The sequence below is a fragment of the Heterodontus francisci genome, chromosome 23 (genome assembly GCF_036365525.1).
Source record: "Heterodontus francisci isolate sHetFra1 chromosome 23, sHetFra1.hap1, whole genome shotgun sequence".
In the NCBI taxonomy this organism is placed as follows: Eukaryota; Metazoa; Chordata; class Chondrichthyes; order Heterodontiformes; family Heterodontidae; genus Heterodontus; species Heterodontus francisci.
The window spans coordinates 63606649-63678737 of record NC_090393.1 but is presented as its reverse complement, the minus strand read 5'-3'; the positions used below and the strand labels follow the sequence as shown (position 1 = coordinate 63678737).

Sequence of the window (72089 nt, the reverse complement as noted above, 5' to 3'; positions counted from 1 at the left end):
TAATGCATTTGGGGGGCAAACAAGGCAAGAGAATGCACAATAAATGGTAGGAGTCTGAGAACTGTGAGAAACAAAGGGAGCTTGGAGAGCATGTCCACACAGCCTTGAAGGTAGCAGAAAATAAACTTGCATTTATATAGTACTTTTCACAACCACCGGACATCTCAAAGTGCTCTACAGCCAATAAAGTATTTTTTGAAGAGTAATCACTGTTGTAATGTCGGAAGTGCAACAGCCAATTTACACATAGCTAACTCCCACAAACAGCAATGTAATAATGACCAGATAATCTGCTTTTGTGATGTTGATTGAGAGACACCAGGGATAACTCTCCCACTCTTCTTTGAAATAGTGCCATGGAATCTTTTATATCCACCCAAGCAGGCAGATAGAGCCTTGGTTTAACGCCTCATCCAAAAGACAGAACCTGTGACAGTGCAGCACTCTCTCAGTACTACACTGAAGTGTTAACTTGATTCCTGTACCTGAAGTGGGACTTGAACCTAGAGTCATGAATGCTACCAACTACCAACACAGCTGACACTATATGTGCAGGTAGGTAAGGTGATTAAGAAGGCATACAGGATACTTTCCTTTCTTAACCGAGGCATAGAATATAAGAGCAGTGAGATTACGCTAGAACTGTATAAAACGCTATTCTGACCGCAGCTAGAGTACTGGATACGGTTTTGATCACTGCATTACACGAAGGTTGTGACCATAATAGAGAGGGTACAGAAGGGATTTCTGAGGATGTTGCCGGGACTAAAGAATTTTATCTATGAGGAAAGATTGGCCAGGCTGGGGTTGTTTACTTTGGAACAGAGGAGGCTGAGGGGAGATTGAATTGAGGTGTATAAAATTATGAGGGGCCTGGATAGAGTGGATCAGAAGGGCCTATTTCCATTAGCAGAGAGGTTAATAACCAGGGAGCAGAAAATTAAAGTAATTGGTGGAAGGTTTAGAGGGGAGTTGAGGAAAATAATTTTGACCCAAAGGGTGGTGCCTGAAAGGGTGGTAGTGGCAGAAACCCTCATTGCTTTTTTTAAAAAAAACTTGGATTTGCAATTGAAGTGTTGTAACATACAGGACTATGGACCAAGAGCTGGAAAGTGGGATTAGACTGTTTTGGCCAGCACAGACACAATGGGCTGAATGGCCTCCTCTATGGGATGAATTTCTATGATTCTATATAACATTGTGACAGTGTAACTACAAGTAGTCAGGGACTGTAGTGGGACTGCAGCACTGTGACAGTATAATTAAAGTTAGTCATGGGCTGTGTGGAAGGAACAGTTGATTTAAACATGAGTTTAGGAGCTGTTTATCCTCTATTTCACTGGTAAAGGGGCTGTTCCCCTCTCGCTCATTAAAGCCTGGGTTTCATTGACACTGAGTGAGGTCCAACTGGAGTTGAGGATGAGATGGCGTTTACAGCCTACAGCACCCTCTTGTGGAGCTTGTGAACACTGTACAGCATCTTCACCCTCTGTCACTCCACAGCTACCCTCATCCTCACCCTCTGTCACTCCACAACTACCCTCATCCTCACCCTCTGTCACTCCACAGCTAGCCTCATCCTCACCCTCTGTCACTCCACAGCTACCCTCATCCTCACCCTCTGTCACTCCACAGCTACCCTCATCCTCACCCTCTGTCACTCCACAACTACCCTGATCCTCACCCTCTGTCACTCCACAGCTAGCCTCATCCTCACCCTCTGTCACTCCACAGCTACCCTCATCCTCACCCTCTGTCACTCCACAGCTACCCTCATCCTCACCCTCTGTCACTCCACAACTACCCTCATCCTCACCCTCTGTCACTCCACAGCTAGCCTCATCCTCACCCTCTGTCACTCCACAGTTAGCCTCATCCTCATCCTCTGTCACTCCACAGCTACCCTCATCCTCACCCTCACCCTCTGTCATTCCACAGCTAGCCTCATCCTCACCCTGTCACTCCACAGCTACCCTCATCCTCACCCTCTGTCACTCCACAGCTACCCTCATCCTCACCCTCTGTCACTCCACAGCTAGACTCACCCTCTTTCTGTCACTCCACAGCTAGCCTCATCCTCACCCTCGGTCACTCCACAGGTAGCCTCATCCTCACCCTCTGCCACTCTGCAGCTATCCTCATCCTCACCCTCTCTCTCTTTCTTCACTCCGCTCACCTTTTCTTCATCACTCCATAGTCACCATTACCCTCTCTCTCTCTCTCTGTCACTCTACACCCCCTCACCCCCAATCTCGCTGTCACTCTACACACCTCTGCCCCTCACCCTCTTGCTCTCTCTCTGTCACTCTGCACCCCCCCCCCCTCGCCCTCTCTATCAATCCATACCCTCTCTCTCTATCACTCCACACCCCCTCCAGACATTGTTGGCTCTCTCCTCTTCTCTTGTGCTTTCTGACTCTCAGTGGAGTTTCCATGGTGAAAGCAGCACCCACCCCATCCCCAGTACCTCCCCACCAGGTGATCATTCCTCAAAAGAGCACCATCAGAGTAATCTGTACGGTCAATGTGTCCCCCCACACCCCAGGATATCTGTAGGGTCTGTGCCCCCAGTACAAACTGTATAATCAATTACTCTAAGATTATAAACCATTTAAAAGTTAAACCTCACCTTCCAACTGAGCATCCCTCAGTGGTGGAACACAGTGCGGTTTAGTATTAGCTGATCCCTGAAAACACAGGGGGATTAACCTGCACTGGTTCATCGAGTTTCTGGCAGCATGGTGAACCTGTGCTGCCTACTGTTTTACATGGTTGCTGCATGCAGCCAGTGCCACCCGCACTGGTCCTTGACTCCACACATCAATGGGGCGGGGGGGTCCAATATCACAAGAAGCTGGTGCTACTTAAAGGTGACCTGCACCTCTTAAAGGAGAGGTGCAATGTGACTGCCAGGTGTAGTGGGTATCCTTTGTAACTGAATCTGTGCTGCAATAATTTGAACAATGACTGAATATCTGAGAGAACATGCACCAAGGTTTTCAGACACTGCACTGGAGGTCCTAGTGAAAGAGGTGGGCAGGAGGAGAGGCATCCTGTATCCAGACAGATGCACAGGGGGCAGTGGGAAGAGGCCGTGGCAGAGACCAATGCCAGGAGTTGCTCCAAGAACATGGATGCAGTGCAGGAAGAAGTTTAACAATTTCACACAAGTTATGAAGGTGAGTGAGTTCAGTTTTCAAATTCCACATCTGACCAACTGCAGCACAAGCCTCATCCACTGCTCATTTTACTATGCCCCTAAACACTCATCTATCAACAATCTCTATCAATCAGTACTCAACCGTACAATTCATGTGCTTTACCTCACCCTCACACACTGAGCACCGTTGAAAGCCTAAAACCCACAACTCACACACACCCCACTGGTAACTATTCAGCCATGACAGGCACATCACCCAAACATATTGCAGGACAGTAGTGACACACTTCCCTCTTTCTTGCAGGAGAAGGTGGCACACAACAGCAGGCAGCAAGAAGAAACTGGAGGAGGACAAGCGCGTCTGTTCGTTTTAACCCCATGGAGGAGACAGTGCTGGCCATCGTGAAAAGAGGAACTCCCTTCCTAACAGCACTGTGGGTGTACCTACCCCACATGGACTTCAGCAGTTCAAGAAGGCAGCTCACCACCACCTTCTCAAGGGCAATTAGGAATGGGCAATAAATACTGGCCTGGCCAGTGACGCCCACATCCCATGAATGAATTTTAAAAAATAGCAGAAACAGCGGCCACTGTCGGTGCTGCAGAGATTGCAGTCTCTGTGCACCCTAATCCTTCTCTCTTCCCACTTCTCTCTCATTGGAGTATCAGCTGGGGCTCAGTTGGTAACTCTCTTGTACATGAGTTTGAAGGTTTTGCATTCGTGTCGCACTGCAGGATCTAGGCTGACACTCCAGAGCAGTGGGCGGCACAGTGGCGCAGTGGTTAGCACCGCAGCCTCACAGCTCCAGCGACCCGGGTTCAATTCTGGGTACTGTCTGTGCGGAGTTTGTAAGTTCTCCCTGTGACTGCATGGGTTTCCTCCAGGTGCTCCGGTTTCCTCCGACAGTCAAAGACTTGCAGGTTGATAAGTAAATTGGCCATTGTAAATTGCCCCTAGTGGTGGTAGGGGAAGGTGGGGAAGTGGTAGGAATATGGGATTAGCGTAGGATTAGTATAAATGGGTGGTTGATGGTTGGCACAGACTCGGTGGGCCGAAGGGCCTGTTTCAGTGCTGTATCTCTAAATAAATAAAATAAAAGTACTAAGGGAGTGCTGCAAATGCCACCTTTGGGCTGAGATATTAAACAGAGGCCTGCCTTTGCCCCCTCAGGTGGATATAAAAGATCCCATGGTATTATTTTGAAGTGTTATCCCCAGTGTCCTGGCTAATATTTATCCCTCAACTAACATTGCTAAAAGAGATTATCTGATCATTATCATATTGCTGCTTGTGGAATCTTGCTGTGCACAAGGGGAAAAGTAGGGTAAACAAATCCAGAGCCCCCTGGATGACAAAACAGGCAGCAATTAAGATAAGGAAGAAAAAGTGTGCTTATGACAGATGCCAGGTAGAAAATACTATTGAGAACCAGGCTGAACATAGAAGGTCCAGAGGGGAAGTGAAGAAGCAAATAAGAGAAGCAAAGAGAGAGCATGAAAAGAGACTGGCAGCTAACATTAAAGGAAATCCCAAAGTTTTCTATAGGCCTATAAATAGTCAAAGGGTGGTAAAAGGAGGAGTGGGGCTGAGTAGGGACCATAAAGGGATTTACACATGGAGGCAGAGGACACAGCTGGGTATTAAATGAATACTTTGCATCTGTCTTTACCAAGGAAGAAGATGCAACCCAGGCAATGGTGAAAGAGGAGGTAAGTCAGAAACTAGAAGGGTTTAAAATTGATAAAGAAAAAGTATTAGATAGACTGTCTGTACTTAAAGTGGACAAATCACCAGGGCTAGATGAGATGCATCAAAGGATACCACAGGAAGTGAAGGTGGAAATCACAGAGGCACTGGCCATAAATTTTTATTCTTCCTTAGATTCAGGGGTGGTGCCAGAAGCCTGGAGAATTGCAAACGGTGCATCCTTGTTCAAAAAGGGTGTAAAGATAAACCTAGCAACTACAGGCCAGTCATTTAACTTCGGTGGTGGGAAAACGTCTAGAAAAAGTAATTCGGGACAAAAATCAATAGTCACATGGACAAATGCGAGTTAATTGATGAAAGCCAACATGGATTTCTTAAGGGAAAATCATGCTTAACTAACTTGAAGTTTTTTGAGGAAGTAACAGAGAGGGTTGATGAGGGCAATACTGTTGATGTGGTGTACATGGACTTGCAAAAGGCAAGTGCCACACAACAGACTTGTGAGCAAACTTGTAGCTCATGGACGGTAGCGACATGGATACAGAATTAGCTGATTGACAGAAAACAAAGAGTAGTGGTTAATGGATGTTTTTCGGGCTGGAGGAAGGTTTGTAGTGGAGTCCCCCAGGGATCAGTGTTGCTTTTCCTGATATATATTAATGACCTAGACCTTGGTGTACAGGGCACAATTTCAAAGTTTGCAGATGATATGAAACTTGGAAGCATGTGAACTGTAAGGAGGATAGTGTAGAACTTCAAAAGAACATAGACAAGTTGGTAGAATGGGCAGACAGGCGGCAGATGAAGTTCAATGCAGAGAAATGTGAAGTGATTCATTTTGGTAGGAAGAACATGGAGAGACAATATAAAATAAAAGGTACATTTCTAAAGGGGGTGCAGGAGCAGAGGGACCTGGGTGTATACGTGCATAAGCGGGTTTGGAAGGTCCTGTCTGGAGGGCCTTGGTGAGTTGCTGCAGTGCATCTTGCGGATGGTGCACACTGCTGCCACTGTGCATCAGTGGCGTCTGTCATAGGGAAAGTGTTGGAAGCTGTTCAAGAGGTTATAGCAGGGCACTTGAAAAAAAAAACAAGGTAATCAGGCTGAGTTAACATGGTTTTGTGAAAGGGAAATCATGTTTAACTGTCTTCGAGTTCTTTCAAGTAAAGTGCTGTGGATAAAAGGGAACTGGTGCATGTACTGTACTTGGATTTCCAGAAGGCCTTTGGGCGGCACAGTGGCGCAGTGGTTAGCACTACAGCCTCACAGCACCAGGGACCCGGGTTCAATTCTGGGTGCTGCCTGTGTGGAGTTTGCAAGTTCTCCCTGTGACCGCGTGGGATTTCACCAGGTGCTCCGGTTTCCCCCCCCCACCACCAAAGACTTGCAGGTGATAGGTAAATTGGCCATTGTAGATTGCCCCTAGTGTAGGTAGGTGGTAGGGAATGTGGGCTTACTGTAGGGTTGGTATAGATGGGTGGTTCTTGGTCGGCACGGACTCGGTGGGCCGAAGGGCCTGTTTTGGTGCTGTATTTCTGGAAAAAAAAGTCATTGAAGGTGGCAGGACAGGTTGAGAAAGCGGTTAATAAAGCAAACAGTATCCTGGGCTTTATTAATAGGGGCATAGAGTACAAGAGCAAGGAGGTTATGTTGAACTTGTATAAGACACTAGCTCGGCCTCAGCCGGAGTATTGTATCCAGTTCTGGGAGCCGCACTTTAGGAAAGATGTGATGGCATTGGAGAGAGTACAGAAAAGATTCACGAGAACGGTTCCAGGGATGAGGAACTTCAGTTATGAAGATAGATCGGAGAAGTTAGGACTGTTTTCCTTGGAGAAGAGAAGGCTGAGAGGTGATTTGATCGAGGTATTCAAAATCATGAGAGGTCTGGACAGAGAGAAACTGTTCCTACTCATGAACGGATTGAGAACAAGAGAGCACAGATTTAAAGTATTTGGTAAGAGAAGCAAAAGTGACATGAGGAAAAACTTTTTCATGCAGAAAGTGGTTAAGGTCTGGAATGCGCTGTCTGAGAACGTGGTGGAGGCAGGTTTAACTGAAGCATTCAAAAGGGAATTAGACAGTTATATGAAAAGGAAGAATGTGCAGGGTTACGGGGAGAAGGCTGGGGGAAGAAACTGAGGGAATTACTCTTTCGGAGAGCCGGTGTGGACACGATGGGTCGAATGGTCTCCTTCAGCACTGTAACAATTCTGTGATTCTGTGATCTGAAATTAGTTGCCACATTTCTTCCATTACAGCAGTGACTACACTTCAAAGGTGCTACATTGGCTTTAAAGCACTGAAGATGTCTAGGTGCTATATAAATGCAAGTTTTTTTTTCTCATTCCTCAATCTCTTTTGATTTACAAACTGTAGCTGCTGTAGGCATGTTCTTCTTACTTTCTCCTCTTCCCCTCACCACATCCCAAACTTTGTCCTTTTTATCATTTCAAATACCCAAGAACTGGAGCCTTCCCAGTCAATTCAGGAAGAGGAAGAAGACATGAAACACAAAAAGTTAGAATGCAGGTGCAGCAAGTAATTAAGAAAGCAAATGAAATTTTGGCCTTTATTGCTAGGGGGTTAGAGTTTAAAAATAGGGAAGTCTTGTTACAACTGTACAGGGTGTTGGTGAGGCCGCACCTGGAGTACTCAGTACAGTTTTGTTCCCTGTATTTAAGAAAGGATATACTGGCATGGGAGGCAGTTCAGAAAAGGTTCACTCGGCTGACTCCTGGGATGAAGGGGCTGTCTTATCAAGTTAGACCTTTATTCATTAGAGTTTAGAAGAATGAGAGGTGATCGTATTGAAACATATAAGATTCTAAGGGGACTCGACAGGGTAGATGTTGAGAAGATGTTTCCAGTGGTGGGGGAATCTCAAACATAGTTACAGAATAAAGGGGCACACATTTAAAACTGAGATGCGAAGGAATTTCTTCTCTCAGAGGGTAGTGAATGTCTGAAATTCTCTACCTCAGAGAGTTGTGGAGGCTAGGTCACTAAATGTATTTAAAGAGGAGGTAGATAGATGTTTGAAATCTCGGGGAGTTGAGGGTTATGCGGAGCTGGGCCAAAAGAGGAGTTGAGGCCTGGGACAGATCAGCCATGATCTTATTGACTGGCGGGGCAGGCTTGAGGGGCTGAATGGCCTACTCCTGCTCCTATTTCTTCTGTTCTTATGACACTGTCACTTGATCTTACACTCCCAGCCCCCAGCTGACATTATGTGTGTTTTAGAGGCTAGGACAGATCTACATGTGGTGAGACACTGGAAACAAGGGCACAGGAGCCATGTCAGGGTAGAGGTTAGCACAGGTGCCAGCTCGCCAGAGGGCAGAGGATTCAGCTGAGGACATTGATGTGCCAGGCTACAGCCCAACTGAATATTTACAGCATTTTCTGTTTTATTACTATTTTGCAGCAACTGCAGTGTTTTGCGTTAGTATCGCAGAAAACTGATGGATTACATAACCAAATACTTGGTGCACTGGAGAACCTTCCAGAAAGCCTGTGCTCAATGTGCAGGTCCTTTCCAACATGGTCATCTGTGCAAACACACTGTGGAGCGCATGCTGTAGTGTCTGATGGCCAATGTCGCAGTTTCCTTTACAGCACAAACAACCTCCATCACAGGTCTGATGGCTGCAATGAAAGGTCAGACTGCCACCATCTTAGCTTGAGCACTGCTGTTGAAAGGACCTTCAAGGGCATCACAACAATCCATCAATGCAACAGATCAGTGGGATTGCTGAGGCACCACCCTGGGAGAATGGCAATGGCTCCAAGAACCTGCTGTCTTCTCTCAGGATGAAGGCATTCCTGCTCCCACCCCTTTCCCTCTGCCAATGCCTTTACTGTTGCCTGTTAGCCAGCCAGCCCAGACTAACGCAGCCCATGCCGAGATGGTGCAGTCTGAAGCCAGGCCCTCTAGGCCCAGAACTGCTCGAGGTCATCCTCCAAGACCATCATCAGTAGTCTCCTCAATTGGAGGTCAGTAACTTTCCACTGCTCTGCTGTAGCCACTGGGGAAGCACTTCGTAGGAGCAATAGGAAAGGTAAAGGTACACAGAGGCCAGGGATTATGGGAATGCACACTGGTGATTAGTTTATGTTTGTATACATTGTGTAATGATTGAATTTATAAATTTGGATTGGAATGTGCATTTTCTGGTGGATTTTATTTCTGTATTGTCGAAAAGAGGACAATGTGAGGACAGGTAAGGAGTGTGGAAGCGTTGATGAATGGAGAGGTGTGGTTGAGGTTACTGTTATCCCATAGAGGCTGGTCAGAAAGGGACTATGTAGCAGCCTCTCTTCCACTTCCTCCTCCTTCTGCTTCTCACCTGATAGATGATGACAAGGACTGTTTGCTCAAAATGCTGAGATTGTGCAGGATACCACCACAAATCTTGAATGAAGGAAGTGTAATTGCTGCCAGGACAACTGGCAGTCACCTGTATGAGACACTGCACAATGGGGGAGTGAAATCCCTTTCCGTTCAGGAAAATGGCCGAATTCACATGAAGCGAGCAGAAGGCAATGTGCGTACAGTCAATGACACCCTGTGTCATGGAGAAGTCTGTAATCCTTGGAAGTCCTCATGCTCATTCCCTTTGTTTGTCTCTGGCAAGAGGAAATGAAGTTGTCCGCTGTATATAGAGAGTCTCAATGACCTCCCTTGTGCAGCAGTGTACTACAAACAGAGTTAAGAATTAGAATTAGAATTAGAACATTACAGCGCAGTACAGGCCCTTCGGCCCTCGATGTTGCGCCGACCTGTGAAACCATCTGACCTACACTATTCCATTTTCATCCATATGTCTATCCAATGACCACTTAAATGCCCTTCAAGTTGGCGAGTCTACTACTGCTGCAGGCAGGGCGTTCCACGCCCCTACTACTCTCTGAGTAAAGAAACTACCTCTGACATCTGTCCTATATCTATCACCCCTCAACTTAAAGCTATGTCCCCTCGTGTTTGCCATCACCATCCGAGGAAAAAGACTCTCACTATCCACCCTATCTAACCCTCTGATTATGGCCATGAAACCATTGTCATTTGTTGTAAAAACCCATCTGGTTCACTAATGTCCTTTAGAGAAGGAAATCTGCTGTCCTTACCTGGTCTGGCCTACACGTGACTCCAGACCCACAGCAATGTGATTGACTCTTACATGCCCTCTGAAATTGCCTAGCAAGCCACTCAGTTGTATCTAACCGCTACGAAGTCACTAAAAAGGAATGAAACCGGAAGGACCACCCTGCATCGACCTAGGCACCGGAAACGACAACGGCAAACCCAGCCCTCTCGACCCTGCAAAGTCCTCCTTACTAACATCTGGGGGCTTGTGCCAAAGTTGGGAGAGCTGTCCCACAGACTAGTCAAGCAACAGCCTGACATAGTCATACTCACGGAATCATAGCTGACAGACAAAGTCCCAGACACTGCCATCACCATCCCCGGGTATGTCCTGCCCCACCGGCAGGACAGACCCACCAGAGGTGGTGGCACAGTGGTCTACAGTTGGGAGGGAGTTGCCCTGGGAGTCCTCAACAGTTGTTGTTGTTTATATCTCCAGCAGCAGCCTGGAGGAGCCAGACATATGAAAGCTATGATCCAGACACATATAGGCTAAGAGCCATGGTCACCTGGACAACCACAGGGTGTACGGCCTTTGCTTTGCTCCGAGGTTGGAGTTGTGATTGCAGCAGTTGCCAGATTTCAGTCACACCATCTTTAGTGAAGTGAAGGTGTTTAAAGCATTGGTCACCACTGAGGTTGAGGTAAGAGAATTGCTCCCTGAACTCGCTGTGTGGATATGGCCTCCTGCTGAAAGCCCTTCTCCACCTCCTCCTCCCTCTTCTAGCAACTTGTCCTACTCTGTGTGACCTCTCTTCATTCTCTCAGTCGTGCACAATTCCAAGCAGAAAGCCTACCAGGTCTCAAAGCCAGGCTTCTGCACAAGCTTTTAAATAACCAAAAAAGCACTTCAACTCCAGCCAAATCTGTAAACAATTCAAGCTTTAGCCATGAACAGGAAAGCTCCAAAAACACAGAATTGCACCGACAGCCAGAAGAAATAATCCAGCAATTAACCTTTAAGTAGTTGATGACCCTTTAAATACCACTGGTGGGGGTTTAACATCGTGTGCAGCTGTGAAAAGTTAAGACAGGGTGTAAGCTGGAGTGTGGAATCTGAAAAAGGCAGCACTGGTGTTAAATCAGTGTTATACACTGATTGTTCGACACGGTGCTGGTGGTCATTAGGTGTATGTATATAAAAACCCCTTTAGCAAGATGGCGTCTGGCACACTTCCCCTTGGAAGTGTGTGAGCACATCATGGACACCATCTTTGCACTTTAGAAGGCCACATCAAGTCTAAAAATCCAGCACTATAGTGCCCAGAGTGTTACTGCAGCTAAAAGGAGTGAATAATGTCAACCATGACAAACTGTTTCACCTTGTCTACCAACAATATCAGCAACAGCAACTTACATTTAGATAGTACCTTTATTGTAGTAAAACATCCCAAGATGCTTCATAGGAGTGTTAGCAGACAAAATCTGACACATTCACATAAGGAAATATTAGGATAGATGACCAAAAACTTGGTCAAAGCAATAGGCTTCAACAAGCACCTTAATGGAAGAAAGAGAGGTAGAGACACAGAAGAAGTTAGGGAGCAAATTCCAGAGCTTAGGACCTCGGCAACTGAAGGCACAATTTTCAGGTGGGGTGAAGGAAGTGGCGAAGTGGAAGAGGGTGGAATTAGATAAGATCAGATATCTTGGAGGGTTGTGGGGCTGGAGGAGATTATAGAGATAGGGAGGGGTGAGGCCATGGAGGGATTTGAAAACAAGGATGAGAATTTTAAATCAAGACATTGCTTGACCAGGAGTCAATGTACATCAGAGAGCACAGGGGTGATGGGTGAACGGAACTTGGTTTGAGTTAAGACACAAGCAGCAGAGTTTTGGATGCCCTGAGGTTTACGGAGGGTAGAATCTGGGAAACCCGCCAGGAGTGCACTGGAATAGTCAAGTCTAGTGGTGACAATGAGTGAGGGTTTCAACAGATGAACTGAGACAGAGGCAGTGTCGGGTGATGTTACAGAGGTGTAAACAAGCCATCTTAGTGATGACACATATGTCAAATATGACAGAGGTTCAGGGACTGAAGGTTTGGGAGCAATTTTAATCCCCAAGAACGGGCAGGTTTAGATCAGATGAGAAGTTAAAATTTTTAAATTTCAAACAGGATTCAACCCGTCCACAAAGTTTTAATGGGGGCAGTTTGGGCGACCAATCCATTTTCAGAAGGCAGATCTGGAGCTGGCGACCAATCTGCTTTTAGGAGGTAGATCCGGAGTGGGTGACCAATCCACTATCAGGAGACAGACTGGTCAGTAACAATTTTTAAAGAGACTGCATGCCTCCTTTTTAAACTGAGTTTTTATTTTTAACTAATGTCAGCTGGGTTTTCTCAACCTCAAGAACACAGGCAGGTAAGGGAGCTGGACCCATGAGGTAAGTGCCTTTACAGCACTGCTTGTGGGCCAGGAGGAGCGGGAAGGTTTTCCTTCCAACCCAACAAGCTTATCCTTTAAACCACCTCCCATGATCTGTCTAATCCCAATCTCCCCTCAATCCCTGCACAATCACTGAACCCCTGATATCCTTCCTGTGATAGTCCCTCTCTGACCACCATTTGCCCCCTTCTCCACAAGCACTGACCCCCAATGCCCATCCACACTGCTCCATGAGCTCCCTCTACCTCTTAACACCATCTGACCCACCCCAACATTGCCCTCTTCCATCACCCCGCCCAACCAGGAGAACCCCAATCTGCTCTCTCTCCCCCTCCTTCCCTACTTGTTGCTTAAGATGCGGCCTTTTTGCACGGGCTTTCCTACCCTTCTGGCAGATAGCTTGTCCACAGTCCATCAATCAGCTATCAATCAGCCTGTCAGCAGGGCAAGAAATCTGTAGAAACAATTTAACACATATTCTGTGGTAAATACCTGCAGGACATCAGGAAAACCCATACTTCTGCATTTGCCATCCACAACTCCTCCCCCCAGCTCCGAACACGCCTCCCTATACATATTGTGGCCAATCATTTTCATCCTCCCGATATTTATTGGAGGAAATTTCTGCTCATCCTGTACTGGATGTCAGAGAAGCAGCGTGATAAATCAGAGGCGGTGGAGGAGTTGATCGAGGGGGTGGTGAGGCACAGCTGCATTTCATCAGCTTACATGTCAAGCAGCATTTTGATGGGCAATAGGAGGGGGCCAGGGAAACATCCTTGTGGGACACCAGAAATAATAGTGCAAGAGTGAGAAATAATAGTGCAGGGGCGAGAAGCTTTTGCGGGTGATTGGATAGGATTAGACAGCTAAGAATGGAACCAGTCACGTGCAGTCCCAGCCAGCTGGATGACAGGGGTGTTTGAAGAGGATGGTGGGGTCAACCAAAATCGAAAGGCTACAGGTAGATTGAGAAGGCCAAGGAGAGAAAATTTACCTTTCTCATAGTCACATAGGATGTCATTTGTGACTTTGATAAGAGCCATTATGGTACTGTGGCAGGATGGAAACCTAATTGGAGGGATTCAAACATGGGGTTCTGGGAAAGATGGGTACAGATTTGGGAGGCGATAATACATGCAAGAACTTTGGAGAGGAAAGGGAGGTTAGAGACGGGGCAGTAGTTTGCCTGGATGAAGGGGACAAGGCTGTATTTTTTGAGGAGAGGGATGATGATGGTAGATTTGAAGGGCAGAGGGAAGAACTCGAGGAGAGAGAGAACCATTAACAATGTCAGAGAACATGGGAGTCAGGAAGCAACATTGCTGGTTCTGATGTCCCTGGTCTTCTGGATCTGCTGTCCACAACCTAAAGTAGGTGAATGATGTTTGTACCCTGGAAAAGCTCTGATATACATATTATTCAGTCAATTTGCTGTAACACAGTGATAGGGGAAGCTGCTGATGTGGGGCTGCAATATCAGAAAGCAGCCGGCAGATCCCAGTTACTTAGGAGCAATGCCACAGCAGGTTTATTAGTGGTATACATGCACACCCTCTGGAATGTGTTCCAGGCACTGACTCGCCCCGCCAGGGTGAGAGGGGCTATCAGGTGTTAACGTAACCTTTGGTAACACATGACATATGGGCTTGCACCCTCTATATTCCAGGGCCCAGACACTCAACCCCATTCCACACAATAGAACACATTCCTTGTGATGTTACAAAAAGCTGCTCTGATGTCACAGCATCCTCCTCATGACATCATGAAGCAGCTGAAATCCCCTCAGCATACAGATAGAAACAGTGCAACTCCTTTTTTCAGACAGTAATTTAGGGAGAAACCACAATTATGCTCCTCAGGAATTATAAAACCATCCTTTCTAGTAGAATACAAATGGTACCTGCCCCGTTTCATATTATTCGAGACTATTCTACTGGAGTGAAAGGTCCTTATTGGCTCCCCGGGGGTGGAACTGATGCTTTTGCATCCTTTGAAAAGTCACATCACATCAGGTCTTGGATCTATGGTTCATTTACAATTGATTTTCAGTCACATGACATCATTAATTTTAAGGATTTTCATTGATATGTGTCCCCTATTCTGGCTCAAGTACTTTGAACGCCTGTGACCTTCTAATGTTTGTATTAGGAACAAACCGCTACACAATTTGACATGGCTGCCTCAAGTCTCTATCACAGGCATGTGATTTAACCCACACTCGCCTTAAATTGGCCCAAGCAGCCTGCAGACCTTAAATGGGCAGAAAATCCAGGGCCCACATCACAATTGAGGGGCCATGTCACAATGAAACTACAGCAATCCAGAGATTAGAGGAGCAGGTATAAAACAGCAAAGTGTACCTAATGTGTGTTAGCACATGTGAGAGGGACAAGGAGAAAGGTTAAGAATAGCCACCTCCCACATGGTGAACTGACTCATTGATCGAATTCCTCCTACTCAGGTGAGAAAACTACAAATGAGAGTAGATACATTGAGTGTATTGAGGCGCCTTATCAGCTCAGTCTCCTCACACTTCAAGTCAGAGACTGAGAGAGACTGGCATAAAGCCAACATTTTGAGACAAGAACAGTAACCCAGGGAAGAAGCTGACTTCCATGGTCCAGCAGGGCTATCTTGATGTAGGAGGAGGAAAGATGTTGGTGCAATTTATTGTCCAACAATACGCTGTATCCATTAATTCATAAACCTTTCTCCATCAGATCCATTTGAATCTAGTTCACCTGTTTGCACGCCTGAATGAAAAGGGCAAAGACATTGCTAGGGGGGCTTATAGCTTAAGGTTACATTTGATAACCCCACTTTTTGAGTCAATTGAGAAGTATTATAGGGTATCCACCCTGAACTAAACAGAGCTCCTGAAAGTCATTGCCCAGCAACTGATTACAGGCTTCCCAGACAGTATCGACTGGTATACCACACCATTCAAAGGTCCGCAGGCTGAGCTGAGTTCAAATACAGTCACCTCTCTGGTTTCCCTTACCAACGTCGAAACCGTTTCTAACCTGCCCAGGGAGTCACATGGAACCACAGATGTATAGTCTACTGTTGTCATCAACTATCAAACTGAACCCAGCACAAGCCGTGATCCTCCTCCACCTGCTCTTGTTCGTAGCAAAAATTGTTGGTCGTTTCAAACTGATGTTTTGCATGACTTTATTGATGAAATAAACAGAAACCCTGTTTTGAGCCAGCGATTATTGGTAGATCTTCAAGCCACATGAACAACTGCTGTGTGATGGTAGCAAAATCTTCTAGTGCATGCACATGCAAGTACCTACACAGACCCTGCCGCTCAGTGCATGGTATCCCTAGCAGGTGAACAGCAGCCTACTTCTCAACTCTAGGATTACATTAAGAATAGTCAGATACTCTGATCCCCACTTCTAGAGATAATTTCCTCCTCAAACAGTCTGTCCTGTCTGAACTGGCTTACGATGTTTGAGAGGTGGTAAGATGCAATATACTGATTCAATGCTGATTAATATTATTTAATAGAAAGGGGAAGTAAGTTTTTAAACTCTTCGAGAAGGATCACCTCTCTGAGGTTTTCATATGTGGGCTGTATCTTAAGTGCCCATATCCTCTGGTTGAAAGCAAGCTGCTTAACTCTTTCAAACACAAGCTAAGGTTAGTTCCGAAGAAGGGTCACTGACCCGAAACGTTAACCCTGCTTCTCTTTCCACAGATGCTGCCAGACCTGCTGAGTGGTTCCAGCATTTCTTGTTTTTATTTCAGATTTTCAGCATCTGCAGAATTTTGCTTTTATTATCTAAGGTTGGTCAGGCTGCTTCCAGAGGGTTTGGAAATTCTGGTGGTACACGTCCGATACTAGCTTATATGCCCCCAGGATAGCATTTTTAGTCATCTCATAATCTGCTGAACTTTCATCTGGCAACAATGAATAACCCTCATGGGCTTCTCCTGTTAGTGTGCTTTGTAACAACAGCATCCAGTTGTTTTGCAAGTTTTTCCAAAAGCGACAAAAAATGCTTCCACATCTCCCTCATTGAACTTTGAAATCAACTGGGAGAATTTTAGTTATACTGTTAATTCCCACATATACATTCCTACATTAAGGGGCAAAGGTTGTGGAATAAGATGCCAGGGAAGGATGTTGAAGAAATAGGTCAGTGTCTCAAAAGAAAGTTTGTGTTTAAGGTGAGTGGGAGAAGGAATTGTGGGACATGGTAAAATGGGTTGCTAGGATTGGTCTGGTTTGGTGTCATGGACCTTTTCTGACTTCTGAAAGTTCTCATTTCTCTTGTACTCTCCTGCACTGTGTTTCAACTGAGGAAAGAACCTGCCTTTTCACACTCTGGTTGTTGTTCACTCGGTTCGCTATACCGATTTTAAAGTTGCTTTGAAATCTTACCCTGGATCCTGGCTGGATTGCTTTTCCAAGTTTTTGCAGAGCCTCATCTTAATGCAGGGGTGTTTGTTTCTGCCAGTGAAGGGAGGGGACACGAGGCCAGATATAGCTTGGTTGGACTGAAAGACATTGCAGGAGAGGAACAGATCATCACTTAGTAGATTTTACTAGGTTGGGGGATGGGGTTATTGGCGTCTGAGGAAGAGAAGACAATAATTTAAAACTTAGAGGGGCTACAAGTAAAACCAGCTGAAAAATCCTCCAGCCGTTGTAGGGAGATCAGCACTTGGTTCACTATATTAATAGTCAGGGTAGGGGTGTGCCCAATGACTACGGAGTCATTCAGACCAGAGGATTCCCCAGGGTCAGTGCCCGAGATGTACTCTATTAACTGTGACCGAGATTTTCAGTTTGGGTTGGTTTTTGCATCAGTTTGAGATCATCTCAAGCTTGGAGCTCCTAGCCTAATTTGGCAGTGCGTTCCCAAAGGAATGCTGCACAGTCAGAAATACGTTCTTTCCATGAGATATTAAAAACTGTCCCAATGGGCAAAGATCCATGATACAAATTGATGGCTCCCAGGGTCCTGGCACAACATTCTTCCCTTCAGCAATATCACACACAAAAAAATGATGAGACAGTATGACAAACCTGGTCAGCTTGGATCATGAGGAGCTAGCTTCATGAGTCAGAAGGTTACGAGTTCAAGTCCCACTCCAGAACACATAATCCAGTCTGACATGCCAGTGCAGCACTGAGAGAGGTGTGCACTGTCAGAGATGCTGTTTTTCAGATGAGACATGAAACCAAGGCCCTCAAAGGTGGATGTAAAACATCCCATGTCACTATTCAAAGAGCAGAGGAGTTCTTCCCAGTGTCCTGGTCAATATTTATCCCTCAACCAATATCACTAAAACAGATTATTTATCCCAATGCCATTTGAGAGAATCTTGCTGCATGCAAATTGGTTGCCACGTTTTCCTACAAAACACTCCAAAAATAATTCATCGGACGTGAAGCCCTTTAGGAAGTCCTGAGATTGTGAAAGACTAGGTATTGGTATAAATGAAAGTTTTTAAGTGCTATATAAATAAGCCCATTTTGAGCCTGGTCAGTTGAGAGATCAGGAGAGTTTGGGCTAGCACAAAGTTAGTTTTAGGGCAGTGATTTTGCACAACTTTGAAACAGATTGTCACAATATTAAAATTTTATTTAAAACCATTTTGCTAAATCACAGGTTGATTTAACAAATTCCTATCCAGCAACTTCTAGTGGCTCAACAGATCTGACCAAATACAATACTAGTCCCGTTTGTATTTGTCCAGTGTCCTGGCTCTATATAGTACAGACATCCAGCATGTTTAATAGAAGTAAAATATTACTCTACAGAAACATTTAGAAACAGAATACAAGTTATTACAAAAATAACAGCATTTTCCCCCATTGGAAAAACTGCTAATTTATGCAAAATTCTTTAACTGGCTTAAAAAACTAAAAATTTGGCAACTCCTGGAAAACTTTTAGCTTGTGGCTCCATCAGATTATTAATTCAGCTTCACATTGGCCAGTACACAAAAGGTTATCTGCAGTCTGGCAGCTTTTATCCCAGAGAGGGATGTCAAACCTCCACCTTGGGCTCTGAACTGGGACAAACCATCAGCACAGACACAGCTCACCACTAGCACATCTTACACTTACACTAGCACCTTTGGTCCTCCTGTTCACAGCACAGCAAGAGCTTGGGAAAATGCAAAATGCGTAACCTGCCAACTGGACAGAATGTCTGATGGGGTATTATGTGATGGGCTTTTCTCCTCATAGCTGCCTTGCCAAAGTTCGCCCTCCCCTCCCACACCTCCTTTCCAATCTGTCCCTCACCTCACCAAAACATCCTTGAACAGGGCACTTCGGCTGATTATTCAATTGTAGAGGGCACCGTAGCCAGAGCACAATCCTGTTTCCACCCAGCGCCCACAGACAGCCTTCTTCCCAAGCAAGGGGTCACTGGATGGCAATCAGAAGGAGGAACCTTGTCTGACTCATTTTCCCCATTCCTACTCCAGGGCACTAGAGCCAATTGCAATCCCCCACCTATCACTTGGACAGAGACCCTTGGCTCATAAGAGTCACTGAAGTCAGACACTGACCAGGAGTTACACTCAGTGTTCAGCTGCCTGCTAGGTGCCTTCAGTTCAGTGATGTTCATCACAATCCCCAGCTCACTCAGAGCTACACTGCCCCCTCCTGGGCTAGGCCAGGCCTGAAATGCTCTTCCTGAGCCACAGCAGCTGGATTGATGACTTTCAGCAAGTGCGAAGAACAGCAGCTGTCAGATGCTTGGAGAGATTTTTCGTTCAGTTCAGTCTCATTAGTAGAGCCTCCAGGTTTTAAATAGACAGGTCACAGATCTTTTAAAAATCAAGGAGAGGGGGTTTAATGCTGTAAATCTAAAATCAAAATTCACTAAAGAAAGTTACTGTCTTTGGGTAAAATCACAAAGAAAGCAATTAGGCAAGAGGGACTAAGCGGAAGGGGGGGGGGGGGGGGGGGGGGGTGAATCTTGAAAGCCATATCCCAGCTACACCACCCGCATGATGCTGATTTGAGCTGGAGCTCAACCAGTGCAGCAAGGTGACAGTACATCTTGGTCACAGTCTCACCGATCACCACAACACAGCTTCCTACCTTTGCTTTCTGACATGGCAAGTTACTCACTCACTGGATCTCTGAGTGAGCACTGGGCTGGAGGAGGGGGGGGGGGGGGGGGGGGGCAAAACACCAGGAGAACTCAAAGCTCAGACACTTTTCAGCACAGTTTCAAATCTAGTCTGCATTCACGCTCCGTTCAGCAAAAAAACAGCAACGGTTCGAGGGGTGGAGGGTCCCCTTTCTGCTTCAGAATGCAGCATAGTTAGACCTAGGCTCTGAATTTACACTGCTGAGTTAGCATCCATATGGAGCAGTAACTGCAAGTGCAAACACATCTTAAATGGGTGTTGGGATAGGGATTCAAAATAAAATGGATAGAAAGTAATTCTGAACTAGACTAGACATGAAGGGTTGTTTCTGGGAAGCTTGTTTTCCACCAATTTTCACTTGTGTGGGGGGGGGGGGGGGGGGCAGCGTGGAGGTTTACTGCCCGACAAATTTGCACTTAATTAGGGGACGGGGGGGGGGGGGTGCGCAGGAGTGCCGGTAAGGTGCAGTTTTACCTAGTGAAATGCTAGCAGGACCCTGTACCCACGCTTGGCAGAGGAACATCTTGGTTGTTGTTGCCCGGCTTCTGCTCAAACACACTAGGGATCAGCAGTTTCCCCCTGGGAAGCGTGGGCTCCATCGTATCAGGCAGATTGACAGCCGCTTTTAGACAGCTCTCACTCCGCCCTCCTGCAGTGCGGACTGCTCGAGCGAGCGTGGTTCCACAGGCGCTGACTATCCTCTGAGATCTTGTTAGAGTGCCCAACACTAAACGCAGGAGTCCCAGTCGGTCAACAGCAGCAGACTATTAGACTGCAAACTTCAAACCACAGCTGGATCCTGTTCTCACAGCTGTTTTGTAAATCATTCAGCAGAGGGTCATTGGAGAGCCATGAGTGACAGGAACCCTGGTCAGTCTTCCTCTGAATGGAGCACTGCCTCGTCTTTCAGATCAGGTCACTCAGCATTGTCCTATTAGCATCAATCACCCTGTAAACATCTATACGTGCATATTCCTAAGTTAGTGCCAAAGGACAGTCCAGGAGGAATAACTAAGTTAGAAGTGTGAAAAATGAAATTAACCTTTTAAAAAAAAAAAGGACATTTTATTAAATATCGAGTCAGCTCTGACCAAGGGTCTCCTGTCATCCCTCAGACACTGCGCATTCCTGGTATTTCTTGCTCGAGTTTTCCTTTTTAATTTTTCAGCATTTTACTTTTTTTTTATAAAAGTACTGATGGCTGAAAAATAACGTTGAGATAATAAATAGCCGCATTCAACTCAATCTGGCTGCACATTTGATTGGCTGTTAGGGGAGAGGTGAAGTGAAAGAGGCAGGCAGATTTTCAGTGCCTCCCATTACGTCACACACCAGCCCAGTTCCACACAATCCACTTGTTGATTCTCTATTTGGTCTTCGCTCTGAAAGAGAAAAACAAGTGGTGGCCAATTTGCACCATCCAACCAGAAGTTTCTCCCCGCAGACCCCGACTGAGCAGAGGCTTCCTACACTCTGCAACAGGATACGTTCAGTAGCTGGAAGGAATCACAGTTGCTCTGAAAATGGCACTATTACTGAAGCACTCGAAGATACTGTACAAAGCAACATGCTTAATACCGCTATCTCAACGAGTGAAACTTGCATCTATTTAACCAGCATCCGGGTTTCCACAAGAAGTAACCAAGTCCCTCCTCGTTAAACTGGATAAGCCACCCAGTCACCAATCTGAAAGTTTCACCTTGAAATGCACCAGATCTGATGGACAGACTTTGACTACCTTTACCAAAAAAGATCACAGCATAACAGCCAGATTTGAAACATCAAGTTCCAGTTGTGGCTTAAATGTAGACCATCTGCCATGGGTTTGCATTGCGATAACCCACAATGCAAGCTCTGAGCTGCAGAGAGAGAAGTTTGCCTGAATTAGGGAGGGATTAAAAAGTGAAAGTGGGTCAAATCCCAGCAATGGCTTCCACAGCCAGCCATCAGGTGACCAGCCCGCCTGATCATTTCAAACAGCTGAGTGTAAACTCCAAATCCTTCTCATTTTGCACAGCAATCAGATGGAATCATAAAACAAGGTACAACACATTAAGACTATGATGCATATCTATCATTTTAAACTAGTTCTGAAGGGTATTCCAGGACAAGATTTTACTGCTGCTATTGTTTAACAAATTAGTTCTCACTGTAAAAATAAAACAATTATCAGTATACTTGAGAAGTGCGTCTGGGAATGATACAATTGAAGGATCACAGCAAACGAAGGAACTTTCATAGTGATTATTTAAAAAACCTTTTAAAAATTCTTTTAAACAAAAAAAGTGCCAATTCTGTTTTAGCCAAGAGGGTAACCAGCAGTCACTACAGGGCAAATCATTCCTTCAGCACTACTGCTCAACTTGAAGGGGCACGCTCTTTTAAAAAAAAAAAGAAAAATCACAGTTCACTTTTTTTCCCCAATTTAAAAGAACACCCAGGATAGCGAGAGCTCACTACTGTCGTACAATGGTATGGCACTGGGCAAGATGTGCACCTTCCCAGTCAGACCACTTAAGTCTTTGCCTTCAGGAATGTATGGGTAGTTTGCAAATACTGTACACTATTTTGTTGCCCTCCCTCCCTCAAAAATAAATCTTCGGCAGGCTCAGTGTTTATATCGAGGTTCCAGGCAGAGGGTGGCACTTCTTCAGAGAAAGTAGTCAGCAACTGTCTTTTTGGCTGACACCCCTCGTGACTCCTGAGGGGCAGCTTCAAAAATTGTAAATTCCTTCTCTAAGTGTTCGTCCAATTCAAGTATCGCAGCAACATTTCCACACCTAGAGGAACAAAGGATACAGTCAGACAGCAGGTAAATCAAACCACAGAATGCAGTCAGGCCCAGGTAAAGGAAACATTGAGAGAGAGAGTTTAACATTAACACTTTAGTCACCTGATCAAATCGACCTTTTGCTTTTTGTAGTATCTGACAAATAAAAAGTTCACACATCTTCCCTCGCAGATTTGAATTTAATGTGACAGAACCAGTTTATCCTCCTAAGGGGCAAAAGCTTTACTTGTCAAAGAAAGCCATGGGTAGTTAAAGAGGCAAGAGACAACATAAAATGCAAAAAGAAAAGCACATATCCCAGTGAATGGAAGAGATACAAAAGGAGACAAAACAGATTGTAAGAGCTACAAAAGGGAGCATGAAAAGAAACTTGCAAGGGATATCAAAAAACAAAAATCTTTTATAACTATATTAGGAAAAAGAGGGTGCTCAGGAGAAATGTGGACCCCTTGAAAACTGGTGATACTGTTCATGAAAAGGAGGAAACAGCAGACATGTTGAATAATTACTTTAGGTCAATATTTACACAGCAGAAGAGGTCAGTATGCCAGACATCCCAAAGAAGCTAATACTGAATCAGGGACAGAGTAGTAAAATTGATGTAAGCAAAATAACTAATGAAGAAAGTAACAGCACTAAAGTGCAACAAATCTCTGGGACCAGATGGTTTTAAAAGGAAATAGGTGAGAATATTACAGTTGCCCTAACTATAATCTTCTAAAAGGTTTCTCTATTTGGGAACCAGTCCTTTAGATTGGAAAATTGTATGCCACTCCGCATTTAAAAAGAGGCAAGAGGGGAAACCAGGGAATTATAGACCAATTAGTCTAACATCTGTTGTCAGAAAATTACTAAAGCCTATAAATTAAGGATAGAGCAACTGAACACCTTGACAATTTTTAGCTGATCAGAGACAGCCAGCACGAATTTGTAAAGTAAAAACAAAAAATGCTGGAAATACTCAGCAGGTCAGGCAGCATCTGTGGAGAGAGAGAAAGAGAGTTAATGTTTTAGGTCTGTGACCTTTCATTAGAACAATGAACTTGTAAAGGGTAGGTAATGTCTGAAGAACCTGATCGAATTTTGTGTTTCAATTAGATTAGCCCCCAATTCTTCCAACTTCTAGGCACAATAGGCCTACTCTACTCAATTTCTCTTCACAGGCCAACCCTTTTATTCCAGGAATCAGTCTAGTGAAACTCCCTCTCAGACCCTTCTATATCCTACAACGATACAAAGCCCTCGTTAGACCACATTTGGAGTTACTGTGAGCAGTTCTGGACGTGACGCCTTAGGAAGAATGGGAGCCTTGGGAGGAGTGCAGTGTAAATTTACCAGAATGATAAATGGACACCAAGCGTTAAATTAACGGGAGAGATTACAAAAACTAAGGTTGTATTCCCTGCAAGTAGAAGGTTAAGGAGCCAGTTGATTGAAGTTTTCAAGGTATTAAGGGGAACAGATAGGGTAGATAACGAGAAACTATTTCTGCTGGTTGGGGATTCTAGGACGAGGGGACATAGGGCTGGCACTAATTTTTAGACTTTCAGGAGTGAAATTAGGAAACACTTCTACACACAAAGGGTGGTAAAAGTTTGGAACTGTCATGAAGACCCCCACCTGCCAAGAATGAGGCATATTAATTTCATCATATGAACATTAATTTTAAACTGTTGCTGGAGTGAAGTGATGACTTGTTTAAAGAGATCACCAGACATTTGGCTGAAGGACATTTGCATACTAAGAGACTGCCTGGAGAGACAAAAGAATTGCTCACTGATTCAATTAACACATATTAGTCTGGGCAATGGTGATCCAAATCTTGTTGGTGTAAGAGACAGCACTGCACTACACCACCCGCGCCTCTCCCCCCAATCCACCCCCACCGAGAGCTTTGAAATCCACAAACAGCAGGAGCAGCTGTTCCCAAATAAGGGGGTTAGTCACATGACTAACCTGCTGGCCAACTTGGGGTTTTGAATTGTGCTCTCAGGACAATTTGAATTCAGATTGCAGATTGCAACTGAACCTGGAACAAGAGAGCCTCTCTCCTGGCTGGCTCTCTCTCGCTTTCTCACATGGCTCCAGACCCACCAAAGTCGCTTAAACCTTGAGAGAGAGAAGACTCCTACATCGAAACAAGTTAAAGCGTGCACTGGGCCCCAACAAACAGCAAGACTTACTGGCAACCAAAGAATCAACATTGAACTCAAAGGACTGTAATTACAACCCAGCTATTGCCTCAGACTTTTCCCCTTTATTCTTTCTACGTTGTCCTGTTTCTAACTGCGTGTGTTTATCACATATGCATGCTAGCGTGATCGCGTCGCGTATTCGTAGTCGGTAACCGGATTAGAGTTTAAGGTTAATAAATTTAAACAAGAAAAGTGGAAGTTTAAGAAAACCCGTTGGAATGATTTTTTTGCCTTACAATTGGAAAGCAGTGAACAAGGATTCACTGAGGAGCTAAAACAGTGTTTTTAAAAACTAAACCCTGTTACAGTTAAACCAGGCAAAGGTGGAGAGGGAACCCCTAGACCACTTTTTCACCTGGTCATAACAAACACACTTCCACAAAAGGCAATTGATGCTAGACCACAGGTTAATTTTAAAACGGAGATTGATAGATTTTTGTTACCAAAGGTATGAAGGGATATGGGGGTATATGGAATTAGGTCACAGATCAGCCATGATCTCACTGAATGGCAGAACAGGCTCAAGGGGCTGAATGGCCAACTTCTGTTTGCATGTAAAATTGCAACACGGACACCATATAAATGGAAGTTGTATTAACATACAGAAAGTGTTTCAATAAATTATCTCAACATTTATCTCCTGTGTCATTTCTAGAGTCTTGCTGTACACAAATCGGTTGCTGCACTTGTCTACAATACAACTGTGACTACACCTCACAATCATTCTGATCTTAAAACAGATATCTGAGGAAGTGCTGAGCCACGACATAAAAGCACATTTCTTCCTTTGTTCAGACCACAAGAGAAGAACACTGAGCCAGGATGGGAGCGATTAGCAATGAGCAATGGTCAACGGTATGCTCAGAAAATGGGTTTCAGAAAGTCTGAGGTACAGAAAGTGGAGGCCGAACCACACAGTCTGTGATACAACAAGGGTCCTGAAAAAAATTAGATCAAAAATAGCGAATCAGTCAGTGATGGGCTGAGCTGAAGAGCCAACAAAAAACCAGCAGGGTGCACTGGTGATCCCAGTGAGAGAGACAAAGAGCAACACATTATTAATGCATCACTAGGTGAAAACAGGACCAGTTCCTGGATGGATTCCCCTGTACCCATCGATCTAGAGCTTGTTATAAGGTAAGATAGAATTAGTCATAGAGTCATACAGCATAAAAACAGGCCCTTTGGCCCACCGTGTCCATGCCGACCATAATGCCCATCTATACTAATCCCACCTGCCTGCATTAATTGCATATCCCTCTATGCCTTGCTCATTCAAGTACCTGTCCAGATGCCTCTTAAATGTTGCTACTGTTTCTGCCTCCACCACCTCCTCAGGCAGCTCATTCCAGATACCCACTATTCTTTGTGTGAAAAATTTACCCCTTTGATCCCCTTTAAACCTCCTCCCTCTCACCTTAAATCTGTGCCCTCTAGTTTTGGTCACCCCTACCATGGGAAACAGACTCTGGCTATCTACCCTATCTATGCCTCTAAATTTTATATACCTCTATTATGTCCCCTCTCAGCCTCCTTCGCTCCAGGGAAAACAGACCCAGCCTATCCAATCTCTCTTTATAACTCAAGCCCTCCAAACCAGGCAACATCCTTGTGAATCTTTTCTGCACCCTCTCTAGCTTAATCACATCTTTCCTGTAGTGCGGCGACCAGAACTGCACACAGTACTCCAAATGCAGCCTAACCAACGTTATGTACAACTGTAACATGATGTCCCAACTCTTGTACTCAATGCCTCGGCCGATGAAGGCAAGCATGCCATACGTCTTCTTCACCACCCTGTCTATCTGTGTTGCCACTTTTAGGGAACTATGTATTTGCACCCCAAGGTCTCTCTCGTCAACACTCCCCAGGGCCCTGCCATTCACTGTATATGTCCTGCCCTGGTTTAACTTCCCAAAATGCATCACTTCACACTTGTCTGCATTAAATTCCATTTGCCAATCCCATGCCCACTTTCCCAGTGGATCTATATCCTGTTGTAACCTTAGACAACCTTCATCACTGTCCACTATACCACCAATTTTGGTGTCATCTGCAAACTTACTAATCATGCCCCCTACATTCACATCCAAGTCATTAATATATATGACAAACAGAGGGCCCAGCACCGATCCCTGCAGTACACCACTGGTCACCAGCCTCCAATCTGAAAAACAACCCTCCACTACCACGCTCTGCCTCCTACCATCAAGCCAATTTTGTATCCAATTTGCTAGCTCACCTTGAATCCCATGTGTTCGAACCTTCTGGACCAGCCTACTATGCGGGACCTTGTCAAAGACCTTGCTAAAGTCCATGTAGACAACGTCCATCGCCCTGCCCTCGTCAATCCTCTTGGTCACCCCCTCGAAAAACTCATTCGTGAGACATGATTTCCCACGCACAAAGCTATGCTGACTATCCCTAATCAGACCATGCCTTTCCAAATGCATATAAATCCTGTCTCTCAGAATCCCTTCCAATACCTTTTCCACCACTGATGTCAAGCTCACCAGCCTGTAGTTCCCTGGCTTATCCCTGCTGCCCTTCTTAAATAAAGGCACAACATTAGCTATCCTCCAGTCTTCTGGTACCTCACCCGTGGCTAACGATGATACAAAAAAACTCTGGCAGGGCCCCAGCAATCTCCTCCCTTGCTTCCCATAGCATCCTAGGATACACCTGGTCAGGCTCTGGGGATTTATCCACCTTAACGTGCTTCAAAACCTTCAACACGTCCTCCTTTGTAATGTTGATATGTTGGCCAGGGATAATAGAAAGTATGCAAAATAATCCAATCTATGAAGCTGTTGCCTCCAATTCTGCACTCCATCTAGCCCAGGACACTGCTCTCCAACAAAAACAGCCCCCCCAATAACAGGGTATTCTCACCCCAAAAGACCACAGCAAGCAGCTTCCCAGAGCTACCACCACTAGATCAAAGCAGAATACCTCTGTCCAGACATGAGAGCTCATTCCAGGCACACCCGAGAAAAGGACATCTCCAATTCCTCATGTCACGCAACAGCAGAGCACTGATCTACCTGGGCAATTCCATTCCCAATTTATATTTAAGTTGAATAAATGCTGGATCAGTTTTTTTTTTAAATCAGGAGGACTAAGGATTGGCTGGTTGTCACATGGCTCGGGTTAAGTTTAGAGCGGAGACCCTGGTAACCGGGGCAGAGATGTGACACGCCCGCCGTTGATTGGGCAAGCCCCCCAGTAGTAACAGAGAGCACTTGGGATGCACAGACAAGGGGTGTGTGTGTCTGTGTCTGTGTGTTACCATCTGGAAGGCGATCAAGTCAAGTGTGTAGAATTCCAAAGAAGCACAGAAGACTACAACCCAGCACGCTTTCCCACAATTCCCTTCACAGAAGATTCTGTGAAGGCCACTGTCGATTCGTCTCGTTTCCTGTATTTCAAGAAAGTCTGCTAAAAATAATTCTCAATGCCGCCTGAAGAGAACTGTTCTAAAGATCCTGTCTGTATGTACTCAGAGAGTGGACTGTGTGCCAGTTTGGTGCAGCGTGTCTCATCTGCTAGTTTCTTCAGGAGTGGTCAAGTGATCTGCCCGGGTGTGATTTTTGGGCTTTAAAATTTGATTAAAAAGGTAGAAAGGGGACTTTTAAAATTTAATGTTGGATTTTCAAAAATTTGATTGGTGATATGGTTTTGTTTCATTACTAGTCAAGACTTGTTTTATAATAAAGTGTTCATTTTGCTATTCAGTAAAGAAACCCAGTTGTGCTCTATTCTGGGTTAAAAAAAATAGTATTTCTAATTGACTGTTTCAGTAAGTGGGAAAATTTAATTAAAATATGTTGACCCGTGGGGAAGTGGGACTGAATTAACAGTGCACTCCTCCTGTCTCAGTGGTAAAGTGTAGTCACTGTTATGGGAAACGCAGCAGCCAACTTGTGCACAGCAAGCTCCCACACTCAGCTGAGATAAAGGCCAGATAATTTGTTTTTGAAATAATAAAAACAAGAAATGATGGAAATACTCAGCAGGTCTGGCAACATCTGTGGAAAGAAAAGCAGAGTTAATGTTTCAGGTCAGTGACCTTTCATCAGAACTGGCAAAGATTTCCAGCATCTGCAGTATTTTGCTTTTATTATTCTGTTTTTGTGATGTTGGTCAAGGGATAAGTATTGGCCAAGACACCGGGAGAACTCACAATGAGCTCATTTAATAGTGGCATGGGATCTTTTATGCCCACTTGAGGGGACAGATCGAGCCTCAGTTTAGCATTTCATCTGAAAGGCGGCACCTCCAAAAGTGCAGCACTTCCTAAAAACTGCACCAGAAGCGTCAGCCTGGATTATGTGCTCAAGACTCAAGAGTGGGATTTGAATCCACAACCCTTTGACTCAGAGGCAAGTGTGCTACCAACTAAGCCATCCACTGCTGACACCTTAGTAAAGGGGAAAGTTAACTAGTATTTTCACTCCTGACTGCTCTCCTGCAACCCCTGCTGTGAGTTGTACGGGAGGACAGGATCATGCTTGACTGTCAGATACCTCACCAGCATTGAAACCATGTGACTGGAAGGTGTTCAGTGTCCTACCAGCAGGCAACCTGCACTTATTGAACTGCATCTTATTGAAGGAACTAATGCTGAGGAGAGGAAACCACCAGAGAGGATTTCTAGTCATACAGGCTCCATACTCAAAACAGCTCTTACCTGTAGCAGTAGTTGGGTGCTGACCACACAGTTAGAACAGTTTCATTGAAGTGCCACTTGTATCCCTCCATCACCAGCTGGTGGGCACGGCAGATCAGGTCTATGCTATTCGCGGCATTGAAGTGGGCAACGACATCGCTGCCGAAGAGGTAGCCAGCTCCACGAGGGCTGATGCCCCAGCCAGTGGTATCTGCAAAGAACCCAAAACCAGCTGTCAGCTTCAGGATTCTACACCAAGCGAAGACTAGGTTAGATATCATCGTTGTTCAAGGACTGATACTTTAGTTTAGTTTAGAGATACAGCACTGAAACAGGCCCTTCGGCCCACCGAGTCTGTGCCGGCCATCAACCACCCATTTATACTAATCCTACATTCCTACTACATCCCAACTGTCTCTATATTTCTCTACCACCTACCTATACTAGGGGCAATTTATAATGGCCAATTTACCTACCAACCTGCAAGTCTTTTGGTTGTGGGAGGAAACCGGAGCACCCGGAGAAAACCCACGCAGACACAGGGAGAACTTGCAAACTCCACACAGGCAGTACCCAGAATTGAACCCGGGTCGCTGGAGCTGTGAGGCTGCTCTGCCGCCCACTTTAGTGGGACAATTGCTGCCATCACCAAACCATTACTCAATGCCCAAACCACTGTGGTTACCTCACTGGTAGGTAGGTGTACATCTTTGAACAATTTAGAGTCATAATTATAAGATGGCGACCAATAAATTTAATAGGGAATTCAGGAGAAACCTCTTTACCCAGACGATGGTGGGAATGTGGAACCTGCTACCATATGGAGTAGTTGAAGTGATTAGCATAGATGCATTTAAGGGGAAGCTACGTAAATACATGAGGGACAAAGGGAGGGAGGGTCACCTCCGTAACATCACCTGACTTTGCCCCGTCTCAGCTCATCTACTGCTAAAATCCTCATTTGTGCTTTCATTACCTCGAGACTTGACTATTCCAATGCATTCCTGGCTGGTCTTCCACTTTCTACTCTTCGCAGACTGAGGTCATCCAAAACTCTGCTGCCAGTGTGTTAACTCACACCAAGTCCTGTTCCCCCATCATCCCTGTGCTCACTGACTTACACTGGGTACCCCCCACCCCCGACAAGCAACATCTCTATTTTAAAAACCTCATCCTTTTCAAATCCCTCCATGGCCTTGCCCCCTCGCTCTCTAGCCCCAGAACCCTCAAATACCTGTGCTCCTCTAATTCTGGCCTCTTGAGCATCCCTGATTTTAACTGCTCCACCATTGGTGGCCAAGCCTTCAGTTGCCCAGGCCCCAAGCTCTGGAATAGCCTCTTAACACTTCTCCAACTCACTTTCCTCCTTTCAGACACTGCTTAAAACCTACCTATTTGACCAAGCTTTTGGTTATTGACCTTGTATCTCTTGTGGTTTGGCATTGTATTTTTTTTATAATGCTCCCGTAAACAGCCTTGGGACTGTTTATTACATTTCTCTAGTGCCTTTAATGTAAGTTGTTGTTGGTGTATTGCCAATAGTCAGAGTTATACAGCACAGAAACAGGCCCTTCGGCCCGTGTCTGCGCCGGCCAACAAGCCCATCTATTCTAAACCCATTTTCCAGCATTTGGCCCGCAGCCTTGTATGCCAAGGCATTTCAAGTGCTCATCTAGATACTTCTGAAATGTTGCGAGGGTTCCTGCCTCTACCATCCCTTTAGACAGTGTGTTGCAGATTCCAACCCCCTCTGGGTGAAAAGATTTTTTCTCAAATCCCCTCTAAACCACCTGCCCCTTACCTTAAATCTATACGCCCTGGTTATTGACCCCTCTGCTAAAGGAAAAAGTTTCTTCCTAACTACCCTATCGATGTCCCTCAATTTTGTATACCTCAATCAGGTCTCCCTCAGCCTTCTCTGCTCTAAGGAAAACAGCACTAACCTATCCAGTCTCTTCACAGCTGAAACACTCCAGCCCAGGAAACATCCTGATGAATCTCCTCTGCACCCTCTCCAGTGCAATCACATCTTTCCTATAGTGTGGCGACCAGAACTGTACACAGTACTCCAGCTGTGGCCTAACTAGCATTTGATACAGCTCCATCATAACCTCCCTGCTCTTAAATTCTATGCCTTGGCTAATAAAGGCAAGTATCCCATATGCCTTCCTAACCACCTTATCTACCTGTGCTGCTGCCTTCAGTGATCTGTGGACAAGTACACCAAGGTCCCTCTGTACTTCCTCGGGTCCTACCATCCATTGTATATCCCCTTGCCTTGTTAGTCCTTCCAAAATGCATCACCTCACACTTCTCAGGATTAAATTCCATTTGCCACTGCTCTGCCCATCTTACCAGCTCATCTATATTGTCCTGTAATTTACGTCACCACCAATTTTCACATCATCTGTGAACTTACTGATCGTACCTCCAATATTCACGTCTAAATCATTAATGTACACTACAAACAGCAATGGTCTCAGCACCGATCCCTGCGGTACACCACTGGTCACAGGCTTCCACTTGCAAAAACAACCCTCGACCATCACCCTCTGCCTCTTGCCACGAAGCCAATTTGCCAAATTGCCCTGGATTCCATGGGCTCTTACCTTGTTGGCCAAACTTCCATGTGGGATCTAACCAAAAGCCTTACTAAAGTCCATGTAGACAACATCAACTGCTTTACCCTCATCTACACATCTAATCGCCGCCTCGAAAAATGCAATCAAGTTTGTTAGACATGATCCTCCCCCGACAAAGCCATGTTGACATTCCATGATTAATCCCTGCCTCTCCAAGTGGAGATTAATCCTGTCCCTCAGAATCTTTTCCAATAATTTCCCTACCACTGATGTTAGACTCACCAGCCTGTAATTACCTGGTTTATCCCTGCTACCCTTCTTGAATAATGGTACCACATCTGACACCTCTCCTGTGGCCAGAGAGGATTTGAAAATGCATGTCAGAGCCCCTGCTATCTCCTCCCTTACCTCACATAACAGCCTGGGATATATCTCATCTAGGCCTGTGGATTTATCCATTTTTAAGCCTGCTAAAACCTTTCAATGCTAATTTGTTTGAGTAGAACACAATCCCCCTCTCTGATCTCTACACCTACATCGCCCTTCTCCATAGTGAACACAGATGAAAAGTAATCATTTAAAACCTCATCTATGTCCTCCGGCTCCACACACAGATTGACACTTTGATCCCTAATGGGCCCTACTCTTTCCTTGGTTATCCTCTTGCCCTTAATATACTTATAAAACACCTTAGGATTTTCCTTTATCTTGCCCGCCAGTGTTTTTTCATGCTCCCACTTCGCTCTCCTAGTTACTTCAAGTACCCCCCTACACTTTCTATACTCCTCTAATGCCTCCACTGTTTTCAGCCCCCTGAATGTGCCATAAGCCTCCTTTTCTTTCCTTATCCAATCCTCTATCTCACTTGACATCCAGGGTTCCCTGTACTTGCTGGTCCTACCCTTCACCTTTACTGGAACATGTTGGCCCTGAACTCTCACTATTGCCTTTTTGAATGACTCCCACTGGTCTGTTGTAGACATTCTGACAAGTAGAGGTTCCCAGTCCACTTTGGCCAGATCCTGTTTTACCATATTGAAATCAGCCTTCCCCCAATACAGTACCTTTATTTCCAGTCCATCTTTGTCCTTTTCCATAACGACCTTAAATCTTAGAGTTATAGTTCCTATCACCGAAAAGCTCCTGCACGGACACTTTACCACTTGTCCAGTTTCATTCCCTAAGATTAGGTCCATTACCGCTCCTTCTCTTGTAGGACTTTCTACGTGCTGGCTCAAAAAGCTCTCCTGTATGCACTTTAAGAATTCCACCCCCTTTAAGCCTTTTGCACTAAGGCTATTAACAGAACCTTATTTCAATTAATACAAAAGTAACAAATAAGGATGAATATATGCAATTGGTTAACTACTATATGCAGTTTTGAGCACCCCATTTTAGAAAGGATATTAAATTCATAGTCTGCAGTGTAGATTGATCAGGTTACCAGCAGCAGTGGGAAACTTTAGTTATAAGGAGATACTTGAGCTATTGAAACTATTTCCATGGGATCAGAGAAAGCTGCAAGGAGATTTGAGAGTTTTGTTTTAAAAATGGAATGAAGGATTTTGATAAAGCGAAAGGGAAAGATTATTTTCTCTTGTTGGGAGTCAACAACAAGCGATCATCAATTGAAAATTGTCACCAAGAGTGTTTGGAGAAACTCCTTTAAGCAGAAGGTTTGCTGAAATGTGAAATACATTGCCCCAGGGAGAGAATAAGGCAGAGAGCACTGCATCTTTTCAGGGAAAGTTGGTAAATGTTTGAAGCAAAAGAATACACATGGATATTGGGTGAAAGAAGAGAAGCAGATTAGTTTTGGATTGCTCTTGCAACGATTCAGCATAGCAAAGATGAGCCAGATGGCTTCCTTCAATGCTGTATATTTCTCTCAGTTCTACAAGGAAAGACTGGAGAAATGTAGGCTTTTCAGCCTGGAAAGGAGGAACTAGAGAGGTGACCTTACAGAGCAATTAAAGATTGATAGAGGAATGGAAAAGTAAATCTGGATTATTATTAGAATTGAGAGTTTAGGTCAAGGCAAACACTGGCTAAAAAATACATTTTTATTCATTAGTGGGGCAAGGCCAGCATTTATTGCCCATCCCTAATTACCTTTGAGAAGGTGGTAGTGAGCTGCCTTCTTGAACTACTGCAGTCCACGTGGTGTAGGTACACCTACAGTGCTGTTAGGAAGGGAATTCCAGGATCTCGACCCAGCGACAGCAATATAGTTCCAAGTCAGGATGGTGGGTGGCTTAGAAGGAAACCTGCAGATGGTGGTGTTCCTATGCCTCTGCTGCCCTTGTCCTTCTACGTGGTAGAGGTTGCAGGTTTGGAAGGTGCTGTCTAAGGAGCCTTGATATGTTGCTGCAGTGCACCTTGTAGATGGTACACATTGCTGCCACTGTGCATCAGTGGTGGAAAGGGTGAATGCTGAAGGTGGTAGATGGGGTGCCAATCAAGTGGGCTGCTTTGTCCTGGATGGTGTCAAGCTTAAGTGTTGTTGGAGCTGCCCCCATCCAGGCAAGTGGACTTGTGCTTTGCAGATGATGGATAGGCAGTGGGGAAACAGGGAAGTTACTCGCCACAGAATTCCCAGCCTCTGACCTGCTCTTGTATTTATATGGCTGGTCCAGTTCAGTTTCTGGTCAATTGTAACCCCCAGAATGTTGATAGTGGGGGATTCAGCGATGGTAATGCCATTAAATGTCAAGGAGAGATAGTTAGCTTCTCTTTTGTTTGAAATGGTCATTGCCTGCACTTGTATGGCACAAAGGTTACTTGCCACTTATCAGCCCAAGCCTAAATGTTGTAAAGGTCCTGCTGCATATGGACAGGGGCTGTATCTGAGGAGTCGCGAATGGTGCTGAACATTGTGCAATCATCAGCGAACATCCCCACTTCTGACCTTATGGAGGGAAGGTCATTGATGAAACAGCTGAAGATGGTTGGGCCCAGGACACTACCCTGAGGAACTCCTGCTGCGATGTCCTGGGAATGAGATGAGTGACCAACAACCACAACAATCTTCTGACTCCAACTAGCAGAGAGTTTTCCCCCGATTCCCATTGACTCCAGTTTTGCTAGGGCTTCTTGATGCCATTATCAGTCAAATGCTGCCTTGATGACAAAGGCAGTCACTCTCACCTCACCTCTGGAGTTTAGCTCTTTTGACCATGTTTGGACCAAGCTGTGTGGCCCTGGAGGAACCCAAACTAAGCGTCAGTGAGCAGGTTATTGCTGAGCAAGTGCCACGTGATAGCACTGTCGATGACCCCTTCCATCACTTTGCTGATAATCGAGAGTATGGGGCAGCAATTGGCTAGGTTTGTCCTGCCTTTTGTGCACAGGACATACCTGGGCAATTTTCCACATTGCTGGATAGATGCCTGTGTTGTAGCTGTACTGGAACAGCTTGGCTAGGGGTGCGGATAGTGCAGGGTAGACAGTAGTAAGTTACTCAGACAAAGTGTGATCAGTGTATGGAATAAACTTCCATAGAGGCAAACAAACCCTGGAATTATTTAAGAAATAATTAAAAGCTACAATGGTGGGGGTGGGGTGGGATGTGTGGAGGAAACATTCAGATCTCTCGAGACAGATAAACCAAGATAGAACAAGTAGATCCTTAACTAACTCATGTGGAAGTACCATTCCCAATACCTCATGGGGGTGCAGTGCTAAACCAGAGATTAGGAGGCTACAGATTTCAATTCTACAAAGTTGCCTCACCTCACATTTGTGAATTTGAAAAAATTAGAATGCAAGGGTAGTTCCAGGGAGATAGGGACTTAAAGGGTTAAAATCAGCTCAGGCTCCTGATCACTCTCCAGTGACCCCAGATAGAAAAGGAAACATGTCCTCAGCAAGAGGGCTGAATCAGACATGGCAGTGAGGCCCTGTGTAGTGAATAGCTCATTTTGGCTCACACATGAAAGGCTGCTTTCTTGGAACTGTAACGAACCAGCAGAGGGTAAAACTGGCTTAACCTTCATTTAAAGTGACTTTCTCACAAACTCCAGGACTTACCTTCTGGGTCAGACCATAAGAGATCACACATTGGGCCATCATGGGGTACTTCCTGTTTCCGGTCTATTGTTCGAATCTGGTCCAGGGTCTGGATGGATGGAGAAAGGCCTCCATGTACACAGAAGATCTACAAGAGGGAGGGCATGAAGATTGTTTTTTTAAAATAAAGGGAAGGAATTGCAGAAAGCTGAATTGGTCACTCAACCTACTTCACCAAGCCAGTCACGACACATACGCACACACTCGCACACAGAGTGCAGGACTTGTGTATAAATGGGACGCCTCAGGCCTATTCTACCATTTTGCTGACCCAACAATTGAGCAATTTTTCACTCTGGGAAATTACTTCAGTGTACTGAGGGCTCAGTGAGATTTACTGGAACTCTGGGAACGCACGGAACAAACAGCCAGGTGTTTCAATTCTATTTGAATATAGAAATCCAGCAATGGATACTTCTGGTTGTATCGAGGAAAAGGCGAGGGAGTGGAGATTAAAGGAGGAGTTTCAGAGAGTAAGGCTGAGCCAGGCAAAGGCTCCAGCCAAAAGTGGGGCAAAGGGCAGGGATCTATCAATAGCCAGCATCAGAGGATAGGATGCAAGGATGGGCACCGTGCAGAGACAGGATTTGTGTCGGGGTAGGGGGCAGGAGTGGGAGGCTGGGCACTGTGCAGAGGCAGGATTTGTGTCGGGGTGGGGGGTGGGAGGCTGGGCACTGTGCAGAGACAGGACAGAGTTGACGGGGTGGAGGTGCAACGGTAAGGCTGGGCACTGTGCAGAGGCAGGATGATGGGAGGGTGTGGGCAGAGACATGGCTGGGCACTGTGCAGAGGAACGACAGAGGAAGGATGGGGATTTTCAATTCAATGCACGAGGGAACAGGGAGAGGGTCAATGTCCAGGGCAGCAAGGGGGTTATTAAATGACCAGCCAGTATTAGCAGCAGATAGGACATGGCTCGTTGAGTTTCAATTAAGTTGTTGAAGATAATGGAGATGGCGAGTGGTTGGAGGGAGAGATGCTGTCAATGAGGACATTGAAGAAGTCGAGTCTAAAAATGACAAAAGCATAGCTAAGGATTTGTGGCACGGGGTGACTCCGTGCACGCATTCCACATGTCCACTCCTGAAGGACACAGCAGTGAATTTGCTGTAGACTTGCTTGAGACTCGTTAGTTTGGTACTTGTACCTTCTAGGTCTGTGCCCACAGTTCCAATAACCTTACACCTAGGTTATCCAAGGCCTGCATCATTTTACAACTAGGATCAGGTCTAGTCTCAGTTCCTTTTCTTCCATAGAAGTCATCCAATCCAGAGTCTCTTCAGAGTTTCAAGTCAGAGGATCATCCTCGTCACTCCCACCCCATGACAGATTGTTAAATCCAATGCCAATTAATGTGTGCCCACTAGGAACAGGATGGAGACTGTCTCAACCATCTAATTCCAGGATGGTTGCAGCCTCAGGTGGTAGAAAAACAATGACCACAACCACTGCACCACACATTCCCATCACAATGCAACTCCGAAAGGGTAACATACACATTCCCCACCCTACTACACACTGAACAAATTTAATGCAAGTGTCTTTCATGTTTTACCTTTCCATCCACAACAGCGGAGAGGCTGAGGTAGTCGAAGATTTCTGTACAGTACCTCCACACTGTTATCGATCCGTATTTGCGCAGGCACTCATCATAAAAGCCATAAACCTGAGTGATCTGTCTGCTTTCGTGGTTCCCTCTGATCAGTGTGATTCTGTCTGGATAGCGGACCTGCCACATACAGAGATCCATGTTCGTTAACAGTGCTGAAAGGACTGGCACACAGTTTGCGATTATGGTCCTAGACCAGCAATCCAAAGGTTTAAAAATCCCACCAATGGCAAATTGAGAAACAATGCAATAAACTTGATAATTTGCGCTGGCACCACAAAATGATGAAAGGTGCTGCATAGTCATAAAAAAAAGATATGGGACTCGCGTACCACCATCTGTCACCTCACTTCTTGATCATTAGGCCATGAGACCACCTTGGTTCAACAATGTGCAGGAAGGTGTGCCAGCAAGAGCACCAGGCATAGAATGAAGTACCAACCTAATGAAACTACTACACAGGGCTACCTGCACATTAAATGCAGCAAAGCTTCCTAACCCTACCCTATCAGATCCAGAATGGTGGTGGACAATCAGGCACTGCTTTTCTTTTGCTGTATATAAAAGTGACTTGGATCTTGGAATACACAGAGTAGAATTTCACAATTTGCCAATGACACCAAACTTGGAGGTGTGGAAAAAAGTGAGGATAATATGAACCATCTGCAGTTGGACATAAATAAGCTAGCAGAATGGGCAGGCGGGTGGCAGATGGAATTTAATACTGACAAGTGAGAGGTGATGCTTTTTGGCAGAAGGAATAGGAAGAGGCAATATATATACTTAATGGCACAGTTCTAAAGAGTGCAGGAACGGAGGGACCTGGGGGTGCAGGTGCATCGATCTTTGAAGGTGGCAGGACATATTGAGAGAGTGGTGAGTAAAGCATATGGGATCTTGGGCTTCATAAATAGAGGTATCGAGTACAAAAGCAGGGAAGTTATACTGAACCTTCATAAAGCTCTGGTTAGGCCACAACTAGAGTATTGTGTCCCATTCTGGTCACCACACTTTAGGAAGGATGTGAGGGTCCTTGAGAGGGTGCAGAGGAGATTTACCAGAATGGTTCCAGGGATGGGGGGATTTTAGTTACAAGATTAGGTTGGAAAAGCCGGGGTTGTTCTCCTTGGAGCAAAGGAGATTGAAGGGAGATTTAATAGAAGCGTACAAGATTACGACAGGCTTAAATAAGTTAGGCAAGGAAAAGCTATTCCCACTGGCAATCTTTAACAAAGAGAGATACTGCCTTTGAATCTGGAAAAAGATGCTCTTGGAACAATCCCCATGACCTTACATTTAGGGGCGGCAATGTGGTTAGCACCGCAGCCTCACAGCTAAAGCGACCCGGGTTCGGTTCTGGGTACTGCCTGTGTGGAGTTTGCAAGTTCTCCGTGACCACGTGGGTTTCTGCTGGGTGCTTCAGCTTCCTCCCACAGCCAAAGACTTGCAGGTTGATAGGTAAATTGGCCATTATAAATTGCCCCTAGTGTAGGTAGGTGGCAGGAGAATGGTGGGGAATGTGGTAGGGAATATGGGATTAATGTAGGATTAGTATAAATGGGTGGTTGTTGGTTGGCACAGACTCGGTGGGCCGAAGGGCTTGTTTCAGTGCTGTATCTCTCTATAATCTCTATTTCCATGGAGAAATGCAATATTTACAACTTAGTATCCAGAACCGTTGTGATTGATTTTGATTTACTTCTCTGTCTCTCTGGAAAGCTGTTCAAAGAATTGCTGACTGGATAGTAAAGCACTCTACATCAATGCAGATCTATTGGAATTTCTAAAGTTCAGGTGTATTGTGGTTCCTCAGCAGCCAAACACTTGAAACATACAATGCAAATTATGAAAATGATTACCTGGACGTAACTAAGAACTGGTTAGGAAATTATCGCAGAGTCCGATTATTATAAATTAACAATTTCCAAACAACTGGCCTGTTGCTTGGTAACAATTCTGCTGTTTGACTTTTTTTTGAAGTTATTGTTGTCCCCATTTTGATTAAATCTGCTCGTTTGATTGCTGCAATTTGTTAAGAGTCTTGCATTAAATCGCGATTATTAATCACCTGTTCAAATCCAATACTGTGCTATTCATCTCATCTATTTTCACATTGAAGTGTTAAAGTCTGCCAGCTGTAATTGCTCTGTTGCCTTTTAAAATAAAGTGTTTTTCAGAACCATCAATAAATCCCTCACTGCAACAGCTAGTGCCATACCATAATCAATTTACACATCTTTATTGTCATGCAGCCCCCACCTGCCAAGAATGAGGCACACATTATTTCACCACATGAATATTAAAACTTTTTAAAATTGTTGCTGGGAAGAAAAGAGGGCCTATCACAAGGAATTGCCAGGCCCCTCGCTGGAAAGACATTTTTTGCATACTAGCAGACACTGTTGGAACAAAGGAACCAGTCCCTGCTTCCCCAGTAAACAAACAGAGGTGGTCAGACCAGTTTCGTCACATGACTAACTGGCTGTTGGAGTTTTTTGAATTTGAACTAGCCACAGAGAATTTGAAAAAAAAAGCTGTTTGCTCCTGGACTAGAAAAGATCTCCTCTCCTGTCTGCTCCCATCTCTTTCTTCCGGAACTCCAAAACCCACTGAAGACACATGAACCCCAAGAGAGAAAAGTCTCCTACAGTGAACAAGGTTTAAGAATAATACTGGGCCCCCAACAAAAAGAACTACCTACTAAAGGACTACAGTGAGCTCTAAGCACAGTAAGAAGAAACTCTTCTGATATTGACTCAAACCTCTCTACTTCATTTTTCTTCTGCTCTTTTCTGTCTCTATTTGCACGTGCATATCACGTAGGCATACTAGCGTGGGGCGCGGCGTGCATCTGTAGCCGTTAACCAAATTACAGTTTAAGTTTTAATAAATTTCACTTTTCTTCCTTAAACCTAAGGCAGCCTGTTTGTGCTCATTTCTTTGCCTTATAATTGGGAAGCGGTGAACAAGGATTCACTAAGGGGAAGCTCAAAAACACGGTGTTTAAAATTAAATCCTGTTACAATAAGACCAGGTGAAGGCTAAAAGAGACCCCTAGACACCTTGTAACATGATGTATTTATAAATCAACATTTTAAACTTCTAAACAATAATCCTGCTTAATCGCAAAGCAAGATTTGGCAGCAGGTTTGAAGAGTGTTTTCTGTAACAAATGACAATATTGTTACAAATGTCACCCTTCTCCAAGTCATTGGAAAAGTATTTAAAAAGTATTTAAAGTGCTCAAAAATATTTAAAAACAGAATAAATGAGCTCAACACTGACCTCAAGGGGTGCATCTTCAGCTTGTGATATTAAGGGGCATGGCTGCTTCAACAATGCACCACACTGCTAGGCCGCGCAGATCCTTTAGATGTTGGAGCATGCTGCAGCAAGAAGTGACAGTTCTCATTGCAGCCAATGAGCCAGGTTAAGCTCATATCTCGCTGTGCGGTCAGCAGTAAACGCCACCACTTCGGCACTGATTGCGAAACCATGTCATTATTTCTGTAATGTTCTCCCCTCCTCCCCCACAAACGTTGACTCCTTGCCAATGTTAGGCTTCCTCATTTCCTGGTTGTCCTTCAGTAGCTCATCTAATGGTCATTCTTTGAGCCCACTGAATTTTAGCAAGCGACTCAACTGTGGAAGGCATCACAACTAGCCCAATCCCATCACCAGGCATTGCCACATATGCTCTTTTAGTGACGGTTACTGTATAGCAATCAGAAGCAGCATAGTGGGATGATCAATCTTCCCTCCCTAATCCAGTGGTCCTGGGGCCCACAGTAGCATCCCTACTCTCACACCAGCTAACAGCACAGATGGATCGATACTCAAGGATATTTACCAAACAAAGCCACTGGTGATTCAATTGAATATTTATTGACTAGGTTATGTCTCATTTCGTCTAGTCACTAATTTTTGCTCTGGAGATGTGACACCCTAGAGTGTGATACTTTCGGGTGTAAAGTGACAGATAGAAGACTTAAGAAAATAGTGTTAGGGAATGGATAATAGGGTTCAATAGCATTTATTGCATTTCATAGGGATTAAGCATTATTACCAATAATTACACATTTGATGCATTCAAGGTGAAGCCGGATAAATGAGAGGGAGAAAGGAATAGTGGAAAAGGGATATGCTTATGGAGTAAGATTAAGAGGGGTGGGAGGAGCATAAATGCCATTGTACATCTGCTGGGCCGAATGGCCAGTTTCTGTACTGTTTAGGTTATTCTATGTAATATTGAAACCATCTTGTCGGTACGTCCAATAACGGCACCTCCTCACTAAGCCATTAGGTGGAGCTCTTTGTATACCCTCGCTAATTTTGTCTTCTACCTTGGAGACACCAAATCCTCATGGTAGTTCCACTGGTACCAGTTGTGTTTCATTACCTTGTAGCATGAGACTAAACAATGCACGCCAGCGTGCTGATTGCAAGGTCATCTTATCCTGTCCACATCTAATGTTTATAACACGCTTTCATTAAGGGTTACTACTGAACAATTCGGAAAGGAACTTTGGTTAATTGCCCCTTATTTCATACTGGGAGCTGGGGCCAATGGTGATGAGTCTATCACGACTCAACTGGTGATTAGACCAGAGATCAAACCTGGCACCTTCAGACATTCCATGCCTAACTTACTGAGCCAGCAGGGGAGTTCTCAGATCCAAGATTCACTGCACTCTTTAAAAAAAATTGTGTTCAAGAACCATTGCTACACCAATCTCGACTCCTAAAGTCGTAACGTCTTTGAAATTGGTCTCGGAAACCATTTATTCTCTGATGGTAGTAGGGAGAGTGGTACGATATAGGGATCCTGGGTGCTGTCTGCAGACTCAGAGCGAGGAGTTCAAACAGCTTGATTTTCATATTATTTGGGCTCCACTGACAAAGATAAATTTAGTTTCAAGTAGCAATTGGAGCCAATGAGATTAAGTAAAGGATTTTATGCATGTTAAGTTCACAATACAACATCTGTATGAGACATGGGTATAATGGATAACATGGTGTGTGGGAAGCAGTCAGTCATGCAGAATGCAGTTACATGATATGAAGCAAGATATGTCCCTGGGATCTGATGCAAATCAATAGAAGTGACCAGCTGCAAATGCAATTTAAAAAAAAAAAAATATTTTTCCTAGTTCACTGGCCAAAGACTCACTGTGTTCAGAATGTGATTACATAGAGATCGTAAAACAAAACCCCCAAACCGTAACCTGCATTAAACTAACAGAAACAATTGATGGCAGAGGGGGCACTGTATGGGCACAACACCCCAGACTGAGCCCGGGGACTCAGCATTAGTCTTCAGGGGTAGCTGTTGGAAAAGGCTTGTGGGCGAGTACAGTATCAGTCATGAGGCTCCCCAACCATTACTGCCTTGGCTCAAAGATTGGCTACTTAGGGGAGGTGCGAAAGAATAGCCGACACTCATGGAATTGTACTGCTGCCAGAATTGGCACCGTCAGCTCAAGGGGACAAAGGAGTCAGTTCTGGTTCACCTCACCTTTAGTGCCAATAGCAGCAAGAACGTCTCAACACTGTAGAAGCCTCGGTCCACAAAATCTCCCATAAACAAGTAGTTTGTCTCTGGAATGTCTCCTCCAACCTGTGGCAGCAGAGGGTAAATATCAAAGCAGGGAAATGCACACACATTCACTCCTAACTCTGCACTTGAATGTTGTAAGAATTGCAAACATTCAGACAAGGAATAGTTATCACCTCATCTAGCCTCGCTCGGTATCCCAGCATGCGCCTGGGGGGAAAACAAGATAACTGGCAACCTGACGCAAACGAACATGCGTACCCAAGACTTCAATTACTTTTCTCATGTTCTTATTGCCATAACACACAAGTGCAATTCACAACATCTGTAAATCCTATTGAATGCAACTTACTTTAAAGAGTTCTTTGAGATCGTAGAATTGTCCATGGATGTCCCCACACACCTGCAAGGAGAAACAATCAACTTAAACACTTGCAAGCTGATTACTTCAGCGTAAGCCTCCAGGAGTTGTTTCTTTGAAAAATTGAAACATTTTCTGTTGCTCAAAATACAAATACATTAGAAAAGAATGGTTAACAGGTAAGCAAATAATTTTCTGACATACAACTTTAAAAAGTTCAGTTTCACGGAAAGAAAATGCAGGCTTCACAAATAGTGCATCACTTCCCAAATATTAGGGACAACCCCCAATCTGGTGGGGCTCACTCAATTTCCTTAGGGAGGAATTAAAGTCCTTCCTGAAACTGTCATGGTCATTTCACATCTCTTCCCCTCCCAGGTTGTCGACATTACAGCAACTGGCAAGAGTAGCACAAGGCTTCTTTGAAAAGAAAATTGTTTTTGGGATGTGGGCGTGGTTCACAAGAGCAGCATTTATTGCCCATCACTAGTTGCCCTCAAAAAGGTGAAGGTGCCTGCTTCTTGACTGCTGCCATCCACCTGGTAAAGGAGCTCTTGCTGGGCTTCAGTTCGATCGCTCTTAGTGCCCTACAGTTGGTCATCCACTGTTCATACAAGCCTATGTAACGCGGTGGGATTTTGTAGGACACGCTAGCATTGTGAAAATGTTTGTGAAATAGTAATCCAGAGGCCTGGACTAATGCTCCAGATAAGAGTTCAATTCCCACCATGGTAGCTGGGCAAATTTAAATTCAATTGACAAATGTAATAATCATAGAACTACTGAATTATTGTAAAAGTCCATCTGGTTCACTAATGCCCTGCAGGGCAGTAAATTTGCTGTCTTTATACCTGATCTGCCCAGTACAATGTGGTTGACTCTGAACTATCCCCTGAAATGGCCTAGCAAGCCACTCAGTTCAAGGACAATTAGGGATGGGCAACAAACGCTAGCCTAGCCAGCGATGCTCACATCCCAAGAACAAATATATTTAAAATAAATCTCAGCCCAATGCTGACTTCACCCAGCATCTGCACACTTGCACTAGGGGAATAACAGGGCAGAGATAGGCAGTAGGAACCATGATAGAGCTCCTTCCTCCAGCCCAGGGGTGCGATGTCCAATTATAGCATAAGTTAATACAGCAGTGCCTGGGAATCAAACCTGGGACATACTGCTATGCATGGTTTGGTTATATACCAGCATTCATCAACACAAATATAGGGGAGTGAATGCTAAATTACTAATGCTTGCTGACAGGATAATACATGGCTCTAAAATAATTTTTTAAAAGACATCTGCAGCCCAACACTGGGAGTAAAATCTTAGTGGGAACTTTTCTTTCAAAATACTTAGTCATCTTGGATGATGGCTTAATGTTAAAGAGGAGACAAATTGGTGAGAAGTTTTCAAATACTTGGCTTTTGTCAATACTGAGTGGTACAGAACAATAGCTGAAACACAGGGGGGTTTATCATTTCACAGTGCTTTTATATAGAGTTACAAGTATCAACATTTCTTCAGTAAATGCACTGAAAAGCCCAATTATCATGATTACCTAGCAGCTCCTCAGTAAAGCAATGATGAATTTTGTGTTTGTTTATCAGATCAAATGTTTCCCACCTAATCAACATTAACGCCAAGCACACACTGACATCAGGCGAGTCAGCCAAAGAGTACCACTTGAGAGCCCAACCTCAGGAGGATCGGAGCCTTCCCCACTGCCCACACCACCCACCCACCCAGCCCCACCCCACACCGTGCAGACTTTTCCATTTTAGGAATTAGTTCTCTGTAGCACAATGCACTCATTTTTGAGCAAAAAGGCCAAGACAGCACAAACTCATTTCTGTTCAGCCCCTTGAAGCAAGAAAGCAGAGGGAAAGTACTTTGACCCAATTTAATGTAGGATGAACCCCAAACCAGATATGTCCCAGTTCTGCTAGGTTTTCCTTCCTTGACAGAGTTAATCTCATTAAAACAAGACAACAGCACAAATAATTTTAATCAGCGAACAAACAAAACCCCGAACAATTCCAAAAACAGCTCAAGAAAAACAAAACATAAAACCTTCCACATCTCCACAATAAATACACACAAAGACACTGAATTCCAAACTAACGTACAAAATTAAATAAGTGAACTCACAGTGACCGGGGAATCTACTTGTTGAACGTTGCTCTCCTCAGCAAGAATCTCCCTGTTTAAGAATAAAGATAGATTTGAGAGATGATTCTAGTGGTAGCACAATTGCACTGTTAACCTCTGGTGTTAAAGCACCAATCTAACTATGAATTTACATTGCTGGTGCTGTGATACAACACACTTCTCAAACACCAGAAATAGACTGACTCCTATTTGCTACTTGTAGGACCCTGCTATCCTGCTGCAGTGTATCCTCAGAAGAAGTTGATTGGCTGTGCAACTTTTCAGGACTTCTTGAGGATGTGAAAAGAAACTTTATAAATGAAAGTATTCCTTGTTGGAAACAGCAGTCTTTCCACCACCTCTGGCTAGACTAGTGCAACCACACATTGATGCTTTATACTGAAGCAACGGGGCAATGAAATGGTCAATTGGAGGTCCACATCCTAGATACAGATGGCAGCCATTAAGCTCTTAATGAACCTCCCACATTTCCCTAAAATGGGAAGAGGCACTGTGCCTGCCCGGAGGGGACAAACTGCTGACACCTAAACTCACGCAGCATCTCGGCGTCAAAATCTGCAATGAACCCCAGAACAATCTGTGGCATGAAAACATTAGGATGCCCCTCCTTGGGAGGAGTACATCAAGATCATATTCTTTTACAAACAAACAACCTTGCAATATTAGCAAACACTCCATGGCATTGCTCATGGTTCATGTGGGGTCTAAAACATTGGTTCTGATCTTCAGCTGCTAACTTGGCTCAGGAAGTCCCCATGGGGGAAAGTAACCTGCATATATCCGATTAACTTTTGCTGCTGAATGTTTCAACATTGGCAATTCCCTTCACAGCAATAACTGGACTCGACTTTGTGCACATCTTTGACGAGATTTGTTAGTGTACTGGATTGCAATGGAGCCTCTAGAAAGACTGGTAAACTCCTGCTCTTTTCAGCCCTTCAAGCCCATTCCACCATTCAATTAGATCGGGGCTGATCTGCATCTCAACTCTACTGCCCACCTTGTTTCCATAACCCACAACACCCTTTCCTTTCAAAAGCCTCTAAAAAGGTATATAAAAACAGCGAGACTTTTTTTTTGGATAAACTATTTAAAAGCAGCTTCCTGTACTCAGGCTCCAATGTCCAACTCTTCCACTTGACTTTTCATGTAGCCTAGTGAAATAGCTAGGTATCACATGGTAGCTAACAAAACCAGTGAGTGGCTCTTTATTTGAAGTGCCAGTCTTGACGATAATAGGCTTCTTGGTTATGGTAAGCAAATCCTATGCAGTAAGTATACAGGGCAAACTGGAGTTTCCTCCATTTTGAATTAAGTGTTGCATTACTTAGAGTGTTTAAAGAGCTGCTGAGCCCAGCTGTGGTCAGCAAAGGACAAAGGGATTGATTAAGAAGGGAAAAATAGAATATGAGTGTAAGCTTGCAGTGAACATAAAAACTGACTGTAAAAGCGTCTATATGTGAAAAGAAAAAGATTAGTGAAGACAAGTGTGGGTCCCTTACAGTCAGAAACAGGGGAATTTATAATGGGGAATAAAGAAATGGCAGAACAATTAAATACATACTTTGGTCCCGTCTTCACAAAGGAGGATACAAATTACCTCCCAGAAATGTTGGGGAACATAGGGTCTAGTGAGAAGGAGGAACTATATGAAATCAGTATTAGTAGGGAAATGGTGTTGGGGAAATTGATGGGATTGAAGTCCGATAAATCCCCAGGGCCTGATAATCTACATCCCAGAGTACTTAAGGAAGTGGCCCTGGAAATAGTAGATGCATTGCTGGTCATTTTTCTAAATTCTATAGACTCTGGAACAGTTCCAACGGATTGAAGGGTAACTAATGTAACCCCACTATTTAAAAACAAAGGAGGTAGAGAGAAAACAGTGATATGAGAGACCAGTTAGCCTGACATCAGGGGGGAAAATGCTAGAATCCATTATAAAAGATCTAACAGCAGAGCACATGGAAAACAATGATTGGATCAGACAAAGTCAACATGGATTTGCGAAAGGGAAATCATGCTTGACAAATCTACTGGAATTTTTTGAGGATGTAACTAGTAGAATAGATAAAAGGAGAACCAGTGGATGTGGTGTATTTGGACTTTCAGCAGGCTTTCGATAAGTTCCCACATAAGAGATTAGCGTGAAAAATTAAAGCACATGGGATTGGGGTGAGGTACTGACATGAATAGAGAACTGGTTGGCAAACAAGAAACAAAGAGTAGGAATAAACGGATCTTTTTCCTGAGTGGCAGGCAGTGACTAGTGGGGTACCGCACTCGGACCCCAGCTATTCACAATATATATTAATGATACAGATGAGGGAATTAAATGAAAATATAAATTAATTTAATTAAATTAATAAATTAAATGTAATATATCCAAGTTTGCAGATGACACAAAGCTGGGTGGGAGTGCGAGTTGTCAGGAGGATGCAGAGTGGCGCAGTGGTTAGCAATGCAGCCTCACAGCTCCAGCGACCCGGGTTCAATTCTGGGTACTGCCTGTGTGGAGTTTGCAAGTTCTCCCCGTGTCTGCGTGGGTTTCCTCCGGGTGCTCCGGTTTCCTCCCACATGCCAAAAACTTGCAGGTTGATAGGTAAATTGGCCATTATAAATTGCCCCTAGTATAGGTAGGTGGTAGGGAAATGTGGGGACAGGTTGGAATATGGAATTAGTGTAGGATTAGTATAAATGGGTGGTTGATGGTCGGCACAGACTCGGCGGGCCGAAGGGCCTGTTTCAGTGCTGTATCTCTAAACTAAACGACACTCCAGTGTGATTTGGACAGGTTGAGTGAGTGGGAAAATACATGGCAGATGCAGTATAATGTGGATAAATGTGAGGTTATCCAATTTGGTGGCAAAACAGAAAGGCAGATTATCTGAACGGTGATAGATTGGGAAAGGGGGAGGTGCAGCAAGACCTGGGTGTCCTTGTGCACCAGTCGCTGAAAGTAAGCATGCAGTGCAGCAGGCAGTTAAGAAGGCAAATGGTATGTTGGCCTTCACAGCAAGAGGATTCGAGTACAGGAGCAGGGATGTCTTGCTGCAATTATACAGGGCCTTGGTGAGACCACATCTGGAGTACTGTGTGCAGTTTTGGCCTCCTTATCTGAGGAAGGATGTTCTTGCTATGGAGGGAGTGCAGCAAAAGTTCGCCAGGCTGATTCCTGGGATGGCAGGACTGACGTATGAAGAGAGATTGGGTCAATTAGGCTTGTATTCACTAGAGTTTAGAAGAGTGAGAGGGGTTCTCATAGAAAACTACAAAATTCTAACAGAACTGGACAGACTAGATGCAGGAAGGATGTTCCCGATGGCGAGGGAGTCCAGGACCAGGGATCACAGTTTAAGGATAAGGAGTAAGCCATTGAGGATTGAGATTAGGAGGGATTTCTTCACCCAGAGAGTGCTGAACCTGTGGAATTCTCTACCACAGAAAGCAGTTGAGGCCAAATCATGAAATAAATTCAAGGAAGAGTCACATACAGTTCTTGGGGCTAAAGGGATCAAGGGATATGGGGAGAAAGTGGAAACAGGGTACTGAGTTTGGATGATCAGCCATGATCGTATTGAATGGCAGTGCAGGCTCGAAGGGCCGAATGGCCTACTCCTGCTCCTATTTTTCTATGTTTCTCTGATACAGACACAGGCTGAGCCAATTGTACATGAAACAAAGTTGGAGATATGTTGCAATTTCAAATGGGGGCCAATGTTGGGCCTCTTGTCTAGACTAGCAGAGAGTTAGAATTAACTTGCATTTACAAAGCACCACTAACATAGTAAAATGCCCCAAGGTGGTTCACAGGAGCGCTATTAAACAAAGTAGAACGCTGAGCCACATAAGATATTAGGGCAGATGACTAAAAGCTTGGTCAAAGAGGTAGATTTTAAGCAGCATCTTAAAAGGAGGAGAAGTGGGGAGGTTCAGGGAGGGAAATCCAGAGCTTAGGGCCTTGGTAGCTGAAGGAACAGGCACCACTGGTGGAACGATTACAATCAGGGACACTCAAGAGGCCATTACTGGAGGAGTAGAGAGATCTCAAGTGAGTTTTTGGACTGGAAAAGATGAGAGAGATAGACAGGGGCAGGGCCATGGAGCGATTTGAAAACAAGGATGAGGATAACACTACTTTAAACTTTTTAAATACAGAGGATGAGCAAATGACTGAACTTTTAAGAGGCAGATTCAAGCTTCTACAACACTAGCTGAATGAACAGACAACAGGCAGAGATAATCGAGCAACCTGCCTTGCAGGTGAATGGAGGAAATTGTGAATTACTTGTAGAGGAAAGAAAATGGTTGGGGAGAGTGTTGACAGCATTGTGGAGAACTTAGGGCCTGGGCATCCCTACAAGAGCTGTAACACCCTTAGCAGCTGTACAAGCTCCAATTGGGAATCAAAAGGCAGTAGGCATCTAATACTGTAGTGCCAGCAAAGTGGACTCACTGAAGAGTTGCAATTTTACTGAAGAGAAAAAGATTGAAGACAAATGTAGGTACCTTACAGTCAGAAACAGGGGAAATAATTATGGGGAATAAAGAAATGGCTGACCAACTAAATGCATACTTTGGTTCTGTCTTCACAAAGGACACAAATATACTAGAAATGTTGGGGAACACAGGGCTTAGTGAGAGAGAGGAACTGAAAGAAATCAGTATTAGTAGGGAAATGGCGTTGGGGAAATTGATGGGATTGAAGGCCGATAAATCCCCAGGGCCTCATGGTATACATCCCAGAGTACTTAAGGAAGTGGCCCTAGAAATAGTGGATGCATTGGTGGTCATCTTCCAAGATTCTATAGACTCTGGAACAGTTCCTACAGATTGGAGGGTGGCTAATGTAATCCCACTATTTAAAAAGGGAGGTAGAGAGAAAGCAGGGAATTATAGACCAGTCAGCCTGACTTCGGTGGTGGGGAAAATTCTAGAGTCCATTATCAAAGATTTTATAGCAGAGCACTTGGAGAACAGTGGTAGAATCGGGCAGAGTCAGCATGGATTTACGAAAGGGAAATCATGCCTGACAAATCTACTAGAATTCTTCGAGGGTGCAACTAGTAGAGTTGATGAGGGGGAGCCAGTGGATGTGGTTTATTTGGACTTTCAGAAGGCTTTCGACAAAGTCCCACATAAGAGATTAGCATGTAAAATTAAAGCACATGGGATTGGCGGTAGTATATTGCGACGAATAGAAAATTGGTTGGCGGACAGGAAACAAAGAGTAGGGATAAATGGGTCTTTTTCCGAATGGCAGGCAGTGACTAGTAGGGTACCGCAAAAATCGGTGCCAGGGCCCCAGCTATTTACAATATACATTAATGATTTAGATGAGGGAACTAAATGTAATATCTCTAAATTTGCAGAGGACACAAAACTGGGTGGGAGGGTGAGTTGTGAGGAGGATGCAGAGAGGCTTCAGGGTGATTTGGACAAGTTGAGTGAGTGGGCTAATGCATGGCAGATGCAGTATAATGGGGATAAATGTGAGGTTAACCAATTTGGTAGCAAAAACAGGAAGGCAGATTATCTGAATGGCTATAAACAGAGAGGGAAATATGCAGCAAGACCTGGGTGTTCTCGGACACCAGTCGCTGAAGGTAAGCATGCAGGTGCAACAAGCGGTAAAAAAGGCAAATGGTATGTTGGCCTTTATTGTGAGAGGATTCAAGTATAGAAGCAGGGATGTCTTGCTGCAATTATACAGGGCTTCGGTGAGGCCACACCTGGAATATTGTGTGCAGTTTTGGTCTCCTTATCTGAGGAAGGATGTTCTTGCTATAGAGGGAGTGCAGCGAAGGTTTACCAGACTGATTCCTGGGATGGTGGGACTGACGCATGAGGAGAGATTGAGTCAGTTAGGATTATATTCGCTGGAGTTCAGAAGAGTGAGGGGGGATCTCATAGAAACCTATAAAATTCTAACAGGACCTAACAGGGTAGATTCTGGAAGGATGTTCCCAATGGTGGGGGAGTCCAGAACCAGGGGTCATAGTCTAAGGATACAGGGTAAACCTTTCAGGATTGAGCTGAGCAGAAATTTCTTCACCCAGAGAGTGGTGAGCCTGTGGAATTCGCAGTTGAGGCCAAAACATTGTATGTTTTCAAGAAGGAGTTTGATATAGCTCTTGGGTCTAAAAGGGATCAAAGGGTATGGGGAGAAAGCTGAAACAGGTTACTGAGTTGGATGAACAGCCATGATCATAATGAATGGCAGAGCAGGCTCGAAGGGCCGAATGGCCTACTCCTGCTCCTATTTTCTATGTTTCTACGTAGATGACAGTACTGTCCCCAGAGTGGAGCCCACTGCTGTGGTAGTGACAGGTGAATGTAGCAGGAGTTAGGACAGGAATTCAGTGTCTATGATGACAGGAAGGCATACTAAAGGAGATCAGAGGGATGAAAGTTTTTTTTCTGATTGATTCTCATCTTCTGCTTCCTCCTGGGGTGAGGGGACAGGGTGCAGTTCCAGATGCAGCGAGTGCATTCCAGACTTCTTACCCAAATGACCATTCTTAAGATGTAACTACAGCCAGCTAACCTCACAAAGGGTGGGGACTACAAAGTGAATGCACATCCTGTCCCCACTAGAAACCCAAGCAGCAGGAAGCACAGTGCAATGAACAGGATCCAGAGAGTATTTTATTTTTTAAAAATAGACAGTGGCGGGGAGTGTAAAAAAGTAAAGGGGGAAGAAAATCCAGTCACTAACATATTGTACTGACAGTAATGTCTGCTCTCACACAGAGGGACAGGCAGTCACTAACACACTAACAAAGAAACAAGAGTAAACTATTCAAACCCTTCTACCTGCTCTGCCAACAAATTAGGCCAAGGCTGATTTGTACTACAACACCACTTCCCCACCTTTTCTCTATATCTCTCAATACCCATTGAGAAGATTCTCTGGCTACAATTGGATCAATAAGAATGGAACCAGGCAAGGGCAGTCCCGCCTAGTTGGGCAATGGCAGGGAAGCACTGGAGGGTGGTGTGGCTGCAGAGAAGTCAAGAATGAGGAGGAGAGAGAGAGTTTACCATGGTCAGTCACATAGGATGACTTGTGACTTTGATAAGTGCCACTTTCAGTGCTGTAGCAGGGGCAGAAACCTGATTGGAGAGTGTTAAACATGGGGTTGCAGGAAAGATAGGCATGTATTTGGGAGATCGCAACATATTCAAGGACTTGAGAGGAAAGGGAAGTTAGAGATGGGGCAGGAGTTTGGAGATGGGGTCAGTGGTGTTCTCCTTGTCTCTCATCAAGAAAATACTCTGATTTGTCTCTCAGATTTAATGTGGATGACCTCACACTTCCCTACAATGAATGTCATCGGTCAGACTTTTGTCCACTCACTGTGTCTCAGCAGAGCAGTGCATGTGAAAAAGAGGCACTGATTCAGATTTCCTCCATTGGTTCCAGCTGGCACCAGACAGCAACTGAAGTGCGACTGTAACTGCAGTTTCACTGGGCCTCATCCTCGTGCACATTACAGGAAAGCGTTGAGCCCTGCAGCAGTCCATGTACACATTCACAATCTGTTTTGCTTCACAATTCTGCAGAATCCAATCACCCAGTTTCCCCTTGACAGTTTTGTCCTTAACAATTGGACTAATGCTCTAAATGGCATCAATTGACGCCTGCCAATCCCCAGTGATTTGCAGCCCTGTGCATTTCACAACCTGTACACTAAACCTGCATCTCTCAATACGAACCTCAAGCTTAGACATTTTTTGAAGTTGAAAATCAGAGCAAGATATTCTAGTTTGCTGGAAAAGCCGGTGAGCGGTGTGCCCGCTGTTGAATCTAACAGCAGCTGATTACTAATTAGCAAGTGTGTGAACATCCCAGCGCACTATTTCAAGAGCCACAGGGGAGTTTTCCCCCCAGTGTCCTGGCCAATATTTATCCTTCCACCAACGCCCAAAACAAATTATTTGCTGTTGACATTGCACACAGACAGCAAGCTCCCACAAATTACAATCTGGCTGTCACATGTTCTGCATGATAACAGCGACTACACCTCTGGAAAGTGCTTTGGGATGTCCCAAGGGTGTGAAAGGGTCTACATAAAAGCAAGTCTTTCTTACTTCACCCATTAAATACTAGGATCACTTAGGTTTTAAAGATACCAGGGGATTTGTCATTCTATGCTGCAATTTGACAGTACATTGACCGCTTAAAACTCTCCTAGCCAAAGCAGGAGCTCCATTATTGTAAATACCGAATCAATTAAAATGCCGCTAGTTTGGCTTGCTGTCAGCCAACACCCAACGGTCTCATCTGTGAAGCTGAAGCATCAGGTGAGAAAACTACTACTATAAATAGCCAAGCACACAGAGTACAGTAAAATTGCTTTTAAAGTTTAAAAGGCCTCATTTCTTTCTAAACAGAAGTTTCTTTTGAAATTATCACAACTGAGACATTCCCTATTTGTCAGTAACCTGGCCGCAGAATCTACAAACTGTTGCTATAGAAATTGGCCTTGAAGATCTACAGGATTCTAGAGGCCCTGTATATGCATTATACAATAGTGCAAACTGAGAGTGCATACAATAGAGAGCAGATTGTTCAGCTATCTGACTGAATTCCAGCCTAAAAGGAAAGCACTGCCGATGGGGCCAGGGTAGGGTGGGAGAAAATTATGACGTGCTATTCAACTGAGGAAACCATCGCAGTCAAAACTCATTCCATCCTTACCCTGCTTTTGCACACTTTCCTGCCTGGGACACTGAACAACAGTCAGGAGCAGGAACCCAACCAATTTCACACTGTTGACAGAGGTCAATTGTAGCATGCTTCTCAAAATGCTCAGCTCAGCTACCTCAGCAAACACCAGAAACCTTGTGCTTGATGTTTGAGGCTGCCTCTAGCAGCCAGGTCAGAACAGCAAACATGCCAAGGTGTGTGGAAATCTGGAACTCTCTCCCCAAAAAGCTTCTGAGACTGAGTCAACTGAAAATTTCAAAACCAAGATCAATGACAATTTTGTTAAGCAAGAGTATTCAGGGTTATGGAACCCAGGTGGATAAATGGAATTAGGATACAGATCAGCCATGATCTCACTGAATGGCGGCACGGCTCAAGAGACTGCATTGTCTACTCCCATTCCTATGCTCATTTAACCCAGTGAATACGCGTCCATTCAGAACACCGGCAGGCTGTTAAGCCTATCCCTCAACTCAGGGTCAGGTCTCTGAAGTCAAACTGACCATAAACTGCAGGGGTAAAATAAAAGCTAAACACAGGCATCCTTGCATCCAAACTACAGGCAAAGTTTCAGCACTAAACAATGAATGCTGTCCTTGGCCAAGATGGTTTTCAAAGTTTAAAAATCCACAAACATAGTTTGTTCATTTCAACTGGAAATGTTTCAAACTGCCACTGCAAATGCACATTCTCCATGTAACACCATACATAGACAAATATAAAATTTAAGTTGTATATAAGTAGCTCACTCCTCACCAATCCTTCAACCGGTTATACTCTGGTTAGTTCCATACCTGGCTTTGGCACACAGCACTTTCACCTCACTTTCTTTGATGAGTTCGCAACGCATTAGCTGCTCTATCTGATGGTCCAGGTCACTTGTGTCGGCCATGATCGCAGATGGAAATGAGAGGGATGAGGAGGGAGGACGTCTCCGACACAACAGGCTGAAACAACATAAAACAGCTTGGTCAAAAGCGGAGAGAGATCCTTAGCCCCTAAAAAAAGACACTGTGATACAATATAAATCAGTGATGATGTCAAACCCTGATTGACGATAAAATAAATGAAAAAAAGTCTGTAGAACTTATGCTTAATATATTAGGTTGCACCTACCAATCTGAGCATGAAGCTTAATCATGAATAGTTACAATGGCCACTTACACTTTTCAGTAACTTCAAGTCTTAGGACAGAACAAGAGGTACTAACCAATACCCACTGGAAATCAGATCTGCACAAACAACTGGAGAATGACAAATGTCATTATTCAAAAGGGATAACTGGGGTAACTGAAGACCAGTTAACCTTACATCGATAGTCGGAAGCCTGTTAAACTATTAGGAACTGCCAGGGCCACCATTAGTGGGCACAAAAAGGTTTGAGGCAGTCAAATCAATCTCTTTAAGGAAACGACCAAGGGTGCTGACAAAGTCAATGCAATAGATTCAGACTTTCCAAGCATTTCGTAAGTCTTCACTTTAGAGATTCAGTGCAAAGACTGAGGCATAATGATATTAAACGTAAAGAGATAGCAAGGGTACAAACAGACTGGTAAGCTGTAGCCAGTGGAGTGCTCTGGGGATATGGAATCCATGGTTCTCTAAAGGCGCAAAGGATTCATCAAAATCTGCAATGACGCCAGATTAGGAGATAACAATTAGACTGCAGAAGATCAGGCAGGTTAGGAGAATGGGCAAATAGGTGGGAAATGCAGTTCACGGGAATAAATTAGAAAAACAACTATTTCAAGATTAAAATGACACATGGACAAAGCCAACAACTTCTATTTAAAGAGTACCTTTAACGTAACAAAAAAGGTCCTAAGGCACTTCACAGCAGCATTAGAAAACAATTTTTTTTTGAAAGCCTTTCAAAAGAACAAATGGGATTGAGTTTTAAATATGGGAAAATTGGATTGAATGCAAAGAATCGGTGTTGAATATACAAGGCATTGCTTAAGCAAGAGTTGGAAAGCTGAGAGAATTTCTGGACATCCCAAAATAGGATTTCTAGACGAATGGCCTATTCCTGCTCCCAATTCGTAAAATCCAATGTAGGATACTGAAGGCACGGAAAAGGTGCACTGTAGATTTACCACAATATCATCAGAATAAGAGCAAAACAAACACGAGAGCTGTAGTTACTAGGAGCAGAGTGCAGTGTTCAAAGTTTGAAAAGAATTGAGAAGACAAAAAGTCCAAGATTTTAACTGGTTAATGAATTAATAAGAACTCAGAAGCTTAGATTGGTATTAAAATATTAAGGGTCAATTTAACAAAAAAATTCAAAGGGATATTATAATTCATAATCACTGCCACCAGGGTTACTGGAGATGAGTTAATGGTGGCATTTGATCGAAGTAGTGGCATTCAAAGCAAAACTTTTAAAGGGTGGAGGGAAAGACAGTGAACTGTGATTAAAGTAGATAAATCTCATGTGGAGAGTTAGCAATGGAACAACTACAATGAGCTCCTTCTGTGCGGGAATTTCAGACTCGATTGACACCAGTGATGTTGCATTTTCCTCAGTGGATACAGGTGTGGTGCCAGGGGATTGGAGGACTGCGAACGTTGTACCTCTGTTGAAAAGGGGAGCGAGGGATAGCCAGAATAATTACAGGCCAATCAGTCTAACCTCAGTAGTGGGCAACCTATTGGAATCTATTCTGGGAGACAGGATAAACTGTCACTTAGAAAGGCACAGATTAATCAAGAATAGTCAGCATGGATTTGTTAAGGGAAGATCTTGTCTGATCAACTTGATCGAATTTTTTTAAAGAGCAAGGAAGATAGATGAGGGTAGTGCAGTTGATGTGGTTTACATGGATTTTAGCCAGGCTTTTGACAAGGCTCCACATTGGAGACGGGTTAAAAAAATAAAAGCCCATGGGATCCAGGGAAATGCAGCAAGGTGGATACAAAATTGGCTCAGTGGCAGGAAACAAAGTGGAATTGTTGACAGGTGTTTTCACAACTGGAGGACTGTTTCAGTGATGTTCCGCAAGGCTCAGTACCGGGTCCCCTGCTTTTTGTGCTGTAAATTAGCAATTTGAACATAAATGTAGGGGGCATGATCAAGAAGTTTGCAGATGACACAAAGATTGGCCATGTGGTAGATAGCAAGGATAGCTGGAGGCTGCAGGAAGATATTGATGGTCTGGTCAGATGGGCAGAAAAGTGGCAAATGGAATTCAACCCAGAGAAGTGTGAGGTGATGCTTTTGGGGAGGTCAAACAAGGCAAAGGAATACACAATTAATGGGAAGATACTGAGCGGTGTAGAGGAAGTGAAGGACCTAAATGTCCACAGATCCCTGAAGGTAGCAATACAAGTCGATAAAGGTGGTTAAGAAGGCATATGGAATCCTTTTCTTTATTAGCTGAGGTATAGAATATAAGAGCAGGGAAGTAATGCGAGAACTGAATAAATAATTGGTTAGGCCACAACTCGAGTACTGTGTGCAGTTCTGGTCACCTCATTACAGAAAGGATGTAATTGCACTCGAGAGGGTACAGAGGAGATTTACGAGGATGTTGCCGGGCCTGGAAAAATGCAGCAATGAGGAAAGATTTGAAAGGCTGGGGTTGTTCACCTTGGAACAGAGAAGGCGGAGGAGAGATTTGATTGAGATGTACAAAATTGTGAGGGGCCAGGATAGAGTGGATGTTAAGGGCCTTATTTACCTTAGCAGAGAGTTCAGTGACTAGGGGGCATAGATTTAAAATGATTGGTAGAAGGATTAGAGGGGAGATGAGGAAAGTGTTTTCAATCAGAGGGTGGTGGGGGTCTGGAACTCACTGTCTGAAAAGGGAAGTTGAGGGAGAAACTCTCAACTCATTCAAAAGCACCTCAAGTACCAAATGCTGGAAGGTGGGATTAGAATGGGTGGAATGCTTTTCGGCCGGCACAGACACGATGGGCCAAGTGGCTTCTTTCTTTGCCGTAAACTTTCTATGATTCTCTGTTGCACAGAAGTTCTAAGATGGAGAACTTTGTTCAACACTTGAGACTACAGGTAAAGATCTGGCTTGTTTGGCAGTGCTTCTTCCAGGGACGTAGTGTCATGACACTGCAATATCATAACACACTGCCTCTGGTCCACCTCCTGAATATTGGCAAACAGGAATCAGGCTGCAAACAGGAGGACCAGTTTGACACCTCAAAATGCTCAGGATTTCACACCTACTGAAATATGCCTAGAAGTCACTGCTGACTGGATTGCAGTCATAATGCCTGTTCTCCACTTTGTATGGTGAAAAATGCATTCTAACTGCAGCCTCAAATTCAATGCTAAAAACTAAACACAGCTCTTTTCCTTAAACGTGATGATCTTTTCCCCAGAGAGGTGGAAAACCAACTCTCCTCAACCCCCGATACTGCTGTGCTCTGACATATATCGTTTCAGGCATAACATCCATTTGGCAATCACAGCTAATCAACTTTGAGTTCAACAATTTCAGACCGTAATTTCTGCCTCTTCACCGCCTCCCCGCCCCCCCAATCTTTTCTTTGCATGTCTCGGTCTTAATCTTGTTTTACTTTCGGACAGCAGCTGTTCTTTATTCTGCCATTCACGCCTCCTCTGGACACATCTTTTATTTCTTTACCTGTCCATTACTCCCTTTAGCTGTGCACCACAAACTCTTTTGTCATTTAATGTCTCCCGCCCGAGCACAGATCTTCCCTTGTTCTTTTTCCACCCTCCCCAATTTGACCTGCTTAAAACCTATCACATTTCGAACTTTTCACAGTTCTGATGAAGGATCATCAACCTGAAACGTTAACTGTTTCTCCCTCCACAGATGCTGTCAGACCTGCTGAGCATTTCCAGCATTTGCTGTTTTTATTTCAGATTTCCAGCATCCACAGTATTTTGCTTTTGTCGTCATTGCTTCTTGGTGGGCTAATCGCTCGGAGCTCTAACAATCACACCCAAGCCCTTTCCTCATCAAACCTTATCCCAACTAACCTCTGGTGCTATGTCTCCATGTGTGAAGCTCAATGTTAACTGGTTAAATTGACTGCTGTTTGAGATTCATCAGCCAAAGTCCAACTAAATCAGGGAGCAGACGAGTGGCAGATGATCTTGAATATAGATTTAAAATGTAAAGTACTGCACATAGGAGAGAAAATTGAACAGACGTACTCTATGACTGATGGTGAAACAGCCACAAATGAATTTAAAAGATCTAGGGTTAATAGGCTCAGAACCTAACATACCCAATGCTTTTTAAGCCTATTACCTGACGCAGAGCTTTACAACAACTTATATCTATATAGCACCTTTAATATAGTCAAATATCCCATGGTATTTCACAGCAGCATTAACAAAATGACACGGAACCACACAAGATGATATTAGGACAGATGACCAAAGGCTTGGTCAAACAGGTAGGTTTTAAAGGAGTGTGTTAAAGGAGGAAAGGGAGGTAGAAAGCTGCAATATTTAGGGAGGAAATTCCAGAGCTTAGGGCCTAGGTAACTGAAGGCACAGCTGCCAATGGTGAAACAATGAAAATCAGCGAGGCAAAAGAGGTCAGAATAGCAGCAGCACAAAAGACCTGGGAGGGTTCTAGCACTAGAGGAGGATAAAAAAGGTAGGGAGGGGTGAGTCCCTGGAGGGATTTGAACACAAGTTTAAGAATTTTTAAAAATCGAGGCTTTGCTGGACAGGGAGCCAATTAAGGTCATTAAGCACAGGGGTGCTGGGACTTGGTGCGAGTTGGACAGCAGAGTTTTGGATAAACTCAAGTCTATGGAGGGGTGGAGGATGGGAGGTCGGCCAGGGAGAGTATTGGAATAGTTAAGAGGTAACAAAAACATGGATGAGGGGCTCAGCAGCAGATGAGCTGAAGGGCAAACAGGTTGCAAACAGTCTGGTTCAGCCTCCGACAGTGACCAGTGGCTTGATTTGGGGTTTCTCACAGCAGTGTGTACCGTCTACAAGATACACTGCAGCAACTCACCAAGGCCTCAGACAGCACCTTCCAAACCCATGACTTCCATCACCTAAAAAGTCAAGAGCAGCAAGCCCAGGAGAACACCACCTGCAAGTTCCCCACCAAGTCACAAACCATGTAACACCATGTAAATGTAACCCCACTATTGAAGAAAGGAGGGAGAGAAAACAGGAAACTACAGACCTGTTATTTTCCCTACTTCTGACGTCAAACTGTTTGAATTTATTCTAAGGGATGTGATAACTGGACACTTGGAAAATATGATTGGGCAGAGTCAACATGGATTTTGCAAGGGTAATCATTTTTGACAAGCCTGTAGAGTGTTTTGAGGATGTTACTTGTAGCACAGATAAAGGAGAACCAGTGGATGTGGTGTATTTGGATTTTCAGAAAGTTTTGATAAGTCCCAAACAGGAGGTTAGTAAACAAAGTTAGAGCATATGGGATTGGGGGTAATATACTGCTATGGATTGAGAATTGGTTAACAGAGCAATAATAAATGGGTCATTCTTAGTATGGAAGGCTGTTACTCGTGGGGTACCGCAAGGATCAGTGCTGGGGCCACAGCTGCTCACTATCTATATAAATGATGTGGATGGAGGCCCAATGTAATATTTCCAAATTTGCTGATGACAGAACTAGGAGGATGCAAGGAGGCCTCAAGCGGTTTTGGACAGGCTAAGTGAATGAGCAAGAACATGGCAGATGGAATATGTGAATAAATGTGAAATGATCCACTTGGTAGAAAAAACAGAAAGATAGTATTTCTTAAATGGGAAGAGGTTGGGAAGTGTTGATGAACAAGGACACCCAGGTCTCTTTGGACGAGAGTCACTAAAAGGTAGTGCAGCAAGCAATAAAGATGACAAATGGTATGTTGGCCTTCATTCCAAAGGGATTTGAGTACAGGAGTAAAGAGGTATTGCTGCAATTGCATAAAGCCTTGGTGAGACCACACCTGGAGTATTGTGCACAGTTTTGGTCTCCTTATCTAAGGAAGGATATATTTGCCAAAAAGGAAATGCAACAGAGGTTCACCAGACTAATCCCTGGGATGGTGGGATTGTCTTATGAAGAGAGATGGCAGAAACTGGGCCTGTATTCTCTAGTTTCGAAGAATAAGAGGTGATCCCATTGAAACTTACAAAATTCTTACAGGGCATGACAGAGTAGATGTGGATAGGATGTTTCCTCTTGCGGGGGAGTTTAGAACAAGGGGACAGAGTCTCAGAATAAGGAGCAGACCATTTAAGACTGATATGAGAAGGAATTTCTTTCACTCAGGGGGTGGTGAATCTTTGGAATTCTCTACCCCAGAGGACTGTGGAGGCTCAGTCATTGAGCATGTTCAAGACAGAAATCAACAGATTTCTGAATACTAATGATATCAAGGGATATGAGGATAGTGGGAAAAATGGCGTAGAGGTCGATGATCAGCCATGGTGGAGCAGGCTCAATGGGCCAAATGGACTACTCCTGCTCCTATTTCCTATGATCCTATCCTGACTTGAAACTATATCACTGTTCCTTCACTGTCGCTGGGTCAAAAACCTTGAACTCTCTCCTCAACAGCACTGTGGGTGTACCTACCCCACATGGACAGCAGCAGTTCAAGAAGGCAGCTCACCACCACCTTCTCAAGGGGAATTAGGGGCAGGCAATAAATGCTGGCCTAGCCAGCAACACTTATACCCACGAACAAACAAAATAAAAAATTGGTCATTAGACAACTGACGAGCATGGTTTTGAACCTTGGGAGCTCCTCATGAGCAACATGATTGCAGCACAAATCAGCATGCAATAAGCAAATGCACCACCAGAATCCTCCTAACCATAACATGGACACATACTATTCTTGACCAAATGGTGGTTCCATCAGTTGGAGATGAAGCAGCTCACTGCCTCTGCAACCAGTTCATGATAGTTACGGAGCCCTGGAACATTGAAGCATATTCTCCCATAGGACCTTCATCATTATTTCAGCTCCACATGACTAGCCTAACAGCAGTCTTTCCAAGTCTCCGTTTCTTCTTCAATTACATGACTGACATGAAGGACCTCTGCAGGATTCTGGCACCAGATACATTATGTTCCAGACATAGAAGTCCAAGTTACGAGGTTTCATCAAAAACAGTTTAACCAGGGGATTTGATAACGAGACAGAGGAACACGAGTAGGCCATTCTGCCCCTCAAACCTGTTCGCCATTCAGCAAGATAACAGCTGAAATCGAAATTAACTCCATCCACCTACCTTGGCTCCATAATCCTTAATAACCTTGTCTTGTAAAAAAAAAAATCCATCAATCTAGCATCTACTGCTTTTTGAGTGTTCCATACTTTACCACCCTGAAGGAAGCTACAATTCCCTCTCCTGAATGGCCTGGCCCTCATTTTAAAGATTATGTCCCCTTGTCCTTTATTTCCCCAATGCCAGAGACATTTCTCTCTCTCTGCCCCATCAATGCCTTTCAAAATCATAAAAACCTGAATCAAACCACCTCTTAATCTTCCATATTATACAAGCATAGTTTATGTAATCTATCCTCATAATCTAACCCTTGGAGCCCGGGTAATGTTCTGGTAAATCTGTGCTGCGCTCCTTCCAAGGCCAATGTATCCTTTCCAAGGCTCGGTGCCCAGAACTGTACCCAGTACTCCAGAATTGGTCTTTGTGTAGCTATAGCAAAACTTTTTGCCTTTTATATTCTAGCCCTCAAGACCAACAACACATCAGCCTTTTTGGTTATTTTTCGTACCCATTACATTTTGGTGATCTGCATACATGGATCCCTAAATATCTTTGGACCTCCATTGTTCATGGCTTTTCTCTATTTAAAAAAAAACACTGATTTATCCTTTTTGTTCCAAAATGGATGACCGCACTTGCATTGAAATCCATTTGCCTCAGTTTCAACCACTCACTCAATCAACGTTTTTGTAATTTTATGCTCCCGTCTAAACCATTTACTACGCCACCAACTTTTGCGTCATTGGTAAACTTGGATATGTGGCTCTGTATTGTGTAATTAAATCATTAATATAGTGAATACTGGGGCCTCAACTACAGATCTCATTCGACACCACTAGTTACTTCTTTCCAATTAGATTACATACCCATTATCTCTACTCCTTCTACTGTCATACCAATTAGCTAACTTGGTCTATAATTTTATCCAACAATCTTATGTGGAATCTTATCAAATGCCTGTTGCAAGTCCTTATAAACTACATAAATAGACATTCCCCAGCCCATTACTTCAGTTACTTCCTTTAAAAATCAAGTTTGGTTCACTGCATAACTTACAAATCCATGTTGGGTCTCTTCTAATCTGCTCAAATTTCTCAGTCACCCTGTCCTTAATGGTAGATTCCAAGAACTTCCCCACAAAAGATAATTGACTAACTTGTCTACATCCATGGCACAAGCCAATACCCCTCCCCCACCATTTACCAAAAATTCAGCTCACATGTGGGCCAGAGGATACCCTTCCATTGCATGAGAACACCACAATCACAAAGAACCATTTTGACACATGGGTTGAATATAAGCCTAACCTGCAGTCATTGAAGAAACACCAAAATGTTACAATGGTCCCCAGTACAGATTTTATTTTTTCTATTTACAGGATGTGAGCAGCTAGGCCAGCATTTATTGCCCATACCTAATTGTCTTAAAAGGTAGTGGTGGTGAGCTGCCTTCTTGAACTGTAGTATGTGCGGATTATAAATCAATAACTGGGACAGATGTCCCTTAAATGGTCAATAAAGTGCTGACTACATATTTCAAACCAGTGCTGTACAAATTAGAGGTTGTCAGGCTACACACAGCTCAGAGTACCTTGGATACCAACGTGGTTCACCATGTCTCAAAGAAGCCCCCAGAGCAGAGCACAGATCCAACTGACTGGATTCTCTCACCAATCAGGAGACCCTAGAAAATACATTTCCCAATATCTCACTCAATGGTGAATAAACACCCGCCATTGAGATTTTTACGCATTCCACAAGCTCCATCACCAGGTATCCACCACGAGCACTTATATCACTTCCAGGTATGAGAGTTGTAGAATCATACAGCACAGAAACAGGCCTTCCGGCCCATCGTGTCTGTGCCGGCCATCAAGCACCTACCTATTCTAATACCATTTTCCAGCACTTGGCCCGTAGCCTTGTACGTTATGGCGTTTCAAGTGCTCATCTAAATACATCTTAAATGTCGTGAGGGTTCCTGCCTCTACCGCCCCCTCAGGCAGTGTGTTCCAGATTCCAAACACCCTCTGGAGAAAAAAAAATTTTCCTCAAATCTCCTCTAAACCTCCTGCCCCTTACATTAAATCTATGCCCCCTGATTATTGACCCCTCCGCTAAAGGAAAAAGTTTCTTCCTATCTATGCCTCAATTAGGTCCCCCCTCAGCCTTCTCTGCTCGAAGGAAAAAAGGCTCCCACCCTTCTCTTCTCCCCCAGCTACCGGCTCCTCACTCCCACACCGCCACTCCCTACCAACTCCTCACTCCCACACCGCCACACCCCTCTGCTCAGCTACCAGTTCCTCACCCCCACACCGCCACCCCCAACCCTCACTGACTTCTGACCCCTTGTTCTCACCACCCCTTCGCATGGTACTTACTCCTCTCCTTCCAGCCAATTATTTACCCCAACACCAGAAAATGACCTCCATCACCAGATAATCACCCCCTGTCCCTGGGTATTTTCCCCCTGACCCCAGGTATTTTCTCCCAGATAATTGCTCCCTGTCCCCAGGAACTTGTCCCCCGGCCATGGGTATTTCCTCCCAGGTACTTGCCCCCTGTCCCCGAGTATTTCCTCCCAGATAATTGTCCCCGTCCCTGGCTATTTCTTCCCAGGTATTTGCCCCCTTTCCCCGGATATTTTCTGGCAGGTATTTACCCCCCCCCCCATTCCCGGCTATTTCCTCCCGGGTACTTGCCCCCCCCACCCCACCCCGCCATCCCCAGCTATTTCCTCCCGGGTACATGCCACCCCGTCCCCAACTATTGTTTTTTATTTTAAAATACAGCACTGAAACAGGCCCTTCGGCCCACCGAGTCTGTGCCAACCATCAACAACCCATTTATACTAATCCTACACTAATTCCATATTCCAACCACATCCCCACCGGTCCCTATATTCCCCTACCACTACCTAAACTAGGGGCAATTTATAATGGCCAATTAACCTATCACCCTGCAAGTCTTTTGGCATGTGGGAGGAAACCGGAGCACCCGGAGGAAACCCACGCAGACACAGGGAGAACTTGCAAACACCACACAGGCAGTACCCAGAATCGAACCCGGGTCACTGGAGCTGAGAGGCTGCGGTGCTAACCACTGTGCCTTCCCAAATACATGCACCCCCGTCCCCGACTATTTCTTCCCAGGTACTTGCCCCCCCCCCCCCGTCCCCGACTATTTCTTCCCAGGTACTTGCCCCCCCCCCCCATCCCCGGCTATTTCTTCCCGGGTACTTGCCCCCCCACCCCCCGTCCCCGGCTGTTTCTTCCTGGGTACTTGCCACCCCCGTCCCCGGCTGTTTCTTCCTGGGTACTTGCCACCCCCCGTCTCTGGCTATTTCTTCCCAGGTACTTGCCCCTCCGTCCCCGGCTATTTCTTCCCGGGTACTTGCCCCCACCCCCCCCCCCGGCTATTTCTTCCCGGGTACTTGCCCCCCGTCCCCGGCTATTCCTTCCCGGGTACTTGCCCACCGTCCCCAGTCCCCGACTATTTCTTCCCGGGTAGTTGCCCCCCCCCCCCACCCCGTCCCCGACTATTTCTTCCCGGGTACTTGCCCCCGCCCCCGTCCCCGGCTATTTCTTCCCGGGTACTTGCCTCCCCCCCCCACCCCGTCCCCGGCTATTTCTTGCCGGGTACTTGCCCCCCCCCCCGTCTATTTCTTCCCAGGTACATGGGCCCGACTATTTCTTCACAGGTACTTGCCCCACCGTCCCCGGCTATTTCTTCCCAGGTACTTGCCCCCCGTCCCCGGCGATTCCTTCCCGGGTACTTGCCCCCCGCCCCCCCCGTCTATTTCTTCTCGGGTACGTGGGCCCGACTATTTCTTCCCAGGTACTTGCCCCCCCCCGTCCCCGGCTATTTCTTCCCGGGTACTTGCCCCCCCCACCCCCCGTCCCCGGCTATTCTTTCCCGGGTACTTGCCCCCCGCCCCCCCCCGTCTATTTCTTCTCGGGTACATGGGCCCGACTATTTCTTCCCAGGTACTTGCCCCCCCCCGTCCCCGGCTATTTCTTCCCGGGTACTTGCCCCCCCCACCCCCCGTCCCCGGCTATTCTTTCCCGGGTACTTGTCCCCCCCCCCCCCCTCCTTCCCCGTCTATTTCTTCTCGGGTACATGGGCCCGACTATTTCTTCCCAGGTACTTGCCCCCCCCCGTCCCCGGCTATTTCTTCCCGGGTACTTGCCCCCCCCACCCCCCGTCCCCGGCGATTCCTTCCCGGGTACTTGCCCCCCTCCCCCCCCGTCTATTTCTTCTCGGGTACGTGGGCCCGACTATTTCTTCCCAGGTACTTGCCCGTCCCCGTCCCCGGCTATTTCTTCCCGGGTACTTGCCCCCCCCACCCCCCGTCCCCGGCTATTCTTTCCCGGGTACTTGTCCCCGCCCCCCCCCTCCTTCCCCGTCTATTTCTTCTCGGGTACATGGGCCCGACTATTTCTTCCCAGGTACTTGCCCCCCCCCGTCCCCGGCTATTTCTTCCCGGGTACTTGCCCCCCCCACCCCCCGTCCCCGGCTATTCCTTCCCGGGTACTTGTCCCCCCCCCCCCCCCTCCTTCCCCGTCTATTTCTTCTCGGGTACATGGGCCCGACTATTTCTTCCCAGGTACTTGCCCCGCACCCCCCCCCCGGCTATTTCTTCCCGGGTACTTGCCTACCCCCCCCCACCCCCCCCCGTCCCCAGCTATTTCTTCCCGGGTACTTGCCTTCCCCCCCGTCCCCCCAACCCACGTCCCCGGCTATTTCTTCCCGGGTACTTGCCCCACCCCATCCTCGGCTATTTCTTCCCGGGTACTTGCCCCCCCACCCCCCGTCCCCGGCTGTTTCTTCCTGGGTACTTGCCACCCCCGTCCCCGGCTGTTTCTTCCTGGGTACTTGCCACCCCCCGTCTCTGGCTATTTCTTCCCAGGTACTTGCCCCTCCGTCCCCGGCTATTTCTTCCCGGGTACTTGCCCCCACCCCCCCCCCCGGCTATTTCTTCCCGGGTACTTGCCCCCCGTCCCCGGCTATTTCTTCCCGGGTACTTGCCCCCCGTCCCCAGTCCCCGACTATTTCTTCCCGGGTAGTTGCCCCCCCCCCCCCACCCCGTCCCCGACTATTTCTTCCCGGGTACTTGCCCCCGCCCCCGTCCCCGGCTATTTCTTCCCGGGTACTTGCCTCCCCCCCCCACCCCGTCCCCGGCTATTTCTTGCCGGGTACTTGCCCCCCCCCCGTCTATTTCTTCCCAGGTACATGGGCCCGACTATTTCTTCACAGGTACTTGCCCCACCGTCCCCGGCTATTTCTTCCCAGGTACTTGCCCCCCGTCCCCGGCGATTCCTTCCCGGGTACTTGCCCCCCGCCCCCCCCGTCTATTTCTTCTCGGGTACATGGGCCCGACTATTTCTTCCCAGGTACTTGCCCCCCCCCGTCCCCGGCTATTTCTTCCCGGGTACTTGCCCCCCCCACCCCCCGTCCCCGGCTATTCCTTCCCGGGTACTTGGCCCCCCCCCCCCCCCTCCTTCCCCGTCTATTTCTTCTCGGGTACATGGGCCCGACTATTTCTTCCCAGGTACTTGCCCCCCCCCCCCCCCGTCCCCGTCTATTTCTTCTCGGGTACATGGGCCCGACTATTTCTTCCCAGGTACTTGCCCCCCCGCCCCCCACCCCCCGCCTATTTCTTCCCGGGTACTTGCCCTCCCCCCCCAGTCCCCGACTATTTCTTCCCGGGTAGTTGCCCCCCCCCCCCCCCCCACCCACCCCGTCCCCGACTATTTCTTCCCGGGTACTTGCCACTCACCGTCCCCGACTATTTCTTCCCGGGTACTTGCCCCCCCCATCCCCGGCTATTTCTTCCCGGGTACTTGCCCCCCCAACCCCGTCCCCGGCTGTTTCTTCCCGGGTACTTGCCCCCGCCCCCGGCTATTTCTTCCCGGGTACTTGCCCCCCCCCCCCGTCCCCGGCTATTTCTTCCCGGGTACTTGCCCACCCCCCCGTCCCCGGCTATTTCTTCCCGGGTACTTGCCCACCCCACCGTCCCCGGCTATTTCTTCCCGGGTACTTGCCCCCCCCCCGTCCCCGGCTATTTCTTCCCGGGTACTTGCCCCCCCCCGTCCCCGGCTATTTCTTCCCGGGTACTTGCCCCCCCCCCGTCCCCCCGTCCCCGGCTATTTCTTTCCAGGTACTTGCCCCCCCCCCGTCCCCGGCTATTTCTTCCCGGGTACTTGCCCCCCCCCCGTCCCCGGCTATTTCTTCCCGGGTACTTGCCCCCCCCCCCCCCATCCCCGGCTATTTCTTCCCGGGTACTTGCCCCCCGCCCCCGGCTGTTTCTTCCTGGGTACTTGCCACCCCCGTCCCCGGCTGTTTCTTCCTGGGTACTTGCCACCCCCCGTCCCTGGCTATTTCTTCCCAGGTACTTGCCCCTCCGTCCCCGGCTATTTCTTCCCGGGTACTTGCCCCCCACCCCCCCGGCTATTTCTTCCCGGGTACTTGCCCCCCGTCCCCGGCTATTCCTTCCCGGGTACTTGCCCTCCCCCCCAGTCCCCGACTATTTCTTCCCGGGTAGTTGCCCCCCCCCCCCCACCCCGTCCCCGACTATTTCTTCCCGGGTACTTGCCCCCCCACCCCCGCCCCCGGCTATTTCTTCCCGGGTACTTGCCCCCGTCCCCGGCTATTTCTTCCCGGGTACTTGCCCCCCCCCCCCCCCGCCCCACCCCGTCCCCGGCTATTTCTTGCCGGGTACTTGCCCCCCCCCCACCCCCCGCCCCACCCCGTCCCCGGCTATTTCTTGCCGGGTACTTGCCCCCCCCCCCACCCCCACCCCACCCCGTCCCCGTCTATTTCTTGCCGGGTACTTGCCCCCCCCCCCCGTCCCCGTCTATTTCTTCCCAGGTACATGGGCCCGACTATTTCTTCACAGGTACTTGCCCCACCGTCCCCGGCTATTTCTTCCCAGGTACTTGCCCCACCGTCCCCATCCCCGGCTATTTCTTCCCAGGTACTTACCCCCCGTCCCCGGCTATTCCTTCCCGGGTACTTGCCCCCCGCCCCCCCCGTCTATTTCTTCTCGGGTACATGGGCCCGACTATTTCTTCCCAGTTACTTGCCCCCCCCGTCCCCGGCTATTTCTTCCCGGGTACTTGCCCCCCCCACCCCCCGTCCCCGGCTATTCCTTCCCGGGTACTTGCCCCCCCCCCCCTTCCCCGTCTATTTCTTCTCGGGTACATGGGCCCGACTATTTCTTCCCAGGTACTTGCCCCCCCGCACCCCACCCCCCCGCCTATTTCTTCCCGGGTACTTGCCCTCCCCATCCCCGTCCCCGGCTGTTTCTTCCCGGGTACTTGCCCCCCCCCCCCCCCGTCCCCGGCTATTTCTTCCCGGGTACTTGCCCCCCCCCCCCCCCGTCCCCGGCTATTTCTTCCCGGGTACTTGCCCCCCCCCCCGTCCCCGGCTATTTCTTCCCGGGTACTTGCCCCCCCCCCCCCCGTCCCCGGCTATTTCTTCCCGGGTACTTGCCCCCGTCCCCTTCTATTTCTTCCCGGGTACTTGCCCCCCCCCCCCGGCTATTTCTTCCCGGGTACTTGCCACCCCACCCCCGGCTGTTTCTTCCCGGGTACTTGCCACCCCACCCCCGGCTATTTCTTCCCGGGTACTTGCCCCCCCCCCCCCATCCCCGGCTATTTCTTCCCGGGTACTTGCCCCCCCCCGTCCCCGGCTATTTCTTCCCGGGTACTTGCCCCCCCCGTCCCCGGCTATTTCATCCCGGGTACTTGCCCCCCCCCCGTCCCCAGCTATTTCTTCCCGGGTACTTGCCACCCACCCCCCCGTCCCTGGCTATTTCTTTGCAGGTACTTGCTCCCTGGGTATTCTCTTCCAGGTATTTACCACCCCCCCCCCCCCCCCCATCCCTGGGTATTTTCTTTCAGGTATTTACCCACACCCGCCCCCCCCCCAACCACCCCACCATCCATCCCCATCCCCAGGTATTTCCTCCCGGGTATTTACCCGCCGTCCCCGGGTATTTATCTCCTCTCCCCCCCCCCCCCCGGGTATTTCCGCCCGGGTATTTATCCCCCCCGTCCTTGGGTATTTTCTCCCGGGTATTTATCCCGCCCCCGGGTATTTTCTTCCGAGTATTTACCACCCCCCGTCCCAGGATACATTACCCCGGGTATTTAACCCCCGTCCCCGGGTATATTCTCCCGGGTATTTACCCCTCACATTCTTCCTCCCACCGGTTGGCAGAGCCCGAGTGCGGAGCCAGTCCCGCTGGAACGGTTAAAGCTGCTAAAAGCCACCAATGATCCCGGACACTTACCAAGCAGAGAAGCCGGGATGAAGCGTCTCTCCCTAATCCGGCCAGAGGCCGTGATAACTCCCAACCGGCGCAACTCCCACCTCAGCCGGGGCCTACAGGCAGACAGAGATACGCATGCGCAGCAACCAGGAGGCTGCCGGGAGTTGTAGTCCACAGTTACCATGGAGGCCGGTTATTGACCAGCCCGCAGTTAAAGGGACCGCTCCCTTCCGGAACAGTCTGCAGTTAAAGGGACCGCTCCCTTCCTGAACAGTCTGCAGTTAAAGGGACCGCTCCCTTCCGGAACAGGCTGCAGTTAAAAGGACCGCTCCCTTCCTGAACAGGCTGCAGTTAAAGGGACCGCTCCCTTCCGAACAGTCTGCAGTTAAAGGGACCGCTCCCTTCCGGAACAGTCTGCAGTTAAAGGGACCACTCCATTCCTGAACAGTCTGCAGTTAAAGGGACCGCTCCCTTCCGGAACAGTCTGCAGTTAAAGGGACCGCTCCCTTCCTGAACAGTCTGCAGTTAAAGGGACCGCTCCCTTCCGGAACAGGCTGCAGTTAAAAGGACCTTAATAACAATGGGCGGCACAGTGGCGCAGTGGTTAGCACTGCAGCCTCACAGCTCCAGCGACCCGGGTTCAATTCTGGGTATTGCCTGTGTGGAGTTTGCAAGTTCTCCCTGTGTCTGCGTGGGTTTCCTCCGGGTGCTCTGGTTTCCTCCCACATGCCAAAGACTTGCAGAATGATAGGTTAATTGGCCATTATAAATTGCCCCTAGTATAGGTAGGTGGTAGGGAAATATAGGGACAGGTGGGGATGTGGTAGGAATATAGGATTAGTGTAGGATTAGTATAAAATGGGTGGTTGATGGTCGGCACAGACTCGGTGGGCCGAAGGGCCTGTTTCAGTGCTGTATCTCTAAACTAAACTAAATAAAGTCTTGGCAGATTTATGTTCCTGACGAAATGGAATCTTCAATGTAGAAACAGTCCAAGGTTGCTTGAAGTCTTCGCAGTTGTCAGATGGGAAAAAAACAAGACCTTCAATGATAGGAAATTCAGCAGTCCAGTTCAGCAGTTGAAGTGTTACTCTTCTTTTTCCAGCAATGAATGCGGCAGATCAACAATTGTTATTATTTTTTTAAATAATTAACCTGGCATGACTTTTTAGAATTTTGAGAGAGCATAATAAACTTCTCGTCCTTCAGTTTAAATGGTCTGAGAGCCCTCCTTTCAGGTGTGAACACACAGCTGTCTTTCTGTCTCTGAACAAAACAGTTTTTTTTCAGCCAGTTTCAAAGTCAAAGGGCAACATTGTATGTTCTGTTCTCCCTCTCTCTATGGCTCTATCCAAGATAC

General features: G+C 46.0%; 1 protein-coding gene across 1 annotated transcript; it reads right to left on the bottom strand.

Annotated features, from left to right (window-relative positions):
- Nucleotides 1-17986: 17986 nt before the first annotated feature.
- LOC137382878 (serine/threonine-protein phosphatase 4 catalytic subunit-like) lies at nucleotides 17987-70844 on the bottom strand. The gene is made up of 9 exons (XM_068055430.1): nucleotides 70751-70844; nucleotides 55041-55193; nucleotides 45513-45564; nucleotides 43356-43406; nucleotides 42965-43066; nucleotides 37396-37569; nucleotides 35802-35928; nucleotides 29212-29401; nucleotides 17987-22315 (listed from the first exon to the last, which is right to left on the bottom strand). Exons 2-9 carry the CDS (start codon nucleotides 55136-55138, stop codon nucleotides 22186-22188), a joined length of 924 nt encoding a protein of 307 aa, XP_067911531.1. The 5' UTR covers nucleotides 55139-55193; nucleotides 70751-70844; the 3' UTR covers nucleotides 17987-22185.
- Nucleotides 70845-72089: the final 1245 nt, after the last annotated feature.

What these genes read in the sequence shown, in the direction of transcription:
- LOC137382878 (XM_068055430.1), bottom strand. Translation starts at nt 55,138, where the DNA reads ATGGCCGACACAAGTGACCTGGACCATCAGATAGAGCAGCTAATGCGT. An exon ending in ATCTCAAAGAACTCTTTAAA is followed by an intron (nt 43,067 to 43,355) that starts GTAAGTTGCATT and finishes CTGCTGCCACAG; the next exon opens with GTTGGAGGAGACATTCCAGA. An exon ending in TGCTGCTATTGGCACTAAAG is followed by an intron (nt 37,570 to 42,964) that starts GTGAGGTGAACC and finishes TGTATGTGGCAG; the next exon opens with GTCCGCTATCCAGACAGAAT.